The sequence below is a fragment of the Ranitomeya variabilis genome, chromosome 1 (genome assembly GCF_051348905.1).
Source record: "Ranitomeya variabilis isolate aRanVar5 chromosome 1, aRanVar5.hap1, whole genome shotgun sequence".
Classification (NCBI taxonomy): Eukaryota; Metazoa; Chordata; class Amphibia; order Anura; family Dendrobatidae; genus Ranitomeya; species Ranitomeya variabilis.
In genome coordinates this window covers 439,490,599-439,562,687 of record NC_135232.1, presented here as the reverse complement: position 1 = coordinate 439,562,687, position 72,089 = coordinate 439,490,599, and positions in this window count along the sequence as shown.

The following is a 72,089-nucleotide window of genomic DNA, read 5'->3' as shown; positions in this document are numbered from 1 at the left end:
AACAGAAATAAATATGGTTGAGCGAAAATGATCAGACAAATTCAAAAATCGCCGACTTTCGGAAAAGTCGGGTTTCATGAAACCCGACCCGATCCTAGTGTGGGATCAGCCATGCGGTCGGCGATCTCTGCGCCAAAGTCGCGTTTCATATGACGCTTTCACCGCCATTTTTCAGCCAATGAAGGAGGACGCAGAGTGTGGGCAGCGTGATGACATAGATCTCGGTCCCCACCATCTTAGAGAAGGGCATGACAGTGATTGGCTTGCTTTCTGCGGTGTCACAGGGGGTATAAAGGGGCATGCACGCCGACCGCCATCTTACTTCTGCCGATCTTAGCATAGGGAGAAGTTGCAGCAGCTTCATCAGAATAAGGAATATAGTTAGGGAGGGAAGATTAACCCCCAAACCGCGTGTGCTGCAGTGATTTCCACTGTCCAACACCACCTTTTTTTGCAGGGACAGTGGAGGCTATATTTTTGTGCATCAGCTCTGTAGCTTATTAGGCTGCCTTATAAGGCTCCCTGATAGCTGCATTGCTGTTTGCACGCTGCTGTGCAAACCAACTGCTTTTTTAAAAGCAAAAATCCTGTTGCTTCTTTCTGCACAGTTATCTTGTTTATTTGTCAACAGTGCACTTTTGTGTGTGTAGTCCTTTTTATTGCTGCCATACTTGTCCTGAGATCATTGTAGGGGGATTGAAATTGTACTACAGTCCTTGTATTTTTTCATATATCTTCCAGCCACTTTCTGCCACTTACATTGTGTTGTTTTATACACTGGGCCTCAGTTTTGGTTCAGTCTCCCCCCCAAAAAAGGGAGATTCAAATTCTCACAAAGAGGATATTCTACAGTCCTGTTAGTTTGTCGTACATCAGCCAGCCACTTTCTGCCGCTTACATTGTGTTGTTTTATACACTGGGCCTGAGTTTTGGTTCAGTCTCCCCAACAAAAAAGGGAGATTCAAATTCTCACAAAGTGGATATACTTCAGTCCTGTTAGTTTGTCGAATATCAGCCAGCCACTTTCTGCCACTTACATTGTGTTGCTTTATACACTGGGCCTGAGTTTTGGTTCAGTCTCCCCAACAAAAAAGGGAGATTCAAATTCTCACAAAGTGGATATACTTCAGTCCTGTTAGTTTGTCGAATATCAGCCAGCCACTTTCTGCCACTTACATTGTGTTGTTTTATACACTGGGCCTGAGTTTTGGTTCAGTCTCCCCCCAAAAAAGGGAGATTCAAATTCTCACAAAGAGGATATACTACAGTCCTGTTAATTTGTCGTATATCAGCCAGCCACTTTCTGCTACTTACATTGTGTTGTTATATATACTCAGCCTGAGTTTTGGTTCAGTCTCCCCAACAAAAAAGGGAGATTCAAATTCTCAACAAGTTTATATACACCTTCTACCTTGTTTTACAGTACCATATAACGGTTGTTATTTTGGTTAGATTTTCCAAAAAATGAGGAAGTCTGGTGGAAGAGCCCATGGGCGGTCGTTGCCAGCTGGTACTGATGGTGGTGGTGGTGCATCTGGTAGTAGTGGCAAAAGCACATAAGCACCTAAGACTGCTGTTGAGCCAGCGTCATCGTCAGGCTACACAAGGCCTCGAAGGCTCCCTTATCTGGGAGTAGGAAAACAGCTTTTAAAGCCGGAGCAGCAGGAAAAAGTTTTGGCTTTCCTTGCTGACTCAGCCTCTAGCTCTTTCGCCTCCTCTTCAGAAAGTTCCAAATATAAAAGCAGCGAGTCGTCAGTGGATGCTCCCGGTCAGGAACAAGACGTTTCCTTGTGTCCTTCACCCAAACCAAAAGTGAAGGATGCGTCAGGTGACACTACAGGTTACTCCATGGAGCTCTTTACACATACCGTGCCTGGGTTAGAAAGGGAAATTGTTAACTGCCCATTTCAAGATGAATCAGACATGGAGTGCACTGATGCACAGCCACAGCTAGATTATTATGCTTTTCCATTGACTCAGATCACTACATTGCCCTCGCAGTGTACTGAGCCAGAATCTGACCCTGATGAGACTATGGTGCCCCGTCCCGAACACTATAGCACCTTACACGGTGACACAGAGGAAGGTGCACATGACATTGAAAAGGAGGTGATAGATGACTCAGTTGTTGACCCAGATTGGCAGCCACTGGGGGAAGAGGGTGCCGCTGCCAGTAGCTCAGAAGTGGAGGAGGAGGATCCGCAGCAGCCATCTACATCACAACAGCTGTCATCTGGCAGGCCCGTATCAGGCCAATAACGTGTGTCAAAAACAAAAACAGTTTTAGGACAGCGTGGCCATCCAGTGAAAGTAGCACAGCGTGCAATGCCTGAAAAGGTATTCGATAGTAGGAAGAGTGCAGTGTGGCAATTTTTTTACCAAGATCCGAATGATCAGTCAAAAGTAATCTGTAAGAAATGCTCAAAGACCTTTAGCAGAGGGAAGAATCTTCAAAATTTAAATACAACGTGCATGTGTAAACATTTAACCAGCATGCACTTGCAAGCCTGGACTAACTACCAAACGTCACGTACCGCGGGTGCACCTGCTCAGAATGGAGGTAGTTAGCAACGCTACATTGCTTCTCTCACTGTAAGCCCACCGGTTAGGACCCCACCAGCAGCAAATGTGGAGGTATCATCGCAAGGCCAAAGCAGTCAGGGTATCACAAGGTTATTGGTAGGAAACACTGTATGCAGGCCAACATCAAAAATACCATCACCAACCCTCTCTCAATCCGCCATGTCCACCACCACCACCACTGCTAGTTCCACCATATGCATCTCTCCAGTCCAGCTCACCCTACAAGAGACTCTCATTAGGAAAAGAAAGTACTCATCCTCTCATCCGCGTACTCAGGGTTTGAAAGCCCACATTGCTATACTAATCTCGTTAGAGATGATGCCCTACCGGTTGGTTGAAAGCGAAGCTTTCAAAGCCCTGATGGCCTACGCAGTACCACGCTATGACCTACCCAGTCGGCACTTCTTTGCGAGAAAAGCCATCCCAGCCCTCCACCAGCATGTCAAAGACCGCATTGTCCATGCACTGAGGCAATCAGTCAGTGGAAAGGTGCACCTCACAACAGATGCATGGATCAGTAGGCATGGCCAGGGACGTTACGTGTCCATCACGGCGCACTGGGTTAATGTGGTGGATGCAAGGTCCACAGGAGACAGCCATAGTGGGACAGTTCTGCCTAGCCCACAGTCTAGGAAACAGTTGGCTGTAGGCGTTCGCCACCCCTCCTCCTCCTCCTCCTCCTGAAGCGAAAGCTCGTCCACAGAGCGCAGTCACACGACCACTCCATCCGCAGCTGCCAGTGTTGCACACGAGGTGTCCCATTATCGAACAGCTAGTGGTAAGTGTCAGCAGGCTGTGTTACAAATGAAGTGTTTGAGCGACAACAGACACACCGCGGAAGTACTGGCCAAGTACTTGCAGCACAAACTCAGTCATGGTTGGGCAGTGTACATCTTGAGGCAGGCAAGGTAGTCAGTGATAACGGAAGGAATTTTATGGCTGCCATAGACCTTTCAGAACTGAAACACATACGTTGCCTGGCTCACACCTTGAACCTGGTGGTGCAGTGCTTCCTGAAAAATTATCCAGGGTTACAAGCCCTGCTCCTGAAAGTGCGAAGACTTTGGTCGCACATCCGCCGGTCGCCCGTACACTCCAGCCGTATGCTGAACCATCAGCGATCGCTGAATCTTCCAGAGTACCGCCTAATAATTGACGTTGCAACAAGGTGGAACTCCACACTGCACATGGTTCAGAGGCTGTGCGAACAAAGGCATGCTGTAATTTATTTGTGGGAGGATACACATACACGGGCAGGCACTTGGATGGCAGACATGGAGTTGTCTGGTGTGCATTGGTCGAAGCTACAAGACCTCTGTCAAGTCGTTCAATGTTTTGAGGAATGCACACGGCTGGTAAGTGCAGATGACGCCATCATAAGCATGAGCATCCCACTAATGCATCTGCTGATGCTAAGTTTGATGCACATTAAGGAGCATGCGTCTGCAGCCGAGGAGGAGGGAAGCCTTGATGACAGTCAGCCATTGTCTTCTCAGGGAACTCTCCTGGACGAGGTGGCAGACGAAGAGGAGGAGGAGGATGGTGAGGATGAATATTTATGGGAGGAGGATGCTTCTCAGGGGGCAATAGAAACTGGTGGCGTAGCAAGGTCAGGTACTGGGTTTTTGCGGGACACAAGTGATGTTGATTTGCAAGAAAGTGCTCCTCAACCCAGCACAAGCAGTGAATTGACACCTGGAACATTAGCCCACATGGCTGAGTATGCCGTGCATATCCTAAAAAGGGACCCCCGCATTATGAAAATGATGACCGATGACGATTACTGGTTGGCCTGCCTCCTGGATCCACGATATAAAGGAAAATTACAAAATATCATGCCACATGAGAACCTTGAGCAAATATTGGCTACCAAACATGCAACTTTTGTAGACCATTTGGTTCAGGCATTCCCAGCACACAGCGGCGCTGATGGTTCTCACACAAGCCATAGGGGGCAACATGGCAGACGTGTTAGAGGTGCACAAATCCGAAGTGGCGTTGGACAGAGGGGTTTTATGACCAGGTTGTTGAGTGATTTCGCAATGACCGCTGACACGACAGGTACTGCTGCATTGATTCAAAGTGACAGGAGACAGCATTTCTCCAGTATGGTTACGAACTACTTTTCCTCCCTTATCAATGTTCTCCCTCACAGGTCATTCCCCTTTGATTACTGGGCATCTAAAATAGACACCTGGCTTGAATTGGCAGAATATGCATTACAGGAGCTCGCTTGCCCTGCTGCTAGTGTGCTATCAGAAAGAGTCTTCAGTGCTGCTGGTTCAATACTGACAGAAAAAAGGACACATCTGGCTACGCAAAATGTTGATGACCTAACCTTCATTAAAATGAACCACTCATGGATTTCAAATTATTTGGCCCCACCTTCCCCTGCTGACACGTAGCTTGCCTGAAAAATGTCTTGCTTTTGGCCTCCTCTTACTGACTGCTCCAATTCCTCCATTTGCAGCTGCTGAATGTCCACCATAGGCCATTTTTATACCTCCCTAAATGGGCTGACTCCCCCCACAGGGCCGTGGTCACCACCTGGCGCAAGCAACCGTGCGAGTGCCGTTTGCCTGGACAGGTGGGTGGGCCCACTCTTTGGCGACAGCACTGGCACAGGGTCCCTCATAGTACAATGAAGTGTCTCTGACGGTGGTGGTGCACAACCAATGTCAGACACACCATCATAATATGAGGGGCCCTGTGCCAGTACCGCTGCCCACGAGAGAGTGTTCCTCCCCAGCTCGAACAGTGCTCTATCACTTGCAGTACTTACCTCTCCCTGCTCCACCACTGTGTAGTCTGGGCTGTTAAATCCTTCAATGGCACTGCCAATACAAATTTATTGAAATGATAGATGATAGTTAAAATATACAGGGGCCCTGGCCTCCATTTAGACCAGTTAATACTTTGCGCCTGCTACTACTGTCTGCTAGTCAGCAGAGGAGCCCATCCCTGTACCTAGCTATGCCACCTGTTTATTTAAGAACAATTTTTTGGCAGACATTTAGCCCACTTTATTATTTGGGCCTACTAACTGTGTCTGCCACTCATTACAGTTGTCCTCTGCTGAAAAAAGCAATGCCGCCTGTTTAGTCCTGTTACCAATTTTGAACTGCATTTAGCCTACTTTATTATTTGGGCCTACTAACTGTGTCTGCCCCTCATTACAGTTGTCCTCCACTGAACAAAGCAATGCCGCCTGTTTAGTCCTGTTACCACATTTGAACTGCATTTAGCCCACTTTATTATTTGGGCCTACTAACTGTGTCTGCCGCTCATTACAGTTGTCCTCCACTGAACAAAGCAATACCGCCTGTTTAGTCCTGTTACCAATTTTGAACTGCATTTAGGCTACTTATTTTTTGGGCCTACTAACTGTGTCTGCTGCTCATTACAGTTGTCCTCCACTGAACAAAGCAATGTCGCCTGTTTAGTCCTGTTACCACATTTGAACTGCATTTAGCCCACTTTATTATTTTGGCCTACTAACTGTGTCTGCCGCTCATTACAGTTGTCCTCCACTGAACAAAGCAATGCTGCCTGTTTAGTCCTGTTACCACATTTGAACTGCATTTAGCCCACTTTATTATTTGGGCCTACTAACTGTGTCTGCCGCTCATTACAGTTGTCCTCCACTGAACAAAGCAATGCCGCCTGTTTAGTCCTGTTACCACATTTGAACTGCATTTAGCCCACTTTATTATTTGGGCCTATATCTGTGTTTCCTCCTCATCCTGCCCATTGCCCAGCCACTGCTAGATGAGTCTGCTGGTACATTAACCCAGACACCTACATTCCCCTCTACACAGCATCTGACCCTGCTGAAAGGCAGGTTCCCCTTCCCGCATACTATACCACCTTACACGGGTACAAAGAGGAAGGTGCAGATGAAAGTGCAGGTTCCTTCATCAGGTGGGGGGGCATACTCATTGGCAACGTCACTGGCACAGGGCCCCTCATAGTGTGCAAAAGTGTCTCTGCCGGTGGGAGGCGCCACCCACCATCAAACACACCGCCGTACTATGAGGGGCCCTGTGCCAGTGCCAATGCCAACGAGTAGGCCCCCACTGCTTGCTCAGTATCACAGCACTTGCAAAGTTGAAATACTTACCTCTCCCTGCTCCACCGCCATGACGTATTCCGCGTTTCCTGGGCCCACGAAAATCTTGAGCCAGCCCTACCCCCCACAACTTTAGCCAAATGACCCCCAGTTTTCAATGCCTAACTATTATTATGAAGTAAATTAAGATTGACAAGCTTCAGTAATAAGAATTGATGTTTTTGGCATTAAAATGGGCACTGTAGGTGTTTTCCTGTCCTCCACTCACTTCTGACTTTGATTCCCCATTGACTTGCATTGGGTTTCGTGTTTCAGTCGGCCCCTGACTTTTCGCAATAATCGGCCGATTTCACCCGACCCGACTTTTGACAAAGTCGGGTTTCGCGAAACCCGACTCGATCTGAAAAAAGTAAAAGTTGCTCAACTCTAGAAATAAACACTTGCACACTATTTTTATTGACTCTATCTAATATATGAGTTTCACTTTTTGTATTGAATGCACCTGTACCTTTTGCACAGGACTGTTAATTTATTTTCTGTGAATGCTACTCAACCAGAGTTGTCATCAGGAACCCAAGGGACCCTTTCCATTTTTACAAATTTGTTTATTCTTTGAGTCTTTAGAAACATGAGGGCTCATTTTTTTGCAGGATAAGTTGTTCTTTTGAAGGGTACCATTAATTTTACCACATAGTGTACTGTAAAACTGAAAACAAATCAAAAAGTGATGAAATTGCAAAAAATGAAAAAAGCAACTAAATCTGATATTGATTTTTGGGGATCATTTTTATGGCGTAAATTGTCTGGTAAAAATGGCTTGGCATCACGATTGTCCAAATCAGTACGATTACGGCAATACAAAACTTGTCCATTTTTTTTCAATTATTTTAGTTGTAGCTTTTTTTTTATTGTGTTCCCATTTTCCAAGAGCTGTAACATTTTCATTTTTCGGTCGATAGAGCTGTTTGAAAGCTTTTTTTTTTCAGGGTGAGATGACCTTTTTATAGAAAAAATGTAGCATCTGATCAGCTCACCTATTGACGAGTGCACAGGATCTCTCGAACTTTTTATTGATACTATTTTAAGATGAATATGAAATTTTGATTCCTTGTGGCATTTGTTTGTAGCCTCGCGGTGACCAATGAACTGCAATTTTGGCTTTTCAAATGTTTTTATGTTTATGGTTTAAACAAATCAGGTTAAGTAATGTTATATTTTGTTCATACAGTGATGCCACATAAGGGTAATTTTTTATCTTTTCAATATCTTTATTCTAAGTGGGTGAAAATGAGGGTTGAGGATTTGAATTTTTATAGTAGTTTTCATTTTTTTATATTTTTTAAAACTTTTTTACTTTGTAGTGTATTGGTTTGTCAACTTTTGGGACTTAAGCCTTTGAATGTCTGAATGGCTATATTACAGTATATACAGCAATACTAAAGTACAGACAAACACTGATTATGCTCTCGCAAATCATAATCATTCACTTTACCTTTTATTTTCCATTTGACCAAGACCACCATTACCTCTCCTTTCATCCATCACTAGTGTTGAGCATTCCGATACCGCAAGTATCGGGTATCGGCCGATACTTGCGGGTATCGGAATTCCGATACCGAGATCCGATACTTTTGTGGTATCGGGTATCGGTATCGAAACAACATTAATGTAATAATGTGTAAAAGAGAGAATTAAAATAAAAAATATTGCTATACTCACCTCTCCGACGCAGCCTGCACCTTACCGAGGGAACCGGGAGCGTTCTTTGCTTAAAATTCGCGCGTTTACTTCCTTACGTGAAGTCCCGGCTTGTGATTGGTCGCGTGCCGCCCATGTGGCCGCGACGCGACCAATCACAGCAAGCCGTGACGTAATTTCAGGTCCTTCAGGATTTTAAAATTACGTTCTGGCTTATGATTGGTCGCGTCGCGGTCACATGGGCGACGCGACCAATCACAAGCCGTGACGTCACGGGAGGCTGGACACGCGCGCATTTTAAAATGCGCGCGTGTCCTGCCTCCCGTGACGTCCCGGCTTGTGATTGGTCGCGTCGCCCATGTGGCCGCGACGCGACCAATCACAGCAAGCCGTGACGTAATTTCAGGTCCTTCAGGATTTTAAAATTACGTTCTGGCTTGTGATTGGTCGCGTCGCGGTCACATGGGCGACGCGACCAATCACAAGCCGTGACGTCACGGGAGGCTGGACACGCGCGCATTTTAAAATGGTCAATGATGGTCTCTTTTGAGTTCTTCTTTAGGTCCACATTTAGATATCAGCATGAAGGAACAAATTTGGGCTAATGATTTTATTGACATATGGTCATTAGTGTTGAGCATTCCGATACCGCAAGTATCGGGTATCGGCCGATACTTGCGGGTATCGGAATTCCGATACCGAGATCCGATACTTTTGTGGTATCGGGTATCGGTATCGAAACAACATTAATGTAAAAATGTGTAAAAGAGAGAATTAAAATAAAAAATATTGCTATACTCACCTCTCCGACGCAGCCTGGACCTTACCGAGGGAAGCGGCAGCGTTTTTTGTTTAAAATTCGCGCGTTTACTTCCTTACGTGAAGTCCCGGCTTGTGATTGGTCGCGTGCCGCCCATGTGGCGGCGACGCAACCAATCACAGCAAGCCGTGACGTAATTTCAGCTCCTTCAGGATTTTAAAATTACGCTCCGGCTTTGTGATTGGTTGCGTCGCAGTCACATGGGCGACGCAACCAATCACAGCAAGCCGTGACGTAATTTCAGGTCCTTAAGGATTTTAAAATTACGTCCCGGCTTGTGATTGGTTGCGTCGCGGTCAACCAATCACAAGCCGGGAGGCTGGACACGCGCGCATTTTAAAATGCGCGCGTGTCCAGCCTCCCGTGACGTCACGGCTTGTGATTGGTTGCGTCGCCCATGTGACTGCGACGCAACCAATCACAAAGCCGGGACGTAATTTTAAAATCCTTTAGGACCTGAAATTACGTCACGGCTTGCTGTGATTGGTTGCGTCGCCCATGTGACTGCGACGCAACCAATCACAAAGCCGGAGCGTAATTTTAAAATACTGAATGACCTGAAATTACGTCACGGCTTGCTATGATTGGTTGCGTCGCCACCACATGGGCGGCACGCGACCAATCACAAGCCGGGACTTCACGTAAGGAAAGAAAAGCGCGAATTTTAAGCAAACAACGCTGCCGGTTCCCTCGCTGAGGTTCAGGCTGCGTCGGAGAGGTGAGTATAGCAATATTTTTTATTTTAATTCTTTCTTTTACACATTAATATGGATCCCAGGACCTGAAGGAGAGTTTCCTCTCCTTCAGACCCTGAGAACCATCAGGAATACCGTCCGATACTTGAGTCCCATTGACTTGTATTGGTATCGGGTATCGGTATCGGATTGGATCCGATACTTTGCCGGTATTGGCCGATACTTTCCGATACCGATACTTTCAAGTATCGGACGGTATCACTCAACACTAATGGTCATTAGTGTCTCCTGAGCAGCATTCAATTGACAAAGAACTTCAAGCGGGAGATAAGGTTTATGAAAGGAAACCAAAGGTAACCAAGACTATCAACAATTGGTTGCAATACTTTGTGGTGTTGGGTTGCTTTATGGGAGAAAAACACCCAGAGAGATGTTCAGAGTTGTTTATTTATTTGGAAAACATTTATAACTCATACAAGGCCCACGGTGGATCAGCCTGGTGGAAATATGACGAAGATTTTCATCACCGCCTGACCGTTAACCCGCAATTGGGATGGGGAGTTAAGGCTACTGATTCGTGGTTGCGCCTGATGATGGCACAGAGGACCACACAGTCCTTTTTCGGGACAGCTCCTGGATCCGGCAACAACCCAGGTTCAGCGGTTGTTCGGAGACCAGACTCATGTTGGCTGTTCAATGAGGGACATTGCAAATTTTATGATCTCTGTAAATACAAACACGAGTGCTCAATTTGCGGAGGGTCTCATGCCACAGCAAGATGCACGCGAACCCCCTAAAAAACAACCAGCTCCAAGACGTTTCCCCCAAGTGAGTTACATGACCCCGGTGAATGTGGAAAAATGGGACCGTGGCTAGACAAATACCCCAATAAATCTGCTGTAGCTCAAATTCGTTTCGGTTTTTCTTTTGTTTTTTTCATCCCTTTCATTTTTTCACAGGTACCCCAGTTGGCCCCCAATTTAAAATCAGCAAAGGATTCCCCCAATATATTGCATGAAAAAATAGAAAAATAAATAAAATTGGGATGGTTTCGAGGTGCCTTTAATTTCCGCCAATTTTCGATTTTACTGGTTTCCCCTTTGGGTATAGTTCCCAAGAAAGAGCAGGGAAAGTACCGACTGAATGATCATTTGTTGTACCCGAAAGGTCAGTCAGTGAATGACGGCATTCCAGTGATGACACCACAGTGACATACGTATCTTTTGATAGGGCAGTCGACATGGTCAGAAAAGCCGGACCCGGGCCCTCATGGCTAAGTCAGATATCAAATCCGCCTTTTGGCTTTTACTGGTGCACCCGGATTGTTATCACCTCCTGGGTGCCATGTTTGATGGATGTTATTATTATGACACATGCCTCCCCATGGGATGCTCAATTTCGTGCTATTATTTTGAAATGTTTAGCACATTTCTAGAATGGGTTGCACGCAAGATCACGCGACTCCCCTCCATTACACATTACCTTGATGATTTCTTGTTTGTAGGACCAGCTAATTCAGAGGTATGTTTTCAGGCACTAGAGCAGTTCAAAGTGATCATGTCACATTTCAGAGTTCCGTTGTCTCCTGAGAAGATGGTTGGTCCAGTCCCAGTAATAACTTTCCTCGGTATTGTCATTGATTCAGAGGCCATGGAATTCAGGTTGCCGGGTGAAAAAAATATCGGTTTGATAGAGCTAATTGATGGTTGCCTTTCAGTCGGGAAGGTTTTCCTGGCACAAATGCAATCCTTACTAGGATCCCTAAATTTCGCTTGCAGAATTATGCCCATGGGAAGAATCTTTTCTCGCAGGTTCGCTCTTGCCACAAGGGGGGTTAAAGAACCTCACCACAGGATCAGGATTGCTGCAAATTTGCGTGGCGACTTGACGATATGGAAATGCTTTTTAAGTGAGCATAACGGGAGAACCTGTTTTCAGGAGGAAGAGTGCGACAGTGGCAGAATGAATCTAATTTTTGAAGTGGCAGGACCTGCCGGTTTTAGCATTTGTTTTGGTAAACAAAGATGTGCAGAAAAATGGCCTGAACATTGGTTCAACAAAGGGTGGACAGAGAATTTAACTCTCCTTGAGTTGTTCCCCATAGATGTGGCCATGGAAACTTGGAGCCAGTTTCTTAGCAATAAGCGGATTCGTTTACAGCTGAGAAACGCCAGTGCAGTGTATGCTATAAATTACTTATCATCTTCCTCCCTGTTGGTTATCAAACTAATCAGGTTCATTGTTTTAAAAAGTTTATCCCTCAACGTGTGGTTTAGGGCTAGTGTTGTTCCAGAGAATAAGGGCGAATTAATTGATGTCATACATTGTTCTGAATTACAGGAGCAGTTAGTATTGCAGTTGCTGAAACATCTGGAAGCTTTTGGGCTGTCCGCCCTCGATATGGGATGTCCTGGAGAATTAATTCCCCTGATACGGTTGTCAATAGCTCCGTCCACGTGGGGAGCCTATGGTAAGGTGTGGGATGAGTGGTTTGTTTTAGCGGCAGATAAACCGGTAGGTTCTTCAGATTCATTAAGGTTACTATGGCGTTTTTAACACAGATGCATGCCAACGGAGTGTCGGGGGCTGTGGCACGAAACCGCCTATCGGGGGTAGCATGTCATTTTAAATTGCGGCGTTGGGCGGATGCCACAAAACATTTTTTGGTCTGTCAAGTATTGAAGGGTTGGCGGCGGGGTGTCATTCGTGGTGACAACAGGCGGCCCATTTCTTTTCAACTATTAGTTCGTTTAGTTAATGCCTTTGCGATTCGGGTTACTAAGCCACGTTAATATCAGTGGCTTTTGGCATGGCCTTTTTCGGGTGCGATGTGCGTCACTGAGATTCTCCTGCCTGCCCATAACAAAATGGGCGGGTTGCGACAGGAAGACATTTTACTTTGTGACAACAGGCTGAGGATCAGGGTGTGTAGATCCAAGACCGATCAGGAAGGCAGGGGTACATTGTTCCCTATATTCGCCATCACGGGGGAAGTATGTCCTTTGGCTTTGATTAGCAAATATACAAATATCAGATGCAGCGGGGATCAATTTTTTATTCACGAGAATGGTTTCCCTTGGTATCTAGGCAGTTTTTGGTGGTAATGAGGCGTATTTTGACGTTTTTGGGCTTACCTGCAGCCGATTTTGGCACTCACTCCTTTAGAATAGGGGCTGCCACAGAAGCTTCCAGGGTGGGTTTATTCGAGTCAGATATTCAAAGAGTTGGCAGATGGAGATTGCGTTGTTTCACCAGGTATATCAGGCCAGAATTAGTTTTATACGTATGCGGCATATATAAAAAAAGAGAGAAAATGTTAACAAACCGAGTTTGGGCGTGGTTTTGGCACTTAATTTGATTCAAGCTTTGTTATTGGAATTTCACACTTAAAGATCATTTAGTAACGATTTTACCTTTCAGATGAAGCTCGGCTCAGCGTGTGGATTGTGGGGCACTCATACATATATTGGGCAGCTCGGTGAGCCAATTTGTGTCCAGGAGGACAGTCATTGGGTTTCGTGGATTTGGATGCTATCTGGCGTTGCACAAGGGGCCTCACTTGGTCACAGGTTCTTCCAGAGGTGGTTCGCATTGCACGAGTGGTGTCATCTCTGACAGTGGTGGTCATACATGCTGGAGGAAATGACTTGGCTTGATCTCCTGTCACCGAGCTATTGACTCTCATGAGATCTGATATGGATACATTTTCAAGTTTCTTTTCTGTAATGCGTATAGTTTGGTCAGAAGTGATTCCGAGGCTGGTATGGTGTGGGGCCAGAGAGTTAAACACCATGGAAAGATCTAGGCACACGTTAAACCAGCAAATATCTAATTTTATTAAATTTAAAAATGGTATAGTGGTGAGGCATCATTGCCTTGAAGGAGACAGTGGGGGTTTGGATATTTTCTCGAATGGTCTTAGAGATGGGGTGGCCCAAGTGCTCCAGTCATTGGGGGGGTCATATCGTGTTGCTGCGCTACTCCATGGCAAAATGGGTGGAGATTTTGGTGGTGAAGAAACCTGCACTGGGAGACCGGAAGGCGGATAATCTCCCTACACCCTGTGTTGGCAAAATATTGCCTGTTTTTGAGCTGCGACCATAATTTTAAGCCAAGTAAAAGATGAAAGGCCGCTGTCCCCTGAAAGCTGGGCCATTTTTCGAGCTATTCCCATTCAGTGACGCTCTCAGGAGCGAAGAAACCACACCTACAAAAGGGGGCGTGTTTTCTTTCATAGGATAAAAAGGGGGTCAGGTGACCGGCAGAACTTCTAGTCTCTTCAGTTACCCGAACCTGTTCCCGCTCTCCCTCCCTGCTTAAGGTTGGATCTCGAAGTTGCAGCTGCGGAATGGGTTTGAGATTTTGGTGGTGAAAAAACCTGTACCGGGACACCGGAAGGCAGATAATCTCCCTACACTCAGTTGTTGGCAAAATATTGCCTATTTTTGAGCTGCGACCATAATTTTAAGCCAAGTAAAAGATGAAAGTTTTGTTAAAATCTTTCCATATAATAAAGCCGTTAAGTTCAGGAATAAGTTGTAGCGTCACTTTATGGGAGTGAGAGTTTGGGTCACAGCAGTCTGAAAAAACTGCAGCTTCTTTCTGCAGTGTATAAACTGTCAAGGAGTGCAGGGTTGAAGAGTCGGTGGAAGATGATGCAGGGGATGATGAAATCCTGTACCCCACATGAATTGGAGGCCATCCCAGTAACATGCGCAGTTTGGAGGAAGAGGAGGTGGTCACGATGCCTCAGCAGCACAGCAAAAGAGGGAGCAGGGTGCAAAGGCACAGCAGGCGACCCCTAGACAGTTCATCAACCCCTACTGTCCACCAAGCCTCTGAAATCAGCACACCAAAGCCTGCTCAAAAGCACTTCCTGGCGTGGCTTTTCTTCAGAGAATGTGCTGATAACAAGTGACAGATGGTTTGCACGCTGTGCCAACAGAGCCTGAAACAAGGCATAAATCTTCTGAACACTACCTGCATGACAGGGTATCTAAATTCCAAGCACAAGGTGCAGTGGAGTACACAACTTAAAAAGCATGACAGATCTGAGTTTACTACTACTGCCTCTTCTGCTGCGGTCTTTGCTTCTTCCTCCCACTCACGATCAACAGGGCCACCTGCCTCCCCACAAAGTAAGGATGTGACAGCACCACCAGTATCACTGAGCATCTCCACACCTTACCATGGTAGTTTTAAGCTTTCCATCCCTCAAGCTCTCATATGAAAGAGGAAATACCCCCTTAAACACCCACGAGCCATGGTCCTGAATGACAGCATTTCAAAATTACTGGCCTTTGAAATGCTGCCGTTCCGGCTAGTGCAGAAAGATGGTTTAAAAAAACTGATGTCTGTGGTTGTCATTCAGTATGTTGTTCCCAACTGCCACTACTTTTCCAGGTGTACCATCTCTGCCCTGCACACACATGTTGAGGACAAAATAAGGTGTAAACTGCGCAACTCCTCCAGTGGCAAGGTCCACATAACCACCAATATGTGAACCAGTAAGCACGGCCAGGGACATTACATCTCCCTAACTGCCCACTGAGTTAATGTAGTGGCAGCTGGGACAGATGTGGAAGGTGTTCTAGTTCCTGTCCTACAATCACCTGGGATTGCTGGACGTTTATCTGTTCAGGTTACCTCCTCCTCATACTCTGCTTCCTGCACCGCCTCCTTATCCAGTCACAGTAATATCTGCACAACCAATTTGAGCACTGCCATGGGGATATAACACCAGGCTTTTCTTAAGATCTCCTGGGAGAGAAATCCCACAATACACAGCTGTGGACTGTGATCAAACAGCAGACAGATGAGTGCTTGGTGCCTTAAACATTCAGCCCAGCCTGGTAGTGTGCGATAATGGGCAAAATCTCTGGGCTTAGCCGGTTTGATGCACATTTCTTACCTGGCACATGTGCTTAACTTGTTGGTGCAGAGCTTCCTCAAAACTACCCACACATGTCAGAGCTGTTGCTGAAATTGCAGGCAGTGTGTGCACATTTATGGCGTTCTGTTTCTGCTTGCCTGCCTGCACTGCAGCATGACTTCTGCTTTCCCGCTCACTGACTAATATGTGACGTACCAGCCAGGTGGAAATCCACCTTGCATATACTGGAGAGACTGTGTGAGCAGCAACAGGCAATAGTGGAGTTTCAGCAGCAGCACACATGGCTGAGTTGCTCTTCAGGACCATACCACTTCACCACCAATGAGTGGGCCTCCATGCAGAAGTGTGTTCCGTGTTGAGCTGCATTGAATGCTAAAATATGGCCAGCACTATAGCGTTACTATACAACTTATATGCCTGCTGGAAAAAACAATTGAGGCTATGATGGATGAGGTGGTGTCACAGGATGAAGAAGAGCAGGAGGAGCAATTCACACTGTTATCAGGCCTGTTGTCCACACATGGCTTGGAGGGTGGGTTACTGTCCCAACAGTGGGCAGGTACCCGACTTCATAGCCAGGGGACAGGCTAGGAAGGGATAGCAGGAGAGTGTAGGGTCAGGTTATCAGGACAGGTGCACTTAGTAGGTCTGTTACAATCAATTTTTGTTCTCACTGGGAAGTGGTATTTTTAATATATTTAATAAAATTTAAATTTTTAAAGGGCTTATATGATTCACATTTTGATTTTCCCTTTGTTATACTATTCTACTGCATGTTTCTACTGGGGATACAGAGTACCCAGATGATTCACCTCCCCGAGGACAGCTTGCCATTGCTTCTGGGCAGCTTGGCGCACATGAGCCAATGCATGTTGCCCATTTTGTTTCCAGTGCAGAATACTGGGTGGCCACCCTGCTGGGTCCCCACTGCAAGGACAACGTACCATCTTTAATTCCGTCACTGATACAGGAGCACCAAATGCATGAATACAAGCATACGCTGGTAGAGAAACTACTGATAGCTTTCCCACCTGACAGCAGGGGCTTAGTATAAGAATTCAGAGGCAGGGGAGGAAGTCGCCAGCACAGTTAGCACCTCAGAAGGCTGGACACATGGCCTGAGCTTGCCCTTTATGCCGTTGATATGCTTGCTAAGTGTACTGTTGGAACAAGTGTTTTCATGGCAGAGTGTGTGATCACAGACCATCGCATCCGCCTGTCCACATCAATTGTGGGGAACCTAACACTCCTTAAAATGAACCAGATGTGGATCACATAGGACTTTTCCATAACTTTGGATGACTAGGCAACTATACGATCCACACTCAGCCAGTATTCAACACTATTTTCCATAAGTTTAAATTGGGTGCCACCTCCCCAAATAAAAAAAAATAAAAAAACCTGTGTTGACTACCTCCTTCTCTGCCTATTCCACCTATACCACCAAATCCACCTCTTCCTCCTTTAGTTATTTCTAGTTTTTTAAGTCATTTCCATAAAAAAATGAAAAAATACAGAAAATTCAAAAGAAAAAACCTAGAAAAAAAGTGTTGATTTACTTCTTCCTTGCCTCTTCCACGAATCCCACCACGTCCACCTCCTCTTCTACTTGTAACTGTTCAAGATTATTATTTTTTAGTTCTGCTCTGCCTAGCATAGGGACAGGATGCAGCTGTAGTGAGGAAAAGTATTGTGTTTTGTGCGTGTGCAGTTTTCTCAAAACTCTCTCTATGTGTACTGTGCACTTGTGTCAGTGATAGTATTGTGCATACCTAAAACTTGGTAGGAGTCATGTGTGCCAAAACTATTTTTTACACTTTCATGCAGCAATGTCTCTGAGGTGGGAAAAAACTATTTTTTCTGTTATGCCCCTATATCTGATAGTACTGTGCATGCAAGCAAATTTATCTACTCTTATACAGTCATGTCTCTGATTGGACTGTAGGTAAAAGCACATTTTTCTAATCTGCAACCATGTTTGTGGTGTGATGCAGTGACCCGTGTTACAGCCATGGGGCAATGTATGTGCTCCTCAGGATAATCATAAAGGCGTATCTGCAATGGTGATGGTGAAACAGTGATGGCAGGATTGTAAATGGCCAGTATGTGTCACAGAGGGAGTCTGCGCTCTAAGCCTGAAGTAAGGTTGTTCAGGGACCTGTAGTCTCACAAGTATTTGTGTATGTTTACTTAAAAGGGAGGCTTGCAGAGTTAGACAGAGAGCTGGGCAGGTCTGGCTAACCACACACACCTCCCATCCAGGGGAGGGGTTACATATACATAATGTGACCAAGGTGTGGTCACATGATTCTGAGTGTATGGACCTGAATGGTTCTTGGCTGTAACGTCCTGTGCGAGGAAAGGCCTGGGTGTTGAGAGGTCCAGAGTGGGGACCGGATCCCTGAAGAGCACCTGGTAAGGCAAGGATGCTGAATGGCCTCTATGTTGGGAGGTCTTGGGAGTAGGACCGATCCCTGAAGAGCATGAGGTGAGACCGTGTACCTGCAGAGCCTGGGATGGCTTCTGTGCTGGCGAAGCCAGGACTGACAAGGAGTCAGCTTGAGGAGCTGGAAGGTAACCCCAGACAAGGGGGGTTGTAATATACGGCAGAGAGGTTTATCTGCTACGAGAACAGACTGGTGCTCCTGATATGTTTGTGGATGTAATGAAATGGACTTTATGTTATGTGGTTTATGTGGAGTTAATAAACCAAATAGACTGTTTATGTGAGAAACCATGCCTGAGTGCTTTAATCCTGTTGCCAAGCGAGTGTCCTTCAACCCACTCTGGTAGCGCTATCTCACAGTTGGAGTACTTTGCCTAAAAAATTTTTTTAAAAATGAGGAATGCATCAAATAAGGGACATGGACGGGGTGGGGAAGTTATTGTTTTTTGACATCTTGTTGTGTTTTATGCTCTGTCATATCGGTATCATTGGCTGGAAATGAATGTTCATTCTGGTCACATGCATCTGGAGCAGCCCCCAAGCGCAGGGCAGCGGGGTACTCGGTACCGGGTCTCTCGGTTCTGGGGATGTCACGGTGGCCTGACCCGGTCCGTGGCCCTGCTAAGGGGCGCCCAATTAAAGATGTAGGTGACGGTGTAGGTCGCAGTAAATGACGAGGACACAGGGTTGCAGTCTCTTTACCTCTTTACTGAAGGCTTCGGCATCCACAATCCAGAGCACTGCTAACAGGGCTGGCTGAGACCGGCCGGTCCGAAGGCACATCCAGAGTTCCCTTTGCAGGTGGAAATCAGTAGCCTGCCTACTAGCGCCTTGGTGTTGTAGTACTTCCCTGCTGAGCACCACGGGATAGTCCTCACAACTGTCGTGTTTGTTTCTGTTCTTTCTCTCCGTCCCCCAGATGATATGGATAGGACGCACCAGTATGACGGGGTAGGCCTGGAGTTATTTTATAGGGACCCTAGAGACGCCCCTCTCCCACAGTTGCCTCCGTTGTCTTCATTAGGTGCAAAAGGTGAGACAGTCAACCTAAAGTTAACTGCCCTGCCATAGTTCAAAGTAATGCGCAGAGTCTATTACTTCCTCGGCATTCCGGCCGCCGGCTACGCGCCTCAGAAGGATGTTGCATATCTCGGGGCACAACTCCTTCTGGTTCTATCGCCTTTGTGCTGTGATCTCGTTTCTCACTTTTCCGCAATATACTTCGCTTTGTGTCCTTTCTTAAGATGCCGCCACAATGAGGTGCAGGCACGGCTCCGTAACGATCTGTCCTTTGCTAGGCCTCTGCCAGGATCCCACCCCTGACAGGGACCCCCCTGAATCTTCCCAAGTAACGCTCTCCTCTCACTAGATGTTACCTGGGCAAAACCCAGTCAGCTTCTCTCTAACTTCCTATCCAACCCCCAGTTTTACCAAAGTGTGAGGAGTGGCCTAATACATAGAACCTTTTGCTCCCCTTGGTGGCCAGAGTGTGAAGTATAATGTGTGACTGTGATACCTGGTCAGGTGAACTCTTTTAGTGCAATCAGACGTACCATCACTCCCCTTAGCGGCAGAGCGACGTTACTGCAGCGACCAGGTCTCTGGTGCGCTGCACATCTCTTCCGCCATCCACAACATGATAGGTTCTTTCCATGCATTAATTGACAGATTAAAAATTACCCAGTGAGGCAAATGTCAATTTGAACAGCTCCCTCTTCAAGAACATGACTTTCATTCTGAACTGAACCCTGTCTTCAGCACATCCCCTCTTCTGAGTCAAACCTCCAATAAGCAGAGCACCTTTTTGCACCTCCAGGCACCGAACACTCCCACAATGGGCCGAACTTCTCCACCTCAGAGCACAGGTCTCCACCATGCTTTGAACAATAATTTTTTAAAGGTTAACAATTCGCAACCCCGCAATCCTTAGCCAAGGATGGAGGTGTCCCAAAGCAAAGGGGCTGTGATTGCCAGTAGCAAGCCTCGCAACAGACTTCCATCTTGATCCAAAATCATACTACCATCTTTTTATCAGCGGCTACTGTAATGTACATTATTGGAGCTGAAATTTTGGATCTGTGGTGGAAATGTGAAAACATGCTCTGTGAGTGAATTTTTTTTATCAGCTTCTGTGGAGGTACTGTACCTCATGCTCTGTGAGTAAAATTTTTTAGCAGCTTCTGTGGGGATACTGTGCCCCATGCTCTGTGGGTAAACTTTTTAGCAGCTTCTGTAGGGTTACTCTGCCCCACGCTCTGTGGGTGAATTTTTTTTCTGCTAGCTCAATCTGAGATAATACTACTAGCTTTTCATCGGCGGCAGTTGTAATGTACACTACTGTAGTTGAAATTTTGGAGCTGTGAAATGTTAAAACATGCTTTTTGGGTGAAATTTGTAATTAGCTTGTTTGGCGGTACTGTGCCCCATGCTCTATGGGTGAAATTTGTAAGCTGCTTCTGTGGGGGGATTCTATCCCATGGCTTGTGAGTAAAATTTGTAACTGGACTGGCAATAGCAATCCTCAGTCTCTGTGAGGGCACTCTTAAAATTTTTATGTTATTCATTTACTATTTTACCATGATTGCTATGGTAACAAAACTCCTTTAAGTCATTTCTCTGTCCAATTTGATTGTAAATTTTCCTGCTCTTACCCACATTTTGCTTATTTTTGCAGCTCCATAGCCCTTACTCTGACCATTTTTCAGCCATTTTACAGCACTGAAGTTTGGGTCCCCATTGACATATATGGGGTTTGTGGCCCAGAGTCAAGTTTGGGTTCCGATTCGAACATTTTAAAAAATCTAGTCAAACCCAGCAAACCCGAACATTCACTGGGCCACTCATCCCTATTTAGTACTTTTCTTTTGTTGTTCCTTTTTAATGTATATAATTGTATATACTGTATTATTTTTCTACCATTTTCTACCATCTTTGTATATATTTTTTGTAAACACTGCTTACCATTCCGGATTAAATATATCAAATTTAATAGCTCTGTTCCTCTTGATCTGTAAACTGCACTGTAAACTCTATCTAACGGATGTCCCATCGGCCTACATAAACAATTGGTGGTGGCAGTTAGTAGTTTCTTTACTTATTGTGAAGTGGCAGTGATCGTATTGTGGTATACGTATGTATATTTCATGCGTTGATATCAGAGGTGTATATACCATACGCTCATTCACTAATAATCGACCTAGTAGTGGAAGCAGTCACTGCTTTGTCCATCAGTCGTCAGTTAGTTGCGTTATTGTACTGACGATTGGAGGCAGCCGAGTTATGTGTCCCTGACAAAATGGTGAAGGCGGGGGGTCAATGTAATCTCCCCGATTTTATCTATGAAAGCCCCCCTGAATCTCCTTATCGTTACAGAACCTCCCTGTAATAATGATCCCATATGCCTCCTCATAGCTTTACAGTCTATTATAATAATACAAATAGTAATATCCCTCTTTGCCTCCTTAATAATAATTGTAACCCCCTGTATATCCTTATTATAAATATCCCATTTGTGCCACATTATAATGTCATCTTTACTTCCTTATTATAACCCACTTTCATATAATAATGCACACATATCCTCCGGTCCTGGCTCAGAAACCATCGAATCCTCACAGCACACAATGGGTGCATTGGGGGGATTCATAAGTCTGCAGTCACACAGTATGACTGCAGACTTATCGATTAGGACCGGATAACCCCTTTAAAGGGGTTATCCATTACTTTACATTGATTTTTCATTACTTTTTAGTGATGGCTTAATCTTAGTATAGTTCTATTCACCCATATCAGATCAGTGGGAGTATGACACCCCCTCAGCTGGTGATTTCTGTGATACCTTTCTGTGATATGGTAAAATGTAACATGTTGTGTTATATTAGGAAATTAATGTTTTCTGTAATTGTTATTATGATTATCAATGGTACTTAATTTCTGTATAAATAATCGAGTGGAAACTAGTGAAAATAGATTGTAAAGAAATATTGTTCAACTCTCAATAATTGGATCAATGTCTGAATGTGGATCAGCATTTATATTGATCTGATTCATTCATCTTAGATGCGAACAAGCTTTAATCTGCGTGGCCTGTACAGTAGGATATACTTTTTTTAGATAAAGCCTCAACTAGTAATTCCACTTAATGGCTTCTAATACTTTACTGTGAGGAAAGTCTACTCATCTAGTTTACAGTATAAAAAGATACAACTTTTAATAGTAGAAATATAGAAATGGACCTGGGCACCACACAATAAAAAAGATACAGCTAAAGGCTAATTATGAATTAACTAGATGGTGGCCCGATTCTAACGCATTGGGTATTCTAGAATATGTATGTATGTATGTACGTCGTGCTGTGAGTGGGGGTTAAATTCTGCGCCAATATTGCTGATTGGTTGCGAAGAGTGATTCACATCTGGCACCAATTCGCAGCCGGACTGTGCCTGTCGCTGATTGGTCGCGGCCGGACGGGCACGACCATTGACCGAAGCGGTGTTTAAATACCTCGCCAATTTCACTGATTGGTCGCGGTCGGCTGTGCGCGACCAATCACTGAAGCAGTGTTTAAATCCCGTGCCAAAATCGCTGATTGGTCGCGGCCGGCCGGGCGCGACCAATCAGCAAAGCGTGGTTTAAATCCTGCGTCAATTTGTGGCTGGACTGCATCTGTCGCTGATTGGTCGCAGGATGTCGGGGGTTCGGGGTGCTGGATGTCGGGGGTTCAGGGTGCAGGATATAGTACAGCCACATAGTATATAACACAGCCACGTAGTATATAGCACAGCCACGTAGTATGTAGTATATAGCACAGCCCATAGTATATAGCACAGTCACGTAGTATAGAGCACAGCCATGTTGTATATAGCACAACCACATAGTATATAGTAGCCACATAGTAGATAGCAGCCACATAGTATATAGCAGCCACGTAGTATATAGCACAGCCACATAGTATATAGCAGCCACCTAGTATATAGCACAGCCACGTAGTATATAGCACAGCCATTTAGTATATAGCACAGCCACGTAGTATATAACACAGCCCACGTACTATATAACACAGGCAGCCACATTGTATATAGCACAGCCACATAGTATATAGCACATCCACGTGGTATATAGCAGCCACATAGTATGTAGCAGCCACATAGTATATAGCACAGCCACGTGGTATATAGCAGCCACGTAGTATATAGCAGCCACATAGTATATAACACAGCCCATGCAGTAAATAACACAGCCCACGTAGTATATATCAGTCACGCAGTATATAACATAGCCCACATAGTATACAACAGTGTGGGCACCATATCTCTGTTAAAAAAAAATTAAATAAAAAATAGTTATATACTCATCCTCCGGCGTCCACCGATGCGTGCGAGCGGCGAGGCTGCTGCCAGCTTCCATTCCCAGTGATGCATTGCAAAATTACCCAGATGACTTAGCGGTCTCGCGACACCGCTAAGTCATCTGGGTAATTTCGCAATGCATCTCTGGGAACGGAAGCTGGTGGCAGCCTCGCCGCTCGCGTGCATCGGTGGACGGCGGAAGGTGAGAATAGCACCATTTTTTACTTTTTTTATTATTTTTAACATTATATCTTAGGCAGCAGGCAATAGTAAAAAGTTTGTCACACAGTGTTATTAGCAGCGTTAACAGACTGCGTTATACCACGTTATGCCGCGGTGTAATGCAGTCGGTTTAACGGACCGCTAAAACGCTATGTGGGTGGCGGGCACTGACAGGGGGGTATGGAGGTGGCACTGACTGCAGGTGTCTAGACTGTGCCCGTCGCTGATTGGTCATGGCCGGCTGGCCGCGACCGATCAGTGACTTGGGATTTCCATGACAGACAGACAAACAGACGGAAGTGCCCCTTAGACGGTTATATATATAGACATATACATAGACAATACATAGACATATATATATATACAGACAATACATCATATCTATAACTTAAACAGATATGAAGGCGATAAAGCAGAACTAGGTCAATTAGTAATTTAAAATGACTAATTATAAGTAATGGGAAGGGAATCAGAGTGACAAAACACTTTTACTTTTCCCTTCCTAATAGGCTGCAGGTAAGGTAAAAATTATATTTAAGATTTATTTTGACAAATAATTCCTTCAAATGCTTTTAAGTAGGACTGAGATTTGACATGTATTATCATCAAACTCAAGTTAGGTGGACATGTGAAAATATAGATATAGGTTGTGTAGAGAAAGCAGTCTAGGGATCCTTTTACACAGATAAACTGGGTACAACTGGGTACAACAAGCATATGTCAACTAAATAGGTCATTGATTGCATTTAATTACTTATGTTTTCACTAAGCAATGGCTAAGAGGGAGGAAATAGTTGATAAGGATGAAATATGACACACGTGATAGCTGGTCTTCAAAAGGCCTTCTTCCCTCTTACACTTTCTTATGTTCCTCACCCAATAACCTCAGGAATTTTACCTGAGCACCCCCATTCTCTGGAATTCAGTTCTCAACATGTTCAGTTGTCTCTCACATTTGGAACCTTCGAATGAAAACTGAAAACTCATTTGTTAAAAATGCTTACAGCCTGCGATAACCCTATTGAAACTTCACTAAAACCAGAGCTGTCTCCTTCCCCATTACTCTCTAGATTGTAAGACTTTTTGACGAAAGGTTTATCTTCGCCTCTCTACAAGTCTGCTAGTTGGTTTAATTGTATGTATGTTATAAAGTATGTAACCCTTTTCACATGCATGGCATTTTAGAATTAGTTGTGCTTAAAAACATAAATACTGTATATTCTTGAGTCTAAGCCGACCCGGGTATAAGCCAAGGCACCTAATTTTGGCACGAAAAACTGGGGAAATGTATTCACTTGAGTATAAGTCGGGTATGCATTGTCCCCTTATCACCATCCTGGTATGCATGGTTCCTCATCCCAATTCTGGCATGCATGGTTCCTCATCCCCATCCTTGTATGCATGGCCATTTTATCCCTATTCTGATATACATGGTTCCTCATCCCAATTCTGGCATGCATGGTTCCTCATACGCATCCTTGTATGCATGGCCATCTCATCCCTATTCTGGTATGCATGGTTCCTCATCCCATTTCTGGCATGCATGGTTCCTCATCCCCATCCTTGTATGCATGGCCATCTCATCCCTATCCTGGTATGCATGGTTCCTCATCCCTATCCTTTTATGAATAGTCCTCATCAGAAAAGCATAAAAAAAGATAAGCCATTCTACTTACCGTTCCTGCGCTTCCTCGCAGCATCTTGTTCTGGTACCAGAATCTGCAGCGGCCAGGCGATCACATGTCCCCGCTACTTAAGTAAATGAACATTCACTGCGCTCCACGCCTGTGGGAGTGGAGAGAGGTGAATAATAAGTAGCAGGGACACGCAATCGCCCGGCCGCTGCTGGAAGTCGGCGGCTGTGGCTAACACTGCGCACGCTATTACAGAGAAATTAATATTCACTGTGAATATTAATTTCTCTTTAGCAGCGGGCACAGGTGTTAGCTGCAGCAGCCGGCTCCTGCCTTCTGTGACCCACTGCTCTGCCGCTGCCACTCCATTGCCATCTTCTGGGATAATGACTCTAGTATATGCCAAGTGGGGCATTTTCAGCCCAAAAAAATGTGCTGAAAAACTCGGCTTATACTCAAGTATATACGGTGATAATGATAAAAATAATAACAATGGTCGATATTCAAAAAAGAAGTGCTAATAACTCAAGATTATCTCAGCCCTCTTTAAGCATCAATCAATGAACCATTGTGGCATGTTCTGTTGTTTCACTGCTCGTACATTAATAAATCGCTGTCTGTGATGATGAGAAAACCTTCTTTCCTCTTGACATAGAGATTGCCCACTTGCGTCATTGCAAGTCTAGGTGGGAATAATCATTAGAAAAATCTCTATACTGTCCATTCATATTTTGATACACTGTAATTAGATCGTCATTAAGCCGTCATTTTTACAAACTGAATAGCCCCAAATTTGATTACCTGTTTTAGTAGTGCAATTCTGCATCAATAAAAAGCAATCACTCATTCCCTCTCAATTTCATCAGTGTTGCTAGCACAGGCCTTTAGGGGGTCAAAGGCCACTTAAGAAAACATCGGTTTCATATTTAGCATTGGGGTCCATTAGCTTCTAGCTTTGTCTCTTGGGACAAGCACGGGTTTAAACTCTTCAAGTCTTTTTATAGAAACTCTTATTGGAAATCGTTGTCTCTTGAAAGTGTTGTTGTGCTTTAGCTGTTGTTGTTAAATAAAAAAACTCAATTGTTTACTCTGGAACCATATGTCTTGCAGCCAAGTGATCAGCAAATCAGAAATCAGAAGTTGATTACTTTCAAACCTCAGAATAAAATGAGAATGTTTTATCAGTCCCTTCTACATAAAGCTTTCCAGAACAATTTAATGTTTCAATAGCTGTGGGCTGACAGAGCAAATGAAACATTTCGATATATAAAACCTGTGCAAGGCGGGTAAGTTGATGAAGCAGGAATTAAATGAAGAAGGAAATGGTACTCAACAGAATAAGAATTTCCGGTCATGAGTCAACCAAGGGACGTTAATTGCAGGAAAGCTGAGTGAGGGTAACTTTCAATTCTGCAGTATATATTTTTTAAAAAGTAAATTTTTTTAGCAGTTGTTAGAGCCTTTAAGCAGATTAGAAAATTGCATTATACCATTTCACCCAAGAAATATGCATAATATACAATAGTGACCTTTTTGTTTGATCATTTTTATTCAATAAACACAGTTTTTACTGCGTTTACTTATATTTTTTAAATTATGTTATTTTCTAAATTTGAAATTAAAAATGTAATTTAAAAATTATTCATTTTAACTCCATAACGACCGCCGATACGCCTTTTAACGGCGGCCACTAAGGGTACTTAAACCACAGCGCCGTTAATTAACGGCGCTGTGGAAAAAGTGAATAGCGCCCCCCAGAGTCGGATTTTCTCTGGAGTCTCGGTTGCCGAGGGTAGCCGAGACCCCAGAGAACATGATTCGGGGGGTTTTTACCGACCCCCGAGTTGCGATCGCCGGTAATTAACCGTTTACCGGCGGTCGCAACAAAAAAAACCCCGCGATTTGCCATTTAATTTCTCTGTCCTCTGATGTGATCGCACATCGGAGGACAGAGAAATAGTGTCCCCGATGGCCCCCAATAGCCCCCCAATACTCACCTATCTCTCCCGGAGCTCCTCATGGCTCCCGATGGGCGCCGCAATGTTTTTTCCGGGAAAAAATGGCGGGCGCATGCGCAGTGTGCCCGCCGCCCGGCACCCGGAAGATCTTTGGGGTCTTGGCTGCCGGGGGTAGCCGAGACCCCAAAGAACATGATCAGGGTCGGTTTTTACCGACCCCTGTTTTGCGATCGCCGGTAATTAACAGTTTACCGGCGACCGCAAAAAAAAAAAAAAAAGCGATCTGTAATTCTCTGTCCTCTGATGTGATCGCACATCAGAGGACAGAGAAATAGGGGGATTCGGGGACCCTATCATACTCACCCGGTGTCCCTGGGTCCTCCTGCGTCTCCTCTTGCCGGCCAGCTTCTTCCTCGGTAAAGAAAATGGCGGGCGCATGCGCAGTGCGCCCGCCATCTGCTGCCATCTGCCGGCCGGCAGGAGAGACGAGTTGGGGCTAAAATTTGGGTTAGGGTTAGGGCTAGGGTTAGGGTTAGGGCTAGGGTTAGGGTTGGGGCTAAATTTAGGGTTAGGCATGGGGCTAAATTTAGGGTTAGGGCTAGGGTTAGGGTTAGGGTTAGGCTACTTTCACACTAGCGTTTTTTGGCTTCCGTCGCAATGCGTCGTTGGAGAAAAAATGCATCCTGCAAAAGTGCTTGCAGGATGTGTTTTTTCTCCATTGACTTGCATGTTGTGAACTCTGTTTTTGGGCTCCCTCTTGTGGTCACGAGTGGTACTGTGTGAGTGCTGTCTTTGGGCTCCCTCTGGTGGCTCTTTGTGTCATTCTGCAGGTCTGAGGCTGGATCAGCTGTCTCGTTATCTGTTAGCTGGTTTCCTATTTAGCTCACCTGGACTTTCAGTGTTTGCCTGCTGTCGATGTATTCAGTGCTATTTTGATCTCTCCTGAATTCCTTCGCTATCTGTCTCTTCAAGAGAAGCTAAGTTTTCTGTTTGGTTATTTTTTGCTCATCAGTGTTCAATATGTTATTTGGTTATTTACTTGTCTGTTATGACCCCGATGGCAGAGGGTCTCAGGAATAATGCTAAGTCTGTAAATACAGAAAACCAGCTCATAGGGCAGTGGTAACTGGGCTGACCATATAACTAATCCTAGCACCACAAATACCAGCAGCCGGGGAACGTTCCTACGTTGATCCTAGACGTCTCGCGCCAGCCGGAGAGCTAACTACCCCTAGAAGGGAAAAGAAAGACCTTTCTTGCCTCCAGAGGAAATACCCCAAAAGTTGGATAGAAGCCCCCCACAAATAATAACGGTGAGGTAAGAGGAAAAGACAAACATAAGAATGAGCTAGGTATTTAGCAAAGAGAGGCCCACTAGCTAATAGCAGAATATAGTAAGATAACTTATATGGTCAGCAAAAAATCCTATCAAAAATATCCACACTGGAAATTCAAGAACCCCCGAACCGTCTAACGGCCCGGGGGGAAAACACCAGCCCCCTAGAGCTTCCAGCAAGGTCAGGAATCACATTTAGTACAAGCTGGACAAAAATGATAGCAAACAAATAACCCAAAAAACAAGGAAGCAAGACTTAGCTTAATTTTGCACGAACCAGGACCAGCAAACAGGAGCAAACAGAATGTGTCTGATAACACCGATGCCAGGCACTAGACTAAGGTTCCAGGAGGTTTATATAGCAACACCCCTGAAGTAACGACCCAGCTGGGTGCAAACTGAGGGAAGGAAATCCCAGAGTCATAACACTAGTAACCACAAGAGGGAGCCAAAAAAGTCTAATTCACAACACTTGTCCTTGTCCAGCTTGCTAATATGTGATTTCCTTGCTTGCTGGTAGCTCTAGGGGGCTGAGTTTCTCCCCTCACACCGTTAGTTGGTGTGGGGGTTCTTGAATTCTTAGCGTGGATATTTTGTATAGGGTTTTTTACTGACCGCACAGTTCCCTGCCTGTCTTCTGCTATCTAGTATTAGTGGGCCTCATTTGCTGAATCTGTTTTCATTTCTACGTTTTGTATTTTCCCCTTACCTCACCGTTATTATTTGTTGGGGGCTTCCTATATCTTTGGGGTCATTTCTCTTGAGGCAAGTGAGGTCTTATTTTCTCTATAGGGGTAGCAAGTTTCTCAGGCTGCGTCGAGACGTCCAGGAATTTAGGCACGTTCACCGGCTACCTTTAGTGTGTTTGTTAGGATCAGTTTGCGGTCAGTCCAGTTACCACCTCCCTAGAGCTTGTTCTGTGTTCAGTAACTTAGCTAGTCCATTCTGTGATCCTCAGCCACTAAGGATCATAACACTTGCATTAGCGACACATTGCGACGGATTGCCACACGTAGCATCCGTCGTGCGACGGATGCGTCGTGCTTTGGCGGACCGTCAGCACAAAAAAATGCTACATGTAACTTTTTTTGTGCGACGTGTCCGCCATTTCCGACCACGCATGCGCAGCCAGAACTCCGCCCCTGCAAAAACAGCATCCGCTGCACCCGTTGTGCGGCGCTTACAACGCTAGCGTCGGTACGTCGGCCCGACACAGTGCGATGGGCCGAGTACAACGCTAGTGTGAAAGTAGCCTTAGGCTTCTTTCACTTGCGTCGGTACGGGGCGGTCGCAATGCATTGGCCCGACGTACCGACGCACGTTGTGAAAATTGTGCACAACGTGGGCAGCAGATGCAGTTTTTCAAGGCATCCGCTGCCCAGTCTATGTCCTGGGGAGGAGGGGGCAGAGTTACGGCCACGCATGCTGCGTGGAAATGGTGGTCGCGACGTACAAAAAAAAGGTTACATTGAACATTTTTTGTGACGATGGTCCGCCAAAACACAACGGATCCAGTGCACGATGGACGCGACGTGTGGCCATCCGTCGGTAATACAAGTCTATGGGCAAAAAGGCATCCTGTGGGCACATTTGCAGAATCCGTTTTTTGTCCAAAACGATGGATTGCGACGGACGCCACACAACGCAAGTGTGAAAGTAGCCTTAGGGTTAGGGTTGGGGCTAAAGTTAGGGCTAGGGTTAGGGTTAAATTTAGGGTTAGGGTTGGGGCTTAAGTTAGAGTTAGGGCTAGGGTTGGGGCTAAAATTAGGGTTAGGGTTAGGGTTGGGGCTAAAGTTATGGATAGGGTTGGGGCTAAAGTTAGGGGTAGGGTTGGGGCTAAAGTTAGGGTTAGAGTTGGGATTAGGGTTAGGGTTTGGATTAGGGTTGGTATTAGGGTTACGTTTGGGATTAGGGTTACGTTTGGGATTAGGGTTGGGATTAGGGTTAGGGTTGGGATTAGGGTTAAGGTTAGGGTTGGGATTAGGGTTAGGGGTGTATTGGGATTAGGGTTAGGTTTGAGGTTAGGGTTGAGATTAGGGTTAGGGGTGTGTTGGATTTAGGGTTTTGATTAGGGTTATGGTTAGGGTTGAGATTAGGGCTGTTTTGGGGTTAGGGTTGTGATTATCGTTAGGGTTGTGATTAGGATTATGGATCGGGTTGAGATTAGGGTTAGGGGTGTGTTGGAGTTAGGGTTGGAGTTAGAATTGGGGGGTTTCCACTGTTTAGGTACATTGGGGTCTCCAAACACGACAGCCAATTTTGCGCTAAAAAAGTCAAATGGTGCTCCCTCCCTTCTGAACTCTGCCGTGCGCCCAAACAGTGGTTTACCCCCACATATGGGGCATCAGCGTACCCTGTTACTCTTGTGAAAATAAAAACTTGGGGGCTAAAAATCTTTTTTGTGGGAAAAAAAATATTTTTTTATTTTCACTACTCTGCATTATAAACTTCTTTGAGGCACTTGAGCATTCAAAGTTCTCACCACATATCTAGATAAGTTCCTTAGGGGGTCTAGTTTCCAAAATTTGGTCACTTGTGGGGGGTTTCTACTGTTTAGGTACATCAGGGGCTCTGCAAACGCAACATAACACCCACAGACAATTCTATCAAAGTCTGAATTCCAAAATGGCGCTCCTTCTCTTCCGAGCTCTGCCGTGTGCCCAAACAGTGGTTTACCCCCACATATGGGGTACCAGCATACTCAGGACAAATTGTAGAACAAATATTGGTGTCCAATTTCTCTTGTTACCCTTGTGAAAATAAAAACTTGGGGGCTAAAAAATCTTTTTTGTGGAAAAAAAAATATTTTCTATTTTCACTACTCTGCATTATAAACTTCTGTGAAGCACCTGGCCATTCAAAGTTCCCACCACATATCTAGATAAGTTCCTTCGGGGGTCTAGTTTCCAAAATGGGGTCACTTGTGGGGGGTTTCTACTGTTTAGGTACATCAGTGGCTCTGCAAAGGCAACATAACGCCCGCAGACCATTCTATCAAAAGTGTTGTGAATTCCGTTCTCGGGCTCCCTCCTGTGGTCATGAGTGGTACTGTGTGAGTTTGTTCTTGTGCTCCCTCTGGTGGCCTTTAGCGATATTGCTGGGCTCAGCTCTTTCATCTCCTGTTAGGCTGGGCCTATTTAACTCACCTGGACTTTCACTTGTCGCCTGCTGTCGGTGTATTCAGTCCGGATCCTGTGCTCTCCTGAATATTCCTTGTGACCAGTCTCCTGCTTTGAGAAGCTAAGTTTGCTTGTTCAGTTTCTCATTATTTCCTTGAAAACGTTTCTCATTATATTATGAGTTCAGCCCAGCTTGCTTTCATGTGATTTTTTGCTTGCTGGTTAGTTCTGGGGTGCAGAGTGCGCCCCTCACATCGTGAGTCGGTGTGGGGGTTCTTGTATTCTCTGCGTGGTTTACTTTTGATAGTTTTTATACTGACCGCACAGACACCTATCTTTATCTGCCTATCTAGTATTAGCGGGCCTCATTTGCTAAACCTGTTTCATCTCTACGTTTGTGTTTTCCCCTTAACTCACCATTATTATTTGTGGGGGCTATCTAAAACTTTGGGGATATTTCTCTGAGGCAAGTGAGGTCTTTGCTTTCTCTCTAGGGGTAGTCAGTTTCTCAGGCTGTGACGAGGCGTCTAGGTTTTCAGGTAACGCTCCACAGCTGCCTTTAGTGTGTTTGGATAGGATCAGGATTGCGGTCAGTATAGCTTCCACATCCCCAGAACTTGTCCTATATATTCAGGGTATATGTGTCAGGTCAGTTTGAGATCCTACCACCAGGATCATAACAGTACAGCAGGTCACTGTTGTCTGATCTGTTTGCTCAGATTAGGGGGGCCAGTTGGTTCACCAAGATAGATCTTCGAGGAGCGTATAATCTTGTGCGCATAAAACAGGGCGATGAATGGAAAACAGCATTTAATATGCCCGAAGGCCATTTTGAGTACTTGGTGATGCCTTTTGGGCTTTCTAATGCTCCCTCTGTGTTTCAGTCCTTCATGCACGACATCTTCCGAGAGTATCTGGATAGATTTATGATTGTGTACCTGGATGATATTTTGGTCTTTTCTGATGACTGGGAGTCTCATGTGAAGCAGGTCAGGATGGTATTTCAGGTCCTGCGTGCCAATGCCTTGTTTGTGAAGGGCTCTAAATGTCTCTTCGGAGTCCAGAAGATTTCTTTTTTGGGCATTATTTTTTCTCCGTCTACTATTGAGATGGATCCAGTCAAGGTCCAGGCTATTCATGACTGGACTCAACCTACATCTGTGAAGAGTCTTCAGAAGTTCTTGGGTTTTGCTAGTTTTTACCGTCGCTTTATCACTAATTTTTCAAGCGTGGTTAAGCCTTTGACGGATTTGACCAAGAAGGGTTCTGATGTGACGAATTGGTCTCCTGCGGCTGTGGAGGCCTTTCAGAAGCTTAAGCGTCGGTTTTCTTCGGCTCCTGTCTTGCGCCAGCCCGATATCTCTCTTCCCTTTCAGGTTGAGGTTGATGCTTCTGAGATTGGAGCAGGGGCTGTCTTGTCGCAGAGAAGCTCTGATGGCTTTGTGATGAGACCATGTGCTTTCTTTTCAAGAAAGTTTTCGCCTGCCGAGCGGAATTATGATGTTGGTAATCGTGAGTTGTTGGCAATGAAGTGGGCATTTGAGGAGTGGCGACATTGGCTTGAGGGAGCCAAGCATCGTGTGGTGGTCTTGACGGATCACAAGAATTTGACTTATCTCGAGTCTGCCAACCGGTTGAATCCGAGACAGGCTCGATGGTTGTTGTTTTTCTCTCGTTTCAATTTCGTGGTTTCATACCTTCCGGGTTCAAAAAACGTGAAGGCTGATGCCCTTTCTAGGAGTTTTGTACCTGACTCCCCGGAAGTTTCTGAACTGACTGGTGTTCTCAAAGAGGGGGTGATTTTGTCTGCCATCTCTCCTGATCTGCGACGGGTGTTGCAGGAGTTTCAGGCCAATAGACCTGACCGTTGTCCACCGGAGAGACTGTTTGTCCCAGACAGATGGACCAGTAGAGTTATTTCCGAGGTTCACTCTTCAGTGTTGGCAGGTCATCCTGGGATTTTTGGTACCAGGGATTTGGTGGCGAGATCCTTTTGGTGGCCTTCCTTGTCGCGGGATGTGCGTTCCTTTGTGCAGTCCTGTGGGATTTGTGCTCGGGCCAAGCCTTCGTGTTCTCGTGCCAGTGGATTGCTTTTGCCTTTGCCTGTCCCGAAGAGGCCTTGGACGCATATTTCCATGGATTTTATTTCGGATCTTCCTGTCTCTCAGAAGATGTCTGTCATCTGGGTGGTTTGTGATCGTTTTTCCAAAATGGTCCATTTGGTACCCTTGCCTAAGTTGCCTTCCTCCTCCGATTTGGTGCCATTGTTTTTTCAGAATGTGGTTCGTTTACATGGTATTCCGGAGAACATTGTGTCCGACAGAGGATCCCAGTTTGTGTCCAGATTTTGGCGATCCTTTTGTGCTAAGATGGGCATTGAATTGTCTTTTTCGTCAGCCTTCCATCCTCAGACGAATGGTCAAACCGAACGAACTAATCAGACCTTGGAAACTTATTTGAGATGTTTTGTTTCTGCTGACCAGGACGATTGGGTGACCTTTTTGCCATTGGCTGAGTTCGCCCTCAAAAATCGGGCTAGTTCTGCTACTTTGGTTTCACCTTTCTTTTGCAATTCTGGTTTTCATCCTCGTTTCTCCTCGGGTCAGGTTGAGTCTTCTGACTGTCCTGGGGTGGATTCTGTGGTGGATAGGTTGCAGCAGATTTGGAACCATGTGGTGGACAATTTGACTTTGTCCCAAGAGAAGGCTCAGCGCTTTGCTAACCGCCGTCGCTGTGTGGGTCCTCGACTTCGTGTGGGGGATTTGGCGTGGTTGTCTTCTCGTTATGTCCCGATGAAGGTTTCCTCTCCTAAGTTCAAGCCTCGTTTCATCGGTCCTTATAAGATTTTGGAAATCCTCAACCCTGTGTATTTTCGTTTGGACCTCCCAACATCGTTTGCCATTCATAATGTGTTCCATAGGTCATTGTTGCGGAGATATGTGGTGCCTGTGGTCCCTTCTGTTGATCCTCCTGCTCCGGTCTTGGTCGAGGGGGAGTTGGAATATGTGGTGGAGAAGATCTTGGATTCTCGTATTTCGAGACGGAGACTTCAGTACTTAGTGAAATGGAAGGGTTATGGTCAGGAGGATAATTCCTGGGTTGTCGCCTCCGATGTCCATGCGGCCGATTTGGTTCGTGCCTTTCATTTGGCTCGTCCTGATCGGCCTGGGAGCTCTGGTGAGGGTTCGGTGACCCCTCCTCAAGGGGGGAGGGTACTGTTGTGAATTCCGTTCTCGGGCTCCCTCCTGTGGTCATGAGTGGTACTGTGTGAGTTTGTTCTTGGGCTCCCTCTGGTGGCCTTTAGCGATATTGCTGGGCTCAGCTCTTTCATCTCCTGTTAGGCTGGGCCTATTTAACTCACCTGGACTTTCACTTGTCGCCTGCTGTCGGTGTATTCAGTCCGGATCCTGTGCTCTCCTGAATATTCCTTGTGACCAGTCTCCTGCTTTGAGAAGCTAAGTTTGCTTGTTCAGTTTCTCATTATTTCCTTGAAAACGTTTCTCATTATATTATGAGTTCAGCCCAGCTTGCTTTCATGTGATTTTTTGCTTGCTGGTTAGTTCTGGGGTGCAGAGTGCGCCCCTCACATCGTGAGTCGGTGTGGGGGTTCTTGTATTCTCTGCGTGGTTTACTTTTGATAGTTTTTATACTGACCGCACAGACACCTATCTTTATCTGCCTATCTAGTATTAGCGGGCCTCATTTGCTAAACCTGTTTCATCTCTACGTTTGTGTTTTCCCCTTAACTCACCATTATTATTTGTGGGGGCTATCTAAAACTTTGGGGATATTTCTCTGAGGCAAGTGAGGTCTTTGCTTTCTCTCTAGGGGTAGTCAGTTTCTCAGGCTGTGACGAGGCGTCTAGGTTTTCAGGTAACGCTCCACAGCTGCCTTTAGTGTGTTTGGATAGGATCAGGATTGCGGTCAGTATAGCTTCCACATCCCCAGAACTTGTCCTATATATTCAGGGTATATGTGTCAGGTCAGTTTGAGATCCTACCACCAGGATCATAACAGTACAGCAGGTCACTGTTGTCTGATCTGTTTGCTCAGATTAGGGGGGCCAGTTGGTTCACCAAGATAGATCTTCGAGGAGCGTATAATCTTGTGCGCATAAAACAGGGCGATGAATGGAAAACAGCATTTAATATGCCCGAAGGCCATTTTGAGTACTTGGTGATGCCTTTTGGGCTTTCTAATGCTCCCTCTGTGTTTCAGTCCTTCATGCACGACATCTTCCGAGAGTATCTGGATAGATTTATGATTGTGTACCTGGATGATATTTTGGTCTTTTCTGATGACTGGGAGTCTCATGTGAAGCAGGTCAGGATGGTATTTCAGGTCCTGCGTGCCAATGCCTTGTTTGTGAAGGGCTCTAAATGTCTCTTCGGAGTCCAGAAGATTTCTTTTTTGGGCATTATTTTTTCTCCGTCTACTATTGAGATGGATCCAGTCAAGGTCCAGGCTATTCATGACTGGACTCAACCTACATCTGTGAAGAGTCTTCAGAAGTTCTTGGGTTTTGCTAGTTTTTACCGTCGCTTTATCACTAATTTTTCAAGCGTGGTTAAGCCTTTGACGGATTTGACCAAGAAGGGTTCTGATGTGACGAATTGGTCTCCTGCGGCTGTGGAGGCCTTTCAGAAGCTTAAGCGTCGGTTTTCTTCGGCTCCTGTCTTGCGCCAGCCCGATATCTCTCTTCCCTTTCAGGTTGAGGTTGATGCTTCTGAGATTGGAGCAGGGGCTGTCTTGTCGCAGAGAAGCTCTGATGGCTTTGTGATGAGACCATGTGCTTTCTTTTCAAGAAAGTTTTCGCCTGCCGAGCGGAATTATGATGTTGGTAATCGTGAGTTGTTGGCAATGAAGTGGGCATTTGAGGAGTGGCGACATTGGCTTGAGGGAGCCAAGCATCGTGTGGTGGTCTTGACGGATCACAAGAATTTGACTTATCTCGAGTCTGCCAACCGGTTGAATCCGAGACAGGCTCGATGGTTGTTGTTTTTCTCTCGTTTCAATTTCGTGGTTTCATACCTTCCGGGTTCAAAAAACGTGAAGGCTGATGCCCTTTCTAGGAGTTTTGTACCTGACTCCCCGGAAGTTTCTGAACTGACTGGTGTTCTCAAAGAGGGGGTGATTTTGTCTGCCATCTCTCCTGATCTGCGACGGGTGTTGCAGGAGTTTCAGGCCAATAGACCTGACCGTTGTCCACCGGAGAGACTGTTTGTCCCAGACAGATGGACCAGTAGAGTTATTTCCGAGGTTCACTCTTCAGTGTTGGCAGGTCATCCTGGGATTTTTGGTACCAGGGATTTGGTGGCGAGATCCTTTTGGTGGCCTTCCTTGTCGCGGGATGTGCGTTCCTTTGTGCAGTCCTGTGGGATTTGTGCTCGGGCCAAGCCTTCGTGTTCTCGTGCCAGTGGATTGCTTTTGCCTTTGCCTGTCCCGAAGAGGCCTTGGACGCATATTTCCATGGATTTTATTTCGGATCTTCCTGTCTCTCAGAAGATGTCTGTCATCTGGGTGGTTTGTGATCGTTTTTCCAAAATGGTCCATTTGGTACCCTTGCCTAAGTTGCCTTCCTCCTCCGATTTGGTGCCATTGTTTTTTCAGAATGTGGTTCGTTTACATGGTATTCCGGAGAACATTGTGTCCGACAGAGGATCCCAGTTTGTGTCCAGATTTTGGCGATCCTTTTGTGCTAAGATGGGCATTGAATTGTCTTTTTCGTCAGCCTTCCATCCTCAGACGAATGGTCAAACCGAACGAACTAATCAGACCTTGGAAACTTATTTGAGATGTTTTGTTTCTGCTGACCAGGACGATTGGGTGACCTTTTTGCCATTGGCTGAGTTCGCCCTCAAAAATCGGGCTAGTTCTGCTACTTTGGTTTCACCTTTCTTTTGCAATTCTGGTTTTCATCCTCGTTTCTCCTCGGGTCAGGTTGAGTCTTCTGACTGTCCTGGGGTGGATTCTGTGGTGGATAGGTTGCAGCAGATTTGGAACCATGTGGTGGACAATTTGACTTTGTCCCAAGAGAAGGCTCAGCGCTTTGCTAACCGCCGTCGCTGTGTGGGTCCTCGACTTCGTGTGGGGGATTTGGCGTGGTTGTCTTCTCGTTATGTCCCGATGAAGGTTTCCTCTCCTAAGTTCAAGCCTCGTTTCATCGGTCCTTATAAGATTTTGGAAATCCTCAACCCTGTGTATTTTCGTTTGGACCTCCCAACATCGTTTGCCATTCATAATGTGTTCCATAGGTCATTGTTGCGGAGATATGTGGTGCCTGTGGTCCCTTCTGTTGATCCTCCTGCTCCGGTCTTGGTCGAGGGGGAGTTGGAATATGTGGTGGAGAAGATCTTGGATTCTCGTATTTCGAGACGGAGACTTCAGTACTTAGTGAAATGGAAGGGTTATGGTCAGGAGGATAATTCCTGGGTTGTCGCCTCCGATGTCCATGCGGCCGATTTGGTTCGTGCCTTTCATTTGGCTCGTCCTGATCGGCCTGGGAGCTCTGGTGAGGGTTCGGTGACCCCTCCTCAAGGGGGGAGGGTACTGTTGTGAATTCCGTTCTCGGGCTCCCTCCTGTGGTCATGAGTGGTACTGTGTGAGTTTGTTCTTGGGCTCCCTCTGGTGGCCTTTAGCGATATTGCTGGGCTCAGCTCTTTCATCTCCTGTTAGGCTGGGCCTATTTAACTCACCTGGACTTTCACTTGTCGCCTGCTGTCGGTGTATTCAGTCCGGATCCTGTGCTCTCCTGAATATTCCTTGTGACCAGTCTCCTGCTTTGAGAAGCTAAGTTTGCTTGTTCAGTTTCTCATTATTTCCTTGAAAACGTTTCTCATTATATTATGAGTTCAGCCCAGCTTGCTTTCATGTGATTTTTTGCTTGCTGGTTAGTTCTGGGGTGCAGAGTGCGCCCCTCACATCGTGAGTCGGTGTGGGGGTTCTTGTATTCTCTGCGTGGTTTACTTTTGATAGTTTTTATACTGACCGCACAGACACCTATCTTTATCTGCCTATCTAGTATTAGCGGGCCTCATTTGCTAAACCTGTTTCATCTCTACGTTTGTGTTTTCCCCTTAACTCACCATTATTATTTGTGGGGGCTATCTAAAACTTTGGGGATATTTCTCTGAGGCAAGTGAGGTCTTTGCTTTCTCTCTAGGGGTAGTCAGTTTCTCAGGCTGTGACGAGGCGTCTAGGTTTTCAGGTAACGCTCCACAGCTGCCTTTAGTGTGTTTGGATAGGATCAGGATTGCGGTCAGTATAGCTTCCACATCCCCAGAACTTGTCCTATATATTCAGGGTATATGTGTCAGGTCAGTTTGAGATCCTACCACCAGGATCATAACAGTACAGCAGGTCACTGTTGTCTGATCTGTTTGCTCAGATTAGGGGGGCCAGTTGGTTCACCAAGATAGATCTTCGAGGAGCGTATAATCTTGTGCGCATAAAACAGGGCGATGAATGGAAAACAGCATTTAATATGCCCGAAGGCCATTTTGAGTACTTGGTGATGCCTTTTGGGCTTTCTAATGCTCCCTCTGTGTTTCAGTCCTTCATGCACGACATCTTCCGAGAGTATCTGGATAGATTTATGATTGTGTACCTGGATGATATTTTGGTCTTTTCTGATGACTGGGAGTCTCATGTGAAGCAGGTCAGGATGGTATTTCAGGTCCTGCGTGCCAATGCCTTGTTTGTGAAGGGCTCTAAATGTCTCTTCGGAGTCCAGAAGATTTCTTTTTTGGGCATTATTTTTTCTCCGTCTACTATTGAGATGGATCCAGTCAAGGTCCAGGCTATTCATGACTGGACTCAACCTACATCTGTGAAGAGTCTTCAGAAGTTCTTGGGTTTTGCTAGTTTTTACCGTCGCTTTATCACTAATTTTTCAAGCGTGGTTAAGCCTTTGACGGATTTGACCAAGAAGGGTTCTGATGTGACGAATTGGTCTCCTGCGGCTGTGGAGGCCTTTCAGAAGCTTAAGCGTCGGTTTTCTTCGGCTCCTGTCTTGCGCCAGCCCGATATCTCTCTTCCCTTTCAGGTTGAGGTTGATGCTTCTGAGATTGGAGCAGGGGCTGTCTTGTCGCAGAGAAGCTCTGATGGCTTTGTGATGAGACCATGTGCTTTCTTTTCAAGAAAGTTTTCGCCTGCCGAGCGGAATTATGATGTTGGTAATCGTGAGTTGTTGGCAATGAAGTGGGCATTTGAGGAGTGGCGACATTGGCTTGAGGGAGCCAAGCATCGTGTGGTGGTCTTGACGGATCACAAGAATTTGACTTATCTCGAGTCTGCCAACCGGTTGAATCCGAGACAGGCTCGATGGTTGTTGTTTTTCTCTCGTTTCAATTTCGTGGTTTCATACCTTCCGGGTTCAAAAAACGTGAAGGCTGATGCCCTTTCTAGGAGTTTTGTACCTGACTCCCCGGAAGTTTCTGAACTGACTGGTGTTCTCAAAGAGGGGGTGATTTTGTCTGCCATCTCTCCTGATCTGCGACGGGTGTTGCAGGAGTTTCAGGCCAATAGACCTGACCGTTGTCCACCGGAGAGACTGTTTGTCCCAGACAGATGGACCAGTAGAGTTATTTCCGAGGTTCACTCTTCAGTGTTGGCAGGTCATCCTGGGATTTTTGGTACCAGGGATTTGGTGGCGAGATCCTTTTGGTGGCCTTCCTTGTCGCGGGATGTGCGTTCCTTTGTGCAGTCCTGTGGGATTTGTGCTCGGGCCAAGCCTTCGTGTTCTCGTGCCAGTGGATTGCTTTTGCCTTTGCCTGTCCCGAAGAGGCCTTGGACGCATATTTCCATGGATTTTATTTCGGATCTTCCTGTCTCTCAGAAGATGTCTGTCATCTGGGTGGTTTGTGATCGTTTTTCCAAAATGGTCCATTTGGTACCCTTGCCTAAGTTGCCTTCCTCCTCCGATTTGGTGCCATTGTTTTTTCAGAATGTGGTTCGTTTACATGGTATTCCGGAGAACATTGTGTCCGACAGAGGATCCCAGTTTGTGTCCAGATTTTGGCGATCCTTTTGTGCTAAGATGGGCATTGAATTGTCTTTTTCGTCAGCCTTCCATCCTCAGACGAATGGTCAAACCGAACGAACTAATCAGACCTTGGAAACTTATTTGAGATGTTTTGTTTCTGCTGACCAGGACGATTGGGTGACCTTTTTGCCATTGGCTGAGTTCGCCCTCAAAAATCGGGCTAGTTCTGCTACTTTGGTTTCACCTTTCTTTTGCAATTCTGGTTTTCATCCTCGTTTCTCCTCGGGTCAGGTTGAGTCTTCTGACTGTCCTGGGGTGGATTCTGTGGTGGATAGGTTGCAGCAGATTTGGAACCATGTGGTGGACAATTTGACTTTGTCCCAAGAGAAGGCTCAGCGCTTTGCTAACCGCCGTCGCTGTGTGGGTCCTCGACTTCGTGTGGGGGATTTGGCGTGGTTGTCTTCTCGTTATGTCCCGATGAAGGTTTCCTCTCCTAAGTTCAAGCCTCGTTTCATCGGTCCTTATAAGATTTTGGAAATCCTCAACCCTGTGTATTTTCGTTTGGACCTCCCAACATCGTTTGCCATTCATAATGTGTTCCATAGGTCATTGTTGCGGAGATATGTGGTGCCTGTGGTCCCTTCTGTTGATCCTCCTGCTCCGGTCTTGGTCGAGGGGGAGTTGGAATATGTGGTGGAGAAGATCTTGGATTCTCGTATTTCGAGACGGAGACTTCAGTACTTAGTGAAATGGAAGGGTTATGGTCAGGAGGATAATTCCTGGGTTGTCGCCTCCGATGTCCATGCGGCCGATTTGGTTCGTGCCTTTCATTTGGCTCGTCCTGATCGGCCTGGGAGCTCTGGTGAGGGTTCGGTGACCCCTCCTCAAGGGGGGAGGGTACTGTTGTGAATTCCGTTCTCGGGCTCCCTCCTGTGGTCATGAGTGGTACTGTGTGAGTTTGTTCTTGGGCTCCCTCTGGTGGCCTTTAGCGATATTGCTGGGCTCAGCTCTTTCATCTCCTGTTAGGCTGGGCCTATTTAACTCACCTGGACTTTCACTTGTCGCCTGCTGTCGGTGTATTCAGTCCGGATCCTGTGCTCTCCTGAATATTCCTTGTGACCAGTCTCCTGCTTTGAGAAGCTAAGTTTGCTTGTTCAGTTTCTCATTATTTCCTTGAAAACGTTTCTCATTATATTATGAGTTCAGCCCAGCTTGCTTTCATGTGATTTTTTGCTTGCTGGTTAGTTCTGGGGTGCAGAGTGCGCCCCTCACATCGTGAGTCGGTGTGGGGGTTCTTGTATTCTCTGCGTGGTTTACTTTTGATAGTTTTTATACTGACCGCACAGACACCTATCTTTATCTGCCTATCTAGTATTAGCGGGCCTCATTTGCTAAACCTGTTTCATCTCTACGTTTGTGTTTTCCCCTTAACTCACCGTTATTATTTGTGGGGGCTATCTAAAACTTTGGGGATATTTCTCTGAGGCAAGTGAGGTCTTTGCTTTCTCTCTAGGGGTAGTCAGTTTCTCAGGCTGTGACGAGGCATCTAGGTTTTCAGGTAACGCTCCACAGCTGCCTTTAGCGTGTTTGGATAGGATCAGGATTGCGGTCAGTATAGCTTCCACATCCCCAGAACTTGTCCTATATATTCAGGGTATATGTGTCAGGTCAGTTTGAGATCCTACCACCAGGATCATAACACAAAAGCCTGCATTCCAAAATGGCGCTCCTTCCCTTCCGAGCTCTGCCGTGCGCCCAAACAGTGGTTTACCCCCACATATTGGGTACCAGCATACTCAGAACAAATTGGACAACAAATTTTGGGGTCCAATTTCTCTTGTTACCCTTGTGAAAATAAAAATTTGGGGGCTAAAAAATCTTTTTTGTTAAAAAAAAATATATTTTTTATTTTCACGACTCTGCATTATAAACTTCTGTGATGCACTTGGGCATTCAAAGTTCTCACTACACATCTAGATAAGTTCCATGGGGGGTCTAGTTTCCAAAATGGGGTCACATTTGGGGGGTTTCTACTGTTTAGGCACATCAGGGCCTCTCCAAACGCGACATGGCGTCCGATCTCAATTCCAGTCAATTTTGCATTGAAAAGTCAAATGGCGCTCCTTTGCTTCCTAGCTCAGCCATGCGCCCAAACAGTGGTTTAACCCCACATATGGGGTGTCGGCGTACTCAGGACAAATTGTACAACAACTTCTGGTGTCCATTTTCTCCTGTTACCCTTGGTAAAATAAAAATTTGGAGGCAAAAAGATCATTTTTGTAGAAAAAATGCGATTTTTTTATTTTCACGGCTCTACCTTATAAACTTCTGTGAAGCACCTGGGGGTTCAAAGTGATCACCACACATCTAGATAAGTTCCTTAAGGGGTCTAGTTTCCAAAATTGTGTCATTTGTGTGGGGTTTCTACTGTTTAGGCACAACAGGGGCTCTCCAAACGTGACATGGCGTCCGATCTCAATTCCAGCCAATTCTACATTGAAAAAGTAAAACGACACTCCTTCTCTTCCAAGCTCTGCGGTGCGCCCAAACAGTGGTTTACCCCCACATATGGGGTATCGACGTACTCAGGAGAAATTGCACAACAACGTTTATGGTCTAATTTCTCCTGTTACCCTTGTGAAAATAAAAATTTGGGGGCAAAAAGATCATTTTTGTAGAAAAAATGTGATTTTTTATTTTCATGGCTCTACGTTATAAACTTCTGTGAAGCACTTGGGGGTTCAAAGTGCTCACCACACATCTAGATAAGTTCCTTAAGGGGTCTAGTTTCCAAAATGGTATCACTTGTGGGGGGTTTTCACTGTTTAGGCACATTAGGGGCTCTCCAAACGCGACATGGCATCCGATCTCAATTCCTGTCAATTCTGCATTGAAAAAGTCAAACGGTGCTGCTTCACTTCCAAGCTCTGCGGTGCGTCCAAACAGTGGTTTACCTCCACATATGGGGTTTCGATGTACTCAGGAGAAATTGCACAACAACTTTTGTGGTCTAATTTCTCCTGTTACCCTTGTGAAAATAAGAATTTGTGAGCGAAAAAATCATTTTTGTGAAAACAAATGAGATTTTTTATTTTCACGGCTCTACGTTATAAACTTCTGTGAAGCACTTTGGGGTTTAAAGTGCTCACCACACATCTAGATAAGTTCCTTAAGGGGTCTAGTTTCCAAAATGGTGTCACTTGTGGGGGGTTTCCACTGTTTAGGCACATTAGGGGCTCTCCAAACACGACATGGCGTCCGATCTCAATTCCAGCCAATTCTGCATTGAAACAGTCAAACGGCACTCCTTCTTTTCCAAGCTCTGCGGTGCGCCCAAACAGTGGTTTACCTCCACATATGGGGTATCGGCGTACTCAGGAGAAATTGTGGTTAAATTTCTGTTTTTACACTTGTGAAAATTTAAAAAAATGGTTCTGAAGTAAAATGTTTGCAAAAAAAGTTATATGTTCATTTTTTCTTCCACATTGTTTCAGTTCCTGTGAAGTACGTAAAGGGTTAATAAACTTCTTGAATGTGGTTTTGAGCAGCTTGAGGGGTGCAGTTTTTAGAATGGTGTCACGCTTGGTTATTTTCTATCATATAGACCCCTCAAAATGGCTTCAAAGGTGATGTGGTCCCTAAAAAAAACATGGTGTTGTAAAAATGAGAAATTGCTGGTCAACTTTTAACCCTTATAACTCCCTAACAAAAAAACATTTTGTTTCCAAAATTGTGCTGATGTAAAGTAGACATGTGGTAAATGTTATTTATTAACTATTTTTCGTGACATACCTCTCTGATTTAAGGGCATAAAAATACAAAGTTTGAAAATTGCAAAATTTTAAAAATTTTCGCCATATTTCCGTTTTTTTCATAAATAATCGCAAGTAATATCGAAGAAATGTTACCACTATCTTGAAGTACGATATGTCACAAAAAAACATTCTCAGAATCAGCAGGATCCGATAAAGCGTTCCAGAGTTATAACCTCTTAAATTGACAGTGGTCAGAATTGTAAAAATTGGCTCGGTCATTAAGTACCAAATTGGCTCTGTCACTAAGGGGTTAAGGGCTCGATCAATGTGGCAAGAAGTCAGCGTATAACGAGGACAAGTGCTACCTGATGTTTCATTGGATAGTTCTTGCTCCAATATTTTGCTATGGGACAGTGCCGAAAAGCGTTTTTTTTATCATGCCACGTCGGCATGAGAAAAAAATTGCTGCATGCTGCGATTGGCAGCATATATATAGGATGGCACGCACCCATACAAGTCTATACTAGTGCAGTCAGATATATGCCAACTCACAGAATAGAGAAAATGGAGAAATTAAGTTATCCATCTTTTCCACACCTGTGATCTGATTCTCGCATGCAATCAAATCAGATCACAGTTAATAAATGACACTCAGCTCGCGTTCGCAGCAGAGTTTGAGGCGAAGGTTATTTCCATATAGCATCCAATTCTCACACATGAGAAAATCATGGGATGCTATTCACCAGTGTGAGTGAGCCCTTAAGTTGATTATTATAATTGTCTTTTTTATTGTGATATAATAAGGAAAAGTTGAAGGCTATAGGGAAAAATCATGTACATTTAATCCACTTTGCTGGAAATTTTTTTATTTTTTTTCAATCTATGAATGACATTTTGCTCACTAAGAAAAAATTTAATAAAAGTTTATATAAAAATAGTAATTATGGTTTTAATAGACTATAAAAAATGAATATGAAAAATTAACATTCTGAAATTGCACCCAGTACCTTAAAATCACTTTTCTACATAAGAAGATACTATTATTATTATTATTATAATGATGAGCAGATCAATTCGTGGAGGATTGTGTTCCAGTCGATTTTTCTGAAATCTACGATTTCATGTGAAATCAAATATTTTTACATTCAATTTGAGGTTCTAGCAAAAAAAACTTGCCAGGCATAACTTCCCACACTGCTGAAGAATCAGAGAGTTGTCTATTATCATTTTACATTGGAATATGGGCTTCCCATAATGCCCTGCAGCTATGACATCTTATAGATTATCATATCTTGTACAGTGGTGATCAGGACCTGAGCATCACAGATCAGCGTTTTCAAGTGGAGCACAGTTTGTTTTACAGAGGTCATTTTCCATTTTGAGAGTCACTGGGTAAGTCTGTCACTTTAGTAAAGTGTAAGCTCTTATGGTCAATGGGGTCCTCTCTCTCCTTTAGAGTATAAGCTCTTATGGTCAATGGGGTCCTCCCTTTCCTGTAGAATGTAAGCTCTTGTGGTCAGCAGGGTCCTCTCTCCTGTAGAGTGTGAGCTCTTATGGGCAGTGGTGTCCTCTCTCTGCTATAGAGTAAAAGCTCTTATGGTCAGCGAGGCTCCTCTCACTCCCCTGTAGGGTGTGAGCTCTCATATTCAGTGGGGTCTTCTGTCCTGTAGAGTGTAAGCTATTATGGTCAGAGGGGTCCTATCTCTCTCTCCTTAGAGTGTAAGCTCTTATGGTCAGCGAGGCTCCTCTCCTGTAGAATGTGAGCTCTTGTGGTCAGCAGAGTCCTCTTATCTCCTATAGAGTGAGAGCTGCTATGGTCAGTGGTGTCCTCTCTCTCCTATAGAGTAAAAGCTATTATGGTCAGTGAGGCTCCTCTCACTCCCCTGTAGGGTGTGAGCTCTCATATTCAGTGGGGTCTTCTGTCCTGTAGAGTGTAAGCTGTTATGGTCAGCAAAGTCCTCACTCTCTCTACTGTAAATTGTATGGTCATATGGTCAACAAGGTTCTCTCTTTGCTCTCCCCCATGTGTATTTTTTGAGCAATTTCCATTATTGAAATTCACGCAAATGTATTCACTGCAGATCAAAATTTTCTGGAAAAATTCAGGGAAGTCAGTGAATTCGAATTTCAAAAGATTCACTCATCTATAATTTTAGAAAAAGAAGGAAATGGAGGCACTCACCGGTTCTGTGTACTAGTCCAAAGTTTTATTCACATTATTAAAACTTTTGGCATGGGAGAGAGTGGTGCACATGACGAGCGACTGCCATTTCGCGCATGTTTACACTTCAACCATTCCTGGAATTGAATGGAGGTTGGGATCAACATACTGTGCTAATAGCCCCACCTCGCACACAGCTGTGTCTAAATTTTCATATGCAAATTGCCTCTTCAGAGAAAAATAAATTTTCATAGAAGTTGTAAAGCTAAGTGATTAACATATACAACTTGGTGAACACTAAAAATACAAATACAATTATAAAAATACCAACAATATCAAATTTGTCATTAAAACTTGTTGGACCCTGTGATTGTGTGCCCATAATCCTTATTGATTCCCTCCTAACGAGTATTTGATGGTCATTACCTCTCTGTTTTGGGAATTGTACTTTTCCTTAACCTACAAAGCAAGAAACATTAGGTCTGAACAGTGTGCTTGCTGTACGTACTTGATCAATCTGGGTGTACCCTTTCCTGAGGTGATAGACATAATGTTCTCTGAAACGGATATGTAGGGTTCTTATTGTTTTCCCAGTGTATAAAGAAATGCAGGAACATAAACTATGTGATGTGTTTTGCATAAAATGAAGTCTCGAACTTGATGTATATGTATATTGCTCAATAAATCCTTCTGAAAAATGCACTGACTTTATATAAAGCGGTATTTCATAGCTGATCTGGGTATCTTCTCCGTCGGAAGTGATTTTTGTAGTTCTTCTACCTGTTCAATAAAATGTCCCTCATCGCTGGTGATTTTTCTGAGTCTAAGAAGCTGACCATATGGTAAGGACTCTTGTATGTCAAGGGTGTGCACTTTCATAATGAAGCAAGCATTTTATTGATGCAGGTTTTCTGTACACTCATGTGTCTAAATTAACATCAATTGTCTGTATTTTTACGTCTAGAAACTCTAACTATTGGTCTCCAAAGTTGTTTGTGAAGGACATATTCATGTATTTGGAGCTGTTTAAATAAGACACAAAATTATCAAATAGTTTTTTTTAACCCTGACCAATTTATGAAAATGTTATCTGCATATCTGATAAACATTTTGATGTACTTTATGTAGCGATTTTCAATGGAAAAACATATCTCCTCAAAGATGGCAAGAAGAAGGCAATGCATTTCAATATGAAGCCTAGCGCTTTACAAACTAAGTAAACAGAATTTCTCATGTTTATCAGAATGATGTACTATGGAACGGATCCATTGCAGGATACGTGTATACAGGCTTTCAACATCTATTGCCATTCTATCTCTTTGAGGACATTTAGAAATTTTCTCGTGTCTTTGATATACGATAGTATTTCTTTCAGAAAGGGTCTGAGTAGCCCATCAATATATTTGGATAATTGTTATGATCCTAGTGGCAAGGATCGCAGGTCGGACTAGCTAAGTAACTGAACAGACTACTAGCTCTGGGGAAGTGGTAACTGGACTGACCGCAACCTGATCCTATCCGCAAACAACTATAGGCAGCCGTGGAACGTTACCTAAAAATCCTAGACATCTCGTCACGGCCTGAGAAACTGACTATTCCTGGAGGAAAAGTAAGTCCTCACTTGCCTCAGTGGAATGACCCCAAAGATATAGAATAGCCCCCCACAAATATTAACGGTGAGTTAAGGGGAAAGCACAAACGCAGAGATGAAATCAGATTTAGCAAATGAGGCCCGCTAATACTAGATAGCAGAAAATAGGAAGGAAACTGTGCGGTCAATAAAAAACCCTATTCAAAATATCCACGCAGAGATTGCTCGAGCCCCCGCACCAACTAACGGTGCGGGGGAAGCAACTCTGTACCCCAGAGCTTACCAGCAAAAAGAAATCACATGTTAGCAAGCTGGACTAGACTCATCATACACAGAAATCATATTGCAGGCAGATGAGCAAAAAATATTCAAACAGAACTTAGCTTATCCTGAAGAGGCAGAAAACGAGATAATCAGGAGTAATCAAAATAGCACTGAATACATTGACAGCCGGCAACAAGTGGAAGTGAAGCAGAGCTAAATAGGAGCCTCCCTGGTGAATAACGGGGCAGCTGATCCAGCAGACCCGCAGGATAATAAACCAAACCACCAGGGGGAGCCAAAAAACCAAAGTCACACAATACCATCTGTGACCACAAGAGGGAGCCTGAAAACGGAGTTCACAACAGATAATGGTTCTGGTAATCAAACCACCCCCAAACTAATGTGGTGGACTTAAGGTTTTGAAAGTGATTTGTGCAATTTAGGTATGAAATAGCAGTGGAGTTTGAGGAGGAAATAGGGATACAATTTTTCTGCGCTTTTTTCAGACAAGATTCCTGTTGCCACCTGTCGTCTCAACAGAGATAACAATTCTTTTTGGAATTTGGTTGTGGGATCACTAGACAGTACTAAATAAGTATTTCTGTCAGTCAATTGCCTTTTGGCTTCCTGAATATTGTAATCCCTTGGAAGTAAAACTGAGTTCCCTTCTTTATCCGCTTCTCAGATTACCACATTTTTTCTATAGTTTAATTTTATTTAAAGCTTTTCGTTCTACTTCCCTGAGATTAAGTGGTGATTCAGGATACATACTGGCCTCCACATCCTAATTTTTTAATGAAATATATGAATACTGTTCCCCAGAGACATCGGGGGCATGTTGGTTAGACCCCCCACACACAGTGAAAGGTGGACATCCATCGCTGTTTTTTTATTATATGCAGCTATTTTTTTCTTTATTCATTGTTTTTACTACATTCACATTGCAGTAAAAATGACAAGCAAACTTTGTTCTATGGATTAGCATCAGCTGATTGGTGGGGGTGCTGGGTGATAGATACTTACTGATTTGATATTGATGATCCAGTTTGATAGGTCATCAGTATCATTGTAGTGAAAATCCTTAAAATAAAATAATGGCTTCTTTCAGCCGCCACTAGTTAGGAGCTTACTGCAAATAGCCAGATATTAAAATATGGACACTGAGCATCTGATCAGTGTAGATTATTGATATTGCATGTACCAAAATGCCATAGCAAATGTTGATTGCATATCATCTTTAACCTGGCTCTCCACTCTGGTTTATAGATTCCAAGCAAATTTCACCCCCAATGCAATTGTATAGGGCAAATGCAATGCCTTTAGAGGTTGTTAGTACTTACCTTCTAAAAACCAGTGTGCCACTGTATCTATATCTATATTATTGATAGGTAAAACACAAACTCAACATATGGCAATGTTCAGCAACTTAAATTTACAATTTATGCAATACTTATACATACTATGTGTTACAAGATTGCTGATTTAATACATACTGTATAGCATTATTACTTACACTATTTTATCTGTAAATGCTTGTAGACATACATAAGGTTAACTTTTTTGTTTGTTAATTTTTGCAAAAGAAATGTAAATTAGAAAAAAATAATATTTTTTCATCTGCACTGCTGCTGACAGTGTTGAGACTGATGATTTGTGCTTTTATGTAATTTTTCTGTGATGTGAGTAACTCAGAGTTTAGAAGACAGACAGACATGGTGAAGATTTGCTAGTTGGAAAACATTTTAATGAACCAAGAGCTCTACAGAGTTTAAAAAGATTTGGTCTTCTAAAAACACATACATGAAAATATGACTGTCAGAGTAATGACAATTTATCTTTAATTCCTTCATGACATGCGCCATACATGTATAGCGAATGTCGTGTCTCTCACTTTGATGTGGGCTCCCCGGTAAACCCACATCTTTCCCAGCACGTCAGCTGTTTTGAAAATCTGACATGTGTCCCTAACAGCTGCGGGTGGATTCGTGATCCACCTGCAGCTGTTAACCCATTAAATGCCTGTCATCATTTAATGTGATCGTATCAAAGTGCATCACCTATCCCGCCCATCAGCGCTCATGTCACATGACCGCGGGTTGCCGATGGGTTGCTGTTGCTGGATTGCTATGAGCGCCGAATGTAGTATTTCTGCTACACACAGGCAATCTGATCATCGCCTGTGTGTAGCAGAGGCGATCGAATGATCGCAGCTTCTTTTCACCCAAGGAGACTATTGAAGTACGTGAAAAGTAGAAAAAGCTTTTAAAAATATTTAATAAATGTAAAAAATATAAAAGTTCAAATCACCCTCATAATAATAATAATAATTATAATTTTTATTTATATAGCGCCAACATATTCCGTAGCACTTTACAAATTATAGAGGGGACTTGTACAGACAATAGACATTACAGCATAACAGAAATCACAGTTCAAAACAGATACCAGGAGGAATGAGGGCCCTGCTCGCAAGCTTACAATCTATGAGGAAAAGGGGAGACACGAGAGGTGGATGGTAACAATTGCTTTAGTTATTTGGACCAGCCATAGTGTAAGGCTCGGGTGTTCATGTAAAGCTGCATGAACCAGTTAACTGCCTAAGTATGTAGCAGTACAGACACAGAGTGCTATTAACTGCATAAAGTGTATGAGAACATGATGCGAGGAACCTGATTATGTTTTTTTTTTTTTTTTTTTAATAGGCCACACAGGGATAGTTAGGTTAATGCGTTGAGGCGGTAGGCCAATCTGAACAAATGAGTTTTTAGGGCACGCTTAAAACTGTGGGGATTGGGGATTAATCGAATTAACCTAGGTAGTGCATTCCAAAGAATCGGCGCAGCATGTGTAAAGTCTTGGAGATGGGTGTGGGAGGTTCTGATTATTGAGGATGCTAACCTGAGGTCATTAGCGGAGCAGAGGGCACAGGTAGGGTGGTAGACTGAGAACAGGGAGGAGATGTAGGGTGGTGCTGAGCCATGGAGTGCTTTGTGGATGAGGGTAGTAGTTTTGTACTGGATTCTGGAGTGGATGGGTAGCCAGTGTAATGACTGGCACAAGGTAGAGGCATCTGTGTAACGCTTGGTGAGAAATATGATCCTGGCTGCAGCATTAAGGACAGATTGGAGCGGGGAGAGTTTGGTAAGAGGGAGGCCGATTAGTAGAGAGTTACAATAGTCCAGACGAGAATGAATAAGTGAAACAGTAAGAGTTTTTGCAGAGTCGAAAGTAAGAAAAGGGCGAATTCTAGAAATGTTTTTGAGATGCAGATAAGAAGAGCGAGCCTGTGATCGGATGTGGGAGGTGAATGAAAGCTCGGAATCAAGGATGACCCCAAGGCAGCGGGCATGTTGCTTTGGAGTAATGGTGGAACCGCACACAGAGATGGCAATGTCAGGCAAAGGTAGGTTAGTAGAGGGAGAGAACACGAGGAGTTCAGTTTTTGACAGGTTCAGTTTCAGATAGAGGGAGGACATGATGTTAGAGACAGCAGTAAGACAATCACTGGTATTTTCTAAAAAGGTCAGCATGATAACAGGAGAAGAGGTGTATAATTGGGTGTCGTCAGCATAGAGATGGTACTGGAAACCAAATCTACTGATTGTTTGTCCAATAGGGGCAGTATACAAAGAGAAGAGGAGGGGGTCTAGGACTGATCCTTGAGGAACCCCAACAGTAAGGGGAAGGTGAGAGGAGGAACCAGCAAAACATACAGTGAAGGATTGGTCAGAGAGATAGGAGAACCAGGAGAGAACGGTGTCCTTGAGGCCAATGGAGCGGAGCATAGTGAGGAGGAGCTGATTGTCCACAGTATCGAATGCTGCGGAGAGATCCAAGAGAATTAGCATGGAGTAGTGACCATTAGATTTAGCTGTTAGTAGGTCATTAGAGACTTTAGTGAGGGCAGTTTCAGTAGAGTGTAAAGAGCGGAAGCCAGATTGAAGAGGGTCGAGAAGGGAGTTATCTGAGAGATAGCGGGTAAGACGGGAGTGGACCAGGCGTTCGAGGAGTTTAGAGATGAAGGGAAGACTAGAGACAGGTCTATAATTAGCGCCACAGTTTTGGTCGAGGGAAGGTTTTTTAAGTAATGGATGTATGATGGCATGCTTAAATGAGGAGGGAAAAATACCGGAAGTGAGAGAAAGGTTGAATATTTTTGTTAGGTGAGAGGTGACAGCCGGGGAAAGGGACTGGAGATGTGATGGAATGGGGTCACTGGTGCAAGTGGTCGGGTGAGAAGATGCAAGGAGCCTGCTTACTTCTTCTGTAACTGGTTCAAAGTCAGAGAGTGAACTAGATGCAGTGGGGGAGGGAGGACAGTGCATGGTATGAAGAGATTGGGAGATGATTTCCTGTCAAATGTGGTCAATTTTTTCTTTGAAATAATTGGCAAGATCGTCAGCGCGGAGATCCGTGGTTGGGGCCTGCTCTCTTGGGCTGAGTAGGGACTGGAAAGTGTCAAAGAGACGTTTAGGGTTATTGGACAGTGAGGTGATGAGGGTGTTGAAATAGGTTTGTTTGGAGAGGTGAAGGGCAGAGTTGTATGTTTTTAGCATGAACTTATAATGGATGAAATCTTCGGGTAGATTAGATTTTCTCCACAGACGTTCGGCGCACCTGGAGCTCCGCTGCAGGAAACGTGTTTGCAGCGTGTGCCACGGTTGTCGCTGTCTGTGCTGAGTTGTTCTATGTATAGGAGGTGCAGCTTCATCCAGGGCACTTTGCAGGGTTTCATTGTAATGCTTCAGAGTAGAAAGACCATTCACCCCATTCAAAATAAAACAATAAATAATAAAAAAAATACATACAGTGCCTTGCAAAAGTATTCAGGCCCCCTGGAACTTTTCAACCTTTTCCCACATATCATGCTTCAAACATAAGGATACCAAATGTAAATTTTTGGTGAAGAATCAACAAGTGGAACACATTTGTGAAGTTGAACAAAATTTATTGGTTATTTTAAATTTTTCTGGAAATTAAAACCTGAAAAGTTTGGCGTGCAATATTATTCGGCCCCTTTAACTTAATACTTTGTTGCCCCACCTTTTGTTGCGATTACAGCTGCAAGTCGCTTGAGGTATGTCTCTATCAGTTTTGTACATCAAGAGACTGAAATTCTTGCCCATTCTTCCTTGGAAACAGCTCGAGCTCAGTGAGGTTTGATGGTGATCATTTGTGAACATCAGTTTTCAGCTCTTTCCACAGATTCTCGATTGGATTGAGGTCTGGACTTTGACTTGGCCATTCTAACACCTGGATACATTTATTTGTGAACTATTCCATTGTAGATTTTGCTTTATGTTTGGGATCATTGTCTTGTTGGAAGACAAATCTCCGTCCCAATCTCAGGGCGTGCACAAATCTTTTTGCAGTTTCTTGGAACGTACAGATCCAGGAAATGATTTTGAGTTGTAGTGGGCAGGAGAAGGCAAGGGCTTGGATATGTAGCTTGAAAGAGAGGGCAGAGTCGAGGATCACCCCGAGGCCCCAAACATGCAGAACTATTTGTCCCGGTGTGTCATTCTGGCATTACACAGGCATGTGTCCCACAACATTACCCGTGCCCTCCACAATGCTGTTACTGGGAAAGTCTATCTAACCACAGACCACAGACACATGGACAAGTATTTGTGGGCAGGGACGTTACATCTCACTGGCGGCACACTGGGTTAACATAGTGTAAGCCGGGGGCCAGTCCAACCTTGGGATGGTGCATGTCCTCCCAACCCCAATTATTGCGGGCCCTACGTCAATCTGGGTTACCCCCACAGTCTACAGCTCCTGCACCTCCTCCTCTTCAGCCTCCATCTCCGAAAGTAGCACATCAGTCACAAGTTGGAAGCACTGCAGCACAGCCTCATCCAAGCGGCAACAGGCTGTGCTGAAGGTAATATGCTTAGGTGACAAGCCACACAATGCTGAAGAGTTGTGGACAGCTTTGAAAGAGCAGTCAGATCTGTGGCTGACACCGCTGAACCTACAGCCAGGCATAGTCAAGTGTGACAATAGCTGGAACCTGGTGGCTGCTCTGAGGCGAGAAGAGCTGACACGCATGCCATGCCTGGCCCATGTCCTTAACCTCATTGTTCAATGGTTTATGAAAAGCGACATGGATCTGCTGGATCTGCTAGGGAAAGTACGATGCCCTGCGTACCCATTTTAAAAAGTCAGCTAGAGCTTCATCCGTGCCATGCTTCAGCAGCGTTTGCAGCTTCTGGCTCACTGACTGGTGTGTGATGTCCCCACACGTTGGAACTATATAATGCAGATGTTGGAAAGGATTTGTGAGCAGAAGAGGGCAGTTGGTGACTACCAGCATCAACAAGGCCGTTGGTATTCAGTTCTGACTTCACATATAAGATCTCAGTAGTGGACATGAATGTCAGATATATGCACCATCCTCCAAAACTTTGAGGAATCCACCAAGATGGTGAGCAGCGATGATGCCATAATTAATGTCTCCATCCTGCTTCTCTGTGTTCTAATAATAATATTTATATTTATTTATATAGCACCAACATATTTACAGTTTAACAGTTTCAAACACAACACTCCTAAGTAACACGATAACAATAATACAACAATTAAACCAAAATAAAATGACCCTGCTCGTGACAGCTTACAATCTACACCAAGTAACAACGATAACAATAATTAAACCAAAAAAAGGTCCTGCTCATCACAACTTACAATCTACAATGAGGTGGGGGAGATAAAAACTACAGGGGTGTATTTACAATGATGTATTTACAATGATAGTACTGAGGTTAGTAAAAAGTTGTGGAGGCCTGAGGACCAGGAGGAGGAGGAGAGCATGGTCAGTTGTCCTCTTGGACACGGAAGTATTAACTGTTAGCAGTCTTGCATGCATGGCTGAGTTTATGTTAGGCTGCCTTTCCCGTCAGCCTTGCATTCTCAAAATTTTGGGTGACAGGCAATACTTATTAGTGACACTTCTAGACCCATGCTACAAGGAGAACTTTATATCTCTTATTCCAGAGGCAGACAGGTGTACTAAAATGTTGGAGGATCAGAGGGCCCTTCTTGTGGAATTAATACAAAAATTCCCATCTGAAAGCGGTGGCAGCAGAGGTCACAGACACAGTTCGTTGGCAAAGCAAGGAGTACAGGTGAGAGACACAACTCCAATCCAGCAGAGGCAGTGGAACACTGGCAAAGTTCTGGGAGAGTTTTCTCAGACCCTCCCATCGCCCTGGCCCTGAGGCATGGGGGACTCTTACAAGGAGTGCAATGTTTGGGAACATGCTGAGAGAGTACAATGCTGACAGTACCAACTTACTCTGTCATTCCTCTGTGCCTCATAATTATTGGTTAGCAAAGCTGAACATGTGGCATGAACTGGCTCTCTCAACTGCGCATGTGTGCTATACTCACGGTCATGGAGCGCACGGCTCCTTGCTCTATGGTGGTCACTGGGCACATGGTACCTCACTCTCTGGCAGTACCGCTTTTAGTGGTGGGAGCCAACGGGAACAGTCATTTGCAGAGCCAGTGCTCTAAAGACGGAGCACGCTGCTCAGCCTCCTATGCACTACTTGTCCACTCCAAAAATCTCTGCTGTCGTGCCTGCTTTCTCTTAAGCTGGCTTCCAAGCCTCTAGGTCACCAGGTCTGTCAGCTGCAGTTCTTCACAGCAGCGGGGCTTCGGGTGCATAGTGCACTGCCCCCTTGCTGCTCACACGCTGACAGCTGGGGACTCACTCCTGCTTTGCATATTTTTTCCCTCAGCTTCCAGCCAGGTTCCCTGTCTAGACCCGCCCCCTCTTCCTGGGTAATGGGGCCTGTCTGTTCTCCTATTCCTTCCCCTGGGAAATAAGGGACACAGCCTTGACAGTTCCGGACCCGACGCAGCACAGGTACCCGCAGTCCGGCCATCCTGAATCCGTACATATCTGGCCATTCAGTTCTTTAATGCAAGCAACATAGAGGCATGTTCTAATTTTCAAGAGCAAATTGTACATTACATCCAGAGCAGTTTCACTTTGAAGGACTTTGTGGTTCATATCAATTCACAAGATGACACTAGTCTCATAATTCAAAATTTCGGTGGTAAATAATTTCACCACAGACAGGTTGTGTATGTTCTGACTTCTGTTACATAATTTGAGTGATAATTATTCATACCTATTTGCTTTATAATATATTCATCTTCTTCTTCAAGGCTTTGGAATATAATGATGTAAAAGTGAAAGCAGGTGGGTGAAGTGTGTGTTAACTCAAATGTGAAAGTAATTGTCATCTTGATTATTTCTCCATTGCGTGTGCGGCTAACCACCTCATTGATCTTATTTTGTTTCTTTGGCAAGAAAACAACAGCTCTATCAATACCACATGCTTTTCCTATTAATTCATCAAGCTGGTAAAGTAGAGGTGAAATTAGGGATCTACATAATATCTGTGGACTGTAGTCAACATGACACTGTGACAAGACCCACTGGGGTCTAGCTACCAATTTGGCATAGTTTGTGCACAGCTGAAAAGAGTTGTGAGAAAAAAAACATTTTGATTCAATAACATGTTGGATGCATTGTCTAGTGGAAACACCCATATAGTAGAAGTCATATCTTCGACCACCACGCTCTCCAATTGACACCTCTTGAAATGCAGCCAAAATGTCAAAATATCTAGCTTCTGTTCTAGAAACTGCAGGGGCTCCTTTTTGACGTACTTGTCCAACAAGTTCAGTATCCACCAGACTTCTGCACAACACAACTGATGGTCCCAACACCATTTATAAGGCAAGAAATCCCACTTATTAATCCAGGGCACACCTGTGAAGTGAAAACCATTCCCAGTGACTACCTCTTGAAGCTCATCAAGAGAATGCCAAGAGTGTGAAAAGCAGTCATCAAAGCAAAAGGTGGCTACTTTGAAGAACCTAGAATATAAGACATATTTTCAGTTGTTTCACACTTTTTTGTTAAGTATATAATTCCACATGTGTTAATTCATAGTTTTGATGCCTTCAGTGTGAATGTACAATTTTCATCATCATGAAAATGCAGAAAAATCTTTAAATGAGAAGGCGTGTCCAGACCTTTGGTCTGTACTGTATATATATATATATATATATATATATATATATATATATATATATATATATATATACCGTATATACTCGAGTATAAGCCGAGATTTTCAGCCCAAATTTTTGGCCTGAAAGTGCCCCTCTCGGCTTATACTCGAGTCACGGTCAGCGGGTGAGGGGGAGAGGGCGCTGAGGTATACTTACCTGCTTCCGGGGCTCCTGGCGCTCCCCCTACCTGTCCCACGGTCTCCGGGTGCCGCAGCTCTTCCCCTGTTCAGCGGTCACGTGGGACCGCTCATTAGAGAAATGAATATGGACTCCACTCCCATAGGGGCGGAGCGGCCTATTCATTTCTCTAATCAGCGGTAACGGTGACCGCTGACAGAGGAAGAGGCTTCGGCACCGAAGACCAGCTGTCCGGGGGAAGGAGCGGGACGCCGGGAGCAGGTAAGTATGTCATATTTACCTGTCCGCGTTCCACACGCCGGGCGCCACTCTGTCTTCCCAGCGTCTCTCTCTCCGCACTGACTGTGCAGGTCAGAGGGCGCGATGACGCATATAGTGTGCGCGCCGCCCTCTGCCTGATCAGTCAGTGCAGAGAGACGCCGGGACGGGACGCTGAAGAGCTGCAAGCAAGAGAGGTGAGTATGTGTTTTTTTTTTTTTATTGCAGCAGCAGCGCAGCTTTCTATGGCACAGCTTTCTATGGCACATCCTATGGGGCAATAATGAACGGTGCAGAGCACTATATGGTACAGCTATCGGGCAATAATAAACGGTGCAGAGCATTATATGGCACAGCTTTCTATGGCACATCCTATGGGGCAATAATGAACGGTGCAGAGCACTATATGGCACAGCTATGGGGCAATTATGAACGGTGCAGAGCACTATATGGCACAGCTATCGGGCAATAATAAACGGTGCAGAGCACTATATGGCACAGCTATGGGGCCATAATGAACGGTGCAGAGCACTATATGGCACAGCTATGGGGGCAATAATGAACGGTGCAGAGCACTATATGGCACAGCTATGGGGGCAATAATGAACGGTGCAGAGCACTATATGGCACAGCTATGGGGGCAATAATGAACGGTGCAGAGCACTATATGGCACAGCTATGGGGAAATAATGAACGGTGCAGAGCACTATATGGCACAGCTATGGGGAAATAATGAACGGTGCAGAGCACTATATGGCACAGCTATGGGGGCAATAATGAACGGTGCAGAGCACTATATGGCACAGCTATGGGGAAATAATGAACGGCGCAGAGCACTATATGGCACAGCTATGGGGCAATTATGAACGGTGCAGAGCACTATATGGCACAGCTATGGGGCAGTAATGAACGGTGCAGAGCACTATATGGTACAGCTATGGGGCAATAATGAACGGTGCAGAGCACTATATGGCACATCTATGGGGCAATTATGAACGGTGCAGAGCACTATATGGTACAGCTATGGGGCAATAATGAACGGTGCAGAGCGCTATATGGCACAGCTATGGGGCAATAATGAACGGTGCAGAGCACTATATGGCACAGCTTTCTATGGTACAGCTATGGGGCAATAATGAATGGTGCAGAGCACTATATGGCACAGCTATGGGGCCATAATGAACGGTATGGAGAATCTATTTTTATTTTTGAAATTCACCGGTAGCTGCTGCATTTTCCACCCTAGGTTTATACTCGAGACAATAAGTTTTCCCAGTTTTTTGTGGCAAAATTAGGGGGGTCGGCTTATACTCTGGTCGGCTTATTCTCGAGTATATACTGTACATATATAGACTGTATATATGTTTTCACGAATATTTGAGCCTATGGATCCATTCTATGTCCATTTTGCAAGCCGGCGAGAAAATCTTACCATACGGAGGTTTACATGGCAGTAGGCACACCACATACCACTTTACAGTGCCTTGACAAGGCACGGCATTACAAGTACATGTGCTTCTCACAGAATTAGAATAAGATCAAAAAGTTAATTTATTTCAGTCTAACTGGATCACTGTACCAGAAGGTTTACACAGTAAAATATTGATAGTTGTAGATGATACAAAACTATGTAAAGCAGTCAATACAGGAGAAGATAGTATTCTTCTACAGATGGATCTTGATAAGTTGGTAACTTGGGCTGAAAGGTGGCAGATGATGTTTAACAATGAAAAATGTAAGGATATACACATGGGAAGAAGGAATCAATATCACCATTACACACTGAACGGGAAACCAGTGGGTAAATCTGACATGGAGAAGGACTTGGGTATCCTAGTTAATGATAAACTTACCTGGAGCAGCCAGAGCCAGGCAGCAGCTGCCAAGGCAAACAGAATCATGGGGTGCATTAAAAGAGGTCTGGATACACATGAGGAGAGCATTATACTGCCTCTGTAAAAATCTCTGGTTAGACCGCATATGGAGTACTGTGTACAGTTTTGGGCACTGGTGTTCAGGAAGGATATAATGGAACTAGAGCGAGTATAAAGGAGGGCAACAAAATTAATTAAGGGGATGGGGGAACTACAATACCGAGAGAGATTAGCAAAATTAGGATTATTTAGTCTAGAAAAAAGACGACTAAGGGGCGATCTAATAACCATGTATAAGTATATTAGGGGACAATACAAATATCTCTCCGAGCATCTGTTTATACCAAGGAAGGTGACAGTCACAAGGGGGTATTCTCTGCGCCTGGAAGAGAGAAGGTTTTTCCACCAACATAGAAGATGATTCTTTACTGTTAGGGCAGTGAGAATCTGGAATACCATGCCTGAGGAAGTGGTGATGGTTAACTCAGTTGTAGGGTTAAAGAGAGGCCTGGATGTCTTCCTGGAGCATAACAATATTGCATCTTACAGTTATTAGGTTCATTGGAAGGATGTAGATCTGGGGATTTATTCTGACAGAATACAGGCTGAACTGGATGGACAAATGTGTTTTTTCGGCCTTACTAACTATGTTATGTTAGAGTGATCTTTTTCAAGTGTTTTTTTTCTGTTAATGTTGATGATTATGGCTTGCAGCCAATGAAAACCCAAAAGTCATTATCTCAAAAAATTAGAATAATTAACAAAAAACACCTGCAAAGGCTTCCTAAGCATTTACAAAGGCCCCATAATCTGTTTCAGTAGGCTCCACAATCATGGGGAAGACTGCTGACATAACAGATGTCCAGAAGTAAGTCATTAACACAATCCACAAGGAGGGTAAGCCACAAAAGGTCATTGCTAAAGAAGCTGGCTGTTCACAGAGTGCTGTGTATATTGTATGTGCATATTAATGGAAAGTTGAGTGGAAGGAAAAAGTGTGGTAGAAAAAGGTGCACAAGCAACTGGGATAACCGCAGCCTTGAAAGAATTGTTAAGAAAAGACCATTCAAAAATTTGAGGGAAATTCACAAGGAGTGGACTGCTGCTGGAGTCATTGCTTCAGGAGCCACCACACACAGACGTATCCAGGACATGGGCTACAAGTGTCGAATTCCTTGTGTCAAGTCACTCGTGACCAATAGACAACACCAGAAGTGTCTTACCTGGGCCATGGAGAAAAAGAACTGGACTGTTGCTCAGTGGTCCAAGGTGTTGTTTTCAGATGAAAGTAAATTTACCATTTCATTTGGAAATCAAGGTCCCAGAGTCTGGAGGAAGAGTGGAGAGGCACACAATCCAAGCTGCTTGTAGTCTAGTGTGAAGTTTTCACAATCAGTGATGGTTTGGGGAGCTATGTCATCTGCTGGTGCAGGTCCACTGTGTTTTATCAAAACTAAAGTCTGCGCAGCCCTCTACCAGGAAATGTTAGAGCACCCTCTGCCAACAAGCTTTTTGGAGATGGAAATTTTATTCTCCAGCCAGACTTGGCATCTGTCCACACTGCCAAAAGTACCAATACCTGGTTTTAAAAACAACAGTATCACTGTCATTGATTGGGCAGCAAACTTGCCTGACCTTAACCTCACAGAGAATCTATGGGGTATTGTCAAGAGACACCAGACCCAACAATGCAGATGAGCTGAAGGCTGCTATCAAAGCAACCTGGGCTTCCATAACACCTCAGCCATGCCACAGGCTGATCTCCTCCATGGTACGCCACATTGCTGCAGTAGTTGATGCAAAAGGAGCCCCAATCAAGTATTCAGTGCATTTACTGAACATACATTTCAGTAGGCCAACATTTCGGATTTTAAATAATTTTTCAAGCTGGTGTTATAAAGTATTCTATTTTAATGAGATAATTACTTTGGGGTTTTCATTGGCTGTAAGCTATAATCATCAACATTAGCAGAAATAAATGCTGGAAATAGATCACTCTGTTTGTCATGACTCTATATAATATATGTATTTCACATTTTGTATTGAAGAACTGGAATAAATTAACTTTTTGATGATTTTCTAATTTTGTGAGAAGCACCTGTATATGCTTCTAGATGAGAATATCTCCATAAAATGGTACTCAGGGGAACAAAGCTCAAAAAATCCTCCAAATAAAACAAAAGGCATAAAGATCTGCATGATTAGACTACTCTCTTCTATGCCATTTTAAAAATAATTTGCTGTTTGCGCATCATGATCCCTATCTGCCAGTGGCCCTCCTTAAATCAGTTTTGATTATTTTCCAAGCATAGTAGCTGGAATTATTTTCACCCTAAAAATGTATCAGGGATAACATTTTACCTCATTTTTACATTCCAATATCAAGCATTTCTGTGCATTCATTATAGCATAGCTTCTGGGAAAAATAAAAAAGCTCATGAGAACTGTGTTAGGCAGAAGGTACTAAATATACTTTTCAATAAGAAAAACAAAATTACAGACTTCAACATGTGATACCTTTAATGGAATTTAAATTGCTGGTTTATAGAAAAAAAGAAAAATTGCTCCATAGAAAAGACTTTGTTGATCATAAATCTGGTTAAATTGTTGAACTATTGTAAGGTGAGGACATATAGCATAAGGAAAAGAGAAGGGAAATAAGAGAAGAAAAAAGAGAGAATGTTAATGATTACAAAATAAAAAAAACACATACAGCATAGAAAATGAAATTTTGTGCTCCCACAATGTCACTACTCCATATAAGACAGTACTATAGAGAAATTGCAAAACCAAATGGCATACCTAGAGCATTATAATGTGGCATAATGGTATATGGTGAATAGGTACTGTAAATCTGGTAATTATTCCGTATATCAAAATACAGCATACAGGAATAAAACCATGTTACATTCTTGAAAAAATACATATATTTTTCTTTATTGACTATATGTTAAAAGGAAATATTCTGGGCAGAACTATAAGCACATTTTAGATTTTATCCATTGCAACAATTTAGCTGGATTTTATCCATCATGCTACACCCAACTACACTTGATTACCATACCAAGGTAACAGCAGATAATTTACATATGTACGTCTACTATGTATGCATAGTACAGCATACACCCTTACATGGCGTTTGTGATTAAATTATTGCTTTAAACATTTTGTGATATATTATGTACAGGGAGGACCATGTATATGAATACACTTAATGAGTGTCAAACAGTACTCTTCATCAATCTGGCTCCAACTCACTCTGATTGCTGTTCCCAGATCAGCTTTGCAGGTTGGAGCCTTGTCATGGACCATTTTCTTCAACCTCCACCAAAGATTTTCAATTGGATTGAGATCCGGACTACTTGCAGGCCATGACATTGACCTTATGTGTCTTTTTTCAAGGAATGTTTTCACAGTTTTTGCTCTATGGCAGGATGCATTATCATCTTGAAAAATGATTTCATCATCCCCAAACATCCTTTCAATTGATGGGATAAGAAAAGTGTCCAAAATATCAACATAAACTTGTGCATTTATTGAAGATGTAATGACAACCATCTCCCCAGTGCCTTTACCTGACATGCAGCCCCATATCATCAATGACTGTGGAAGTTGCATGTTCTCTTCAGGCAGTCATCTTTATAAATTTCATTGGAAAGGCACCAAACAAATGTTCCAGCATCATCACCTTACCCAATGCAGATTCGTGATTCATCACTGAATATGACTTTCATCCAGTCATCCACAGTCCACGATTGCTTTTCTTTAGCCCATTGTAACCTTGTTTTTTTCTGTTTAGGTGTTAATGATGGCTTTCGTTTAGCTTTTCTGTATGTAATTCCCATTTCCTTTAGGCGGTTTCTTACAGTTCGGTAACAGACTACTGCAGCATGCTGCGATTTTACACGCTTGCTGAATACATCCTAGAAAAGAAACAGTGATGTGAGCTGCCCCGTAGATTAACACTAGGCCTAGTGCTATGCAATGTTTCTCGAATAGCACTTGCCCGTATTCTACGGTAGTGTGACGCCGACTTTATAGTGATAACAATTTTGTTTATATTTTTACTTTTTGCATTTTTTATTTAAAAAAATAGGACTTATGTTTTAAAACTATTTTTTACAACACACTTCTGTATCGCAGTGTGTTGTTTGTTGTGCTACATTCACTGCTGTTTAACCGTTTGAATATATCAATCCCTGACAGCAGAATTTAAATGAAGCGATTACCTGATGTGATTGTGGGTTGCCAATAGATAGTAGAATGTTATATTTTCTATATACCAAAATACAACATTGCAGCATATACAACTTGCAATCAAATGATCACGAATGCAAATCCTCCTAGAAGTATATAAAATAGAGTAAAATAATACAAGTTTTAAAAGTTATAAAAACCTTAAAAAAGAAGATGTTTTATATTACCATTGTGTAACCTCCAAGTTCTGTGCTACTATGTATGTATAACTACCAAGTTTATATGCTCTAAAATACACTATAAGTGCTCGATTGAATTGCTCACGCTATTTAAATCTGTGGCATACTGGTTCCTGAGTCAAAGAAGAGATTCATAAAGATTGAGTTACCTTCAAAGTATCATTATCATAAATAGAAAAAAATAGATATGAGGTCCTGTCACAGATTTCACATTAGGGTCTATGAGCTTCAACTTACATTAGGTTTTATGAATGTTTGATCAAATAGGAACATAGCTATGCACATACTAATTAGTTCAAGATGTATATGAATGAAAAATATCTTCTTTAGAAAAAAGTAATTATAATAGGTGATATGTATAATTTAAAATAAAACTGAAATACTAATGCAAATGGTGTTTAAAAAAGATATAAGAATACTAAATCTTCTAAGTTATATAAAATATTAACTCTACAAATAAATTTAGTACTTTGTCTACAGAAAGTTCTTAATACAAGATGAAAAAGTGGGGGCGATGAGTTTCATTTACCTGACATAACTTTGTTTCCTGTGTGGTTTTGTAACATCTTAGTCACATATGTATTTCCTAGATTATAGTTCAAGAGTTAAAATTTCAATACAAGAATATATCTATTTGTTCTTTTTTACTGGATTTACATTTAAGGAAGTGAAAGAAGAAAATAGAATACTTAATCTATCTCATAGCTTTCTTATATTTATGCTCAAAAAAGAGAAAGGACAGCACCTCCAAAAATCATACAATGATCTAATGCCTCTCGGCAAAAATATATAACTTAGGTTAACATTCTGATCAGACTGTAAGAAGCCCACTTCCATGTCACGGCAAACCTCATAGTGGGTCCTACCGCCCTATTGGAGCGGAGCCGTGTGCCAACCACCGCCACAGCAGCAATGCACCAGCAGGGCAGATGGCCTGGTGCCCCACAGCACCCATGCTGTGAGACTGAGTTCCCATGAGTCCAGACCGAATCGCCCCACCAGCACAAAACCACAGTAACAATGGCTACCACACAGCACCCACACCAAAAGAAAGGAGTAATTAAACTCACCTTCCTTCCTTATATTTATCAATCTATCTAAATAATTATCAATCTATCTCATATCTATCTCATCTATATAAAAATAGAAAAATCAAGTAGCACTCCTATATTTACCAAAAGTAAAGTGTACTTTATTTTGCCCTTGTGACTTGGCGACATTTCAATTTCAGTGGACCCGCCAGCCTATTAATGTCAGCCCCCCTGCTGTTTGCTTTGCCTTTGCTGGCTATTAAAAGAGGGGTACCCTAAATAAATGATGTGGGGGGCCCTCTATTTTTAATAACCAGCTAAGGTAAAGCAGACAACTGGGGGCTGATATTAATAGGTTGGGAAGGTCCATGAATATTTGCCCCATCCTATAATAATAAGACTAGCTCACAGTTGCCTGCTTTCCCTTGGCTGCTTATTAAAATAGGATTTTCTAAGGCAAAGCAGACACCTGGAGGCTGATATTAATTGGCTGAAAGTGGCTATTTTTCAGTTAAACAAATATGCACCAGAAGATCTTTGAAAAACATATATTTTTCAGAGTATATAAATTCATTAATTTGGCAAAGTTGGAAAAGATGACTACTAGTGATGATGAGCAAACTTTCTCAAATAATGTCTTATCCGAGCAAGCTTCGATGTTATTGGAATATTGTGCTCGAGTCTCTGCAGTTGTTTGATTAACGGCTGTTAGACAGTCTCAGCCTGTGTGATGATAGCTAACAAAGGGGCAATCCTCATATGGGTTGAGGCTGTCTCACAGCTGCAAATCATTCAGCTCGAACAAAATATATGAGCATGCTTGGATAAGATGTTATCCGAGCACGTTCACCCAGCACCGATGGATACTACTTCTAGATGAACTAGAAGATGGAAGGCGTTAAGAAGAGCTACGCAATAAATGACCACGGGTGACGATGTGAAGGCATTTTTGACTATGTTCAAGTGGGTGGCAGAGCGTGAGAAGCTACCAATAGAGCAATGGGCAGAGGTGATGGCCACCTATTTGACTGGTGAGCCCCCGAAGGCCTATTATGATTTGGCATTACAGGATGTGCAGGAGTATTCCATGTTGAAAACTTAAATATTGGCATGTGCAGGAGTTACTTTGTCACTGAGAGCACAAAGGGTTCACCATTCAGCATATTATGGGGATAAACCACCTCAATCCCAAATGTTTGATCTGCTTAATCTTGTGCAAAAGTGGTTGCAGCCAGAATCCTCAACTCCAGCCCAGCGGGACTTCAGCCTTTTCTGGCACTTGGGGGGAAAGGCGGAAATACCAAAGGACGCAGACAGGAGACAGCTCAACCTTGTTGAAATCCCATCACAGTCAGAAAAGAGTTACCCTTGTGTGACCTGGCTGGTGACGAGGACTAGATGGTGACCAGGGAGGCCGAAATTCCTGAACTGGAGGTTTCTGGTGGGACTTTTTAGGCTGCCCAAATGCAGGATTTGACTTTGAAAAATGTACTGGAAAATGTTATTATGAAAAATGGGGTTGCCCAAGACCTGGGTGCAGACACCAGGTTTCTGTACTTTGTAGTCAATGAGGAGTTGCTATATAGGGTCACTAAACAGAGAGGGGAAGTATTAGAGCAGCTGTTAGTCCCATCACCCTATAGACATAGGGTTCTAGATCTGTCCCTTGCTCATGTCTTTGGGGGGCATCTAGGTGTAGATAAGACCCAAGAGTGAGCCCTTCAAAGATTCTACTGAGTGTCACAGGGACAATGTTAATTTCTGCCAGTCCTACCTTACCTGTCAGCTAACTGCCCCATATCCCATTCTGCAGTCATCTAGATCCATTGCCAATAATCGAAGTCTCAATTGACTGCATTGCCATGGCCTGTTCGTGCCCTCAGTTAAGTCCGCCAGGGGTCATTAATACATCCGTGTAGTAATGAACTATGCTACGCAGTACACAGAGGTGGTGCCACTGAGAAACTCCTCTGCCTGGAGTATAGCACAGGAGCTAGTGCATATTATCTCCAGGACAGGCCTGCCAAAGGAGATCCTGACAGATTAAAGGACACTGTTCATGTCCAAGGTGATGAGGGAATTGTGTAAGGGCCTCCAGATTAGCCAACTTATGCTGTCAGTGTACCATCCGCAGACAGACGGCCTGTGGAGAGGTTCAATAAAACCTTGAAATCCAAGGTTGTGGAGAAGGATGACTGAGATTGGGATTTTTAAGTTTGATACTTTTTTCAACATTTTTTTCAGTTCTTATAGGGAACTTTAACCTGTTATAGATTGCACTGTATATTACAATACTGTAGCATTGCAATATATTGTAAAAACAGCAGCATCCTATGAAGTCAAGCCAAACAGACTGATTTATTTCAAGTGATTATTTATGTTAATATATATGATTATTGCTTACATCCAATGAAAACCCAAAAGTCATTAGCTCAGTGAATTAGAATAATTAACAAAACACACCTGCAAAGACTATCTAAGTGTTTTAAAAAAATCCTTAGTTTGTTTCAGTAGGCTTCACAATCATCGGGAAGACTGCTGACTAGACAGATGTCCAGAAGGCAGTCATTGACACACTCCACAAGGAGGATAAGCCACAAAAGGGCATTGCTAAAGAAGCTGGCTGTTCACAGAGTGCTGCAAAAACAATTGCATGCATAAATCCTTATAACAGCCCCAAATGCTGCCAAGACACAAATGAGGGACTGACACCAGGAATGTCGCCTCAGTTCACCCACAGTACAAACTGTAGCATAGCACTGCATAAAATCAGCCAGGCCTGAGGTATCGGGGTCTGGGACAGCATTTACAGCTTTCAATTGAACATCACACTAAGATGAGGTGGGTGAGGGAGTGGTGTATGCCTCCTTTGCAGGGAGCCCTGATACCACATGCAACACCTCTACCTACTTTAATGCTGAGCCACACTCAGGTGGCACAAATATCAGTTTCACAGACTACTATTGTGAGAACAATTTAAGAAGAGTAACACAGGCAGTTGAGTCCAAGGAGGTGGAGGCCTGACAGTCTTGGAGGCCTACTGCTACAGGAAACACGCACGAAGTAGACCCAACAAGATTTTACACATTTCCAAAAATTATTGGCAGACAATACCAAAGTGGCATCAATTTCACCACAGTATAGATAGTATAATATAGGGATCGACAGGTCTTTCACTACACCCAATCCAGCAGATGGACACTCAACCTGGAGTGTTCACATTTACAAAAATTATTGGCAGGCACCACAAATGTGGCATCAATTTCACCACAGTATAGATAGTATAATAGGGATCGACAGGTCTTCCACCTCACCCAATCCAGCAGATGGACACCCAACCAGGAGTGTTCACATTTAAGCAAATGAGGGCCTTACACCGCAGAAGTGGCATAAATTTCATAAGAGTAGAAATAGTATAATAGGGACGGACAGGATTTCCACTACACCCAATCCAGAAGATGGACAACCAACCAGGAGTGTTCACATTTAAACAAATGAGGGCCTTACACCACAGAAGTGGCATAAGTTTCACAAGAGTCTCTATAGAGTCTCTATAGAGGCCTCTATAACATATTAGATGCTACAAACTAATTGACATTGAGATGTCCACTACTGCGTTAGACTAGGGGCAGAAGAATTTGTTGGTGGTCTCTGTATCAGGGCTCTATAACACAAAAAAATGCTACAAATTATTTGAAAGTTAGGTCCCCTACTGTATCACGTTCAGCAACAGAAGAAAAATTTTGGTTATGTGCATGAGTTCTGCAGACAGCTTATTTTCATCCCAACAAAATGACAAAGTGTGATACGGCGGGCTGTTTAACTTTTTGTAACTGAAAAATTATAATTTTTTAATGTGCATTAGGTCTGCAGACAGTTTCCTATTACCACAGCACTAAATGACAAGGTGGGATACAGCAAGCTCTTTCACATTTAGCTAGAGAAAAAAAATATTATTTAGAATGCGATACATATGCATGGAGCACAATAGAAGCAGTGCACAACACACTTGTAGGACATGTGCCCTGCTGGCTTTGTCTGTGGACTTTAGTAATGGCAAAAAAATGCTGGAAGGTAAATTTAACAGCCACACTGAACACTAGCTAGCTACATTATCTGACTTGATATACAACCGCCTAACTAACGAGCTAAAATCTTGCTGTTAATAGTGCCAGAGTCAGGAGCAGCCTAACTGCACTGTTACAGTGTTAATATGACACTAAAACAAGATGTCCGCTCTCTATATGGAGAGGGACATGTGATTTCAGTAGCCGATGACACAAGATGTTGTGTCAGGACATTTTGGGTGTTTCCTGCACCCTGATTGGCTAGCCACAATGTGCACACATAAAGTTAGGAAAAAATTACTGTTTACAAGAACTCCACAACTCTGAGCTCTGCAAACCCTGTCCAAAATCATGAATGGGGTTAAAGCCTTAAGTATCCGGATTTAATTTTTTACTTTCATTTTTACCTCCTCTTTTTCCGAGAGCCATAACCTTTTTAATTGTCTGCTCAATAAGCCATATGAGTGCTTGTTTTTGTTTTGCAGGAGTAAATGTAGTTTTGAAAGACACCATTAATTTTACAATACAATGTACTGGAAAATGGGTGAAAATTCCAAATGTGGTAAAATTGCAAAACTATCGCACTAGCAGTCAGAACATCTTGCCACCAGATGTCCCCAGCGGTCGAGAAAACGTCAGCGTCTAGTGGTGGTAGGTGGAGGTACACTAGACACGGCTACGTTTGCCTCCAAATTGTCCTTTAAGGGGACAATTACTCTAGGCTCATTTACCCACTCGGTAGAGCTCTGCGTGGATTCTGGGGTGGAGGGCAATTTTATGTCTTCTGCCTTCGCCCAACATCACGCAATTCCCCTGGTAATGTCAGCTCAACCAGTAACCGTACGAGTGGTAAATGGGTTGACACTGCCCTCACAGATAACACACCAGACCATCCCTTTTTCTCTGTCCATGTCGCCATCTCATCAGGAAATTATATCTCTGCTCGTCATTCCTGAGGGAATTGATGAGGTCCTGTTAAGGATACCTTGGCTACAGTACCACTCTCCGTGATCCACAGGCAGAATTTGGGGATGGGGTGAATCTCGTGGGGGTAGATGCCAGAGGGAATGTGTTCAGGTTGCTACTACTGAGGGACCAGCAGATCTATCCTCTCTCCCCAAGCAATATTGTCCCTATGCGGACGTGTTCTCCAAAAGAGCTGCGGAGACCCTTCCGCCTCACCGCCCCTACGACTGTCCTATTGACCTCTTGCCTGGTGCTGAGCCTTCCCGGGGTTGAGTCTATCCGTTATCTCTCCCGGAGACGGAGGCAATGTACATCCAGGAATATCTGGCAAGAGGATTCATTAGGAAGTCAGTGTCACCTGCAGGGGCTGGGTTCTTCTTCGTGCAGAAGAAGAACGGGGAACTACTATTGTACGTTAAAAATCATAGTCACAAACTTACAATACAATAAAGGGATCTCATTGTTGAAAGTTATCAGTCAGCAGAAGCGTATATAAAATGTCCAAGGCATTAGATATTTAAAGGAAAATTGGAAAGCTTGTAATCAAGAACAGGCTAAAATTTAACACAATAGTCAAATTACCTAGAAATTGTTTTTTCCTCAAAAAACTGTTTAAAAGACAAGACAAAAAATGGTCTTAAAGGCTGCCACAAGGCATACAGCAACATTCAGGGAGCTGCATGAATTTATGGCAAATACTAGTTGTGCACTGCATGTAACATTGTCCTGAATTTTTCATATGTCTGGCCTGTATGGTAGGAAGATAGAAGCCTTTTCTTACAAAAAAAAACATCCAATCCTGGCTATGTTTGCCAAAGCCTGCATCAATTCTTCCAGAAGCATGTTGAAAAATGTGTAACGATCTGATGAAACCATGGTTAAACTTTTTGGCCATAATTCCAAAAAGTATGTTTGTTGCAAAGCCAACACTGTTTGAACCAAAACAGCACCATATGCAGTGAAGCATGACAGAGGCAGCATTATGCTTTGGGGTTCTTATTTACCAGCTTAAATTGGGGTTTCAGTCAATTTTGCATCAAAACCTTCAAACCTGTATTATAATGCTGAAGACGAATAGGGATTTCACATTTCAGTGCAACAATGACCCTAATAATTGTTTGGTGTTGAGTTCCCGCCTCGGCACAGGGGGAACCTTTAACCATCTCCACTGCAGTCTCCCATTCTTCTCCAGCAGCAGTGGAGTCTGCTCAGCAGAGACATCGGTCCCAGCGTCTAGCTCAGGCTGATACTGGATGACTGGTTACTACTGCCCTTCCAGGCTCTGTCCTTGTAGCCAGCAATGTTCAGCAGTGAGCAGGTCTTTCTGGGACTAAGTCCTGATTTTTGCTTACTGAGCATGTCCACGGGACGACCTCCCATTGGAGGTTGGGGGTCACATGCTCAGGTCCTGTTGCTGCTCCTATTGGTCCATCTGGAAGGTCTTGTAGCACTGCCGCTATAAAAGGTTTGCATGGCCCCTAGGTCATGCGCTAGTGTACACTGGTAAACATGTGTGTGTTGATGTGTGAAAATCGCTCATTAATTATCCCCTCCCTTGTGTATGACTGCTCTCGTAAGGTGGATGATTGCTATCTAGCGCCCGACTTAGCTATCAGCACATGACACACAAAATAGCATCAAATTGCTG